Raw genomic sequence first — 72,089 nt, forward strand, 5'->3', positions numbered from 1 at the left:
GTAGATTTTCGTTGCTTGTTTATGAGAACAATTAAAAATTTTGCAGCAGCTTTAAGTTTTTATAAAAGTGTTTTATACCTATAGTTTATGTAATTACTATATGTACGCATATTCATATGATTTTAAAATTAAACAATAAACCTATAACACTCGTTAATTGTGATTTGGCATGTAATTCTTCAAAACCTGCACAAACATACATTCCTTTAGGTAAATAACTCTCCGCCAGTTCGTTGATTTTGCTCTCTGTCATCTTATTTTTTTTTTAATCTTAGGTACTCCGTTGGCTCGGCGACCTAAAATGTGCCCTAGCCTCTGAATCGAGATGATGCTACTTTCTTCGGTCCTGCGCAGTCTCTTGCCAATTGATGACATGTAGTTCGCGCAGGTCCTCCTCCACAGCGTCGGTCCAGTGATACCTAAGACAACCGCCACAACCGGTCTTCGTCCAGTAGGTCGATTCAGACAGGCTCTCTTCACGTTCCGATCCTCTCCCGTCCTTTCTAAAAGACCGACCCAAGGAAGTGTGTACTTTGGTTTCGCCGATGATGTTTGGCTGGGCGACGAGCTCTTCTATTTCAGCGTTAGTGCGGACTCTCCAACTACCGTTCTTCGGTTGGACTGGTCCTAATATTTTCCTGAGAATCTTTGTCTCAGCCACTAGGAGTTCGTTCTCTTCTTTAAGTGTGAATGTCCCCAAGCCTTACAACCGTACATAAGAACGGCGATTGTAGTGGACAGTATCAATGGATTAAAGGGTGGGTGCTAAGAACTAGTAAGTGAGAAATATGAGGTTCTTACTAAATAGCAGGAGCACAAGTGAAACACGTCCGTACGGTAACAAGGTATATTTTAGAAGAAACGTTCCTACCCACTTACAAATCGCTATCGCTTACATATCGCAAGGTCAAAGCAAATGTACTTACAGCTTTTTAATTTGTTAGAAAAACACGTAGCTATCAAAAGCAAAACAGCAAATAAAAAATCAAGAAAAGGCACCAAAAATAATCACATTTAAATTTAGAATTTAATTATAAAACTAAAACTTAGAGAGACTATACAATATATACAAAAGAGATTTGTAAAGACTACTGCGATTCGCTACAACGGTCTTGTAAAGCCGAATTTTGGCTTGACAGCTCAGAGGTATGGACACCAACACTTTGTGAAGAGCTGCACTACACCGTAGGGTATTCTGGATGCGGATGTCTATATCCTTTTTAATAATCACCTCTCGAATATCTTTCAGTGTTGCCATTTTGTTTTCTTTTAATTATACCCAAATATAGTTGGTAAGTTATTTATTTAAATCTGATATTTATTGCAAGTAGTACTAATACGCATTTTAAACTGAATAATTGGTCATATAAGTTTTGCTAACAATTAAGTATAATGAACGTATGTATAATTGGCAATTGTAGCAATGTAAACGCGTCAGGTTTAGTGCTAGAATGACAATCGTTTTGATTCGCTGTATCCATTGCCGGCTTTACCTATGGTGCAGGGCGGGCGGCGCACATGGGCGCAAGCTTGCGTCGTTCGCTATTGTTTCTCAACATCATTTCTAATTTCATCATTCTTTTTCACTGACTTACAATTATATGGACGTCGGGTCCGCGCTAAAAAGTGTCCGCACTTGTAAGGCGCTAAAATCGTATACAGAGCGCCAAACTCCGCTTTAGTCTTCATTTGTTCGACTGACAGCGCGATACTGCGATGACATTACAATTTAAATTTCGAATAGGTTGACTTGGGACAATTTTTTCGTGGTTTTTGTATTAGACCCGTCGTCCATTTATTTGTAAGTCAATGTTCTTTTTGTTTTTTTTTGTGCGTTGCTCATATTTGTACTGTATCAAAAACGCAATGCTACCGGCTCACATTTTATCTTTGACACTAAGTATAGTATTGGTGAGGTAGGTGTGAGTGTATTGGGAGTAATAATTTGTAAGAAGTGTGTTTAGTGTTATTGACTATCTGGGAAACCCAAGACCTTGCCGCGGGGACCCAATTTAATTCATATAATTTTATTATATCGTATCTGAATATTATGTGAAGAATGCTGTACCTTTAAGGCAGAATTGATATAATACAATCACACAGCAGAGTACAAATAGCAGGTACACATTTGTACTTACGTTCTAATATTAAAATTTATATAGCTTTACTACGAAGAATGTATAATTTAGGTTCCTATAGCTTTATTTTCATTTTTTTTCCTAGTGTTGTATCAGATTAAGTTATATTGAAATAAATTTATCTTTCTTCTTATCTTTATCTTTAATGCAGAAACGACTATTTTACCCAAATGCACAACATTTCTTTTTAGCATTTGTATCCGAATTTCAGATCATTAGGACAATGTAACTCTAAAAACCCGCTGTTTTTTATAATGTCAAGGGACGGGACGAACAAGGCGTACGCGACACGCATGTCCATAACAGTTGCAGTGCCACTCAGAGCTTTAAATCGTATAGATCTGGGGGACACTGCCATTGCGCTCGTCACCCTGGGACATAAGTTGCAAATCCCAAGTGCCTGTAATATCACTAGCACCCTTTTTTTTAAAATTTATTTGGCTTACCAACAGCTGTTACATTGTGACTTATTTACTAGGTACAGTGATTTGTGGTTTTTGATTAGGCAAAATAAATAAGTCAGTCTACCGACTATGCGTGTTTATTATACATATATGAAAACGGGGCACAGAAATATTTCACAGATACTTCGTAACGTAACGTAAGTAAATACTTATAACAGGAACTAACACAGAATTTTAAACTAAAGTCTGTTTCAATCCAATTTACCCAAAAAGTAAACAAACAGAGAACTGACTGTTTTAGTGGTGGTCCATTGTACTGCCAAATACAAATTGATTAATTAATTGAATAAATCGATTTGTTTAATTGAATCAGTATGAATAAATATTCATTTTGCTATTTCGGTGATGATTATTCCACTATAATATATAACTATATTTCATACATAAAATTAGAAAATTATAATCTGCATACGTTGTAATCTACTCTACATATTGGCCGTCATGAAGTAGTGGTAAATCGTGGAGTGTTTAAAAAAGGTTTCATGGATATGAGTCAAATTTACTGTGATAGGCCGGTTAACGGATAAACAAAATGGCGGACTTAGCATCGCCCGGGGTTACCAGTTTCACAATTAAAGAATTAGTATAAGAATGCATACAATACTAAGCCTTGTTTTAAAAACTCCAAAACGTGCGAAAATTTAATTTATTAAATTGACTAATCACGATTGTTGGCGATTTAAAATAATAAGTAGTTAACTGGTACAGAATAAGAAGCAATCAATTGACTAAATGGCTCCTCTTGCGGTAATTCCTGATAAATGTTTGATTTGGCGAGAGATTTAAGATATTCGTTATGGCAATTAAAATATTGCTATAGAAGTCTGGTTGTACAAGCGTGTTAGCTTGCGAATAAATGTGGAGTAGGTACTTATGCTACCAGTGGTTTTTCTTGCATAACCTATAGAAGCTTTAAGATTCCCGAAATCGTAATTTTAAATCCTCCTTCAAATCCTTACACTTAATACCCGTTTCAATTGCAATTGAAATCTACGAGTTACTAAACGATTACAAAAACTTTAATTGAATGAACCGAATAATTTTTTTTGGATGCACTATGCTTAATAGTCTGTGGTCATAACTTTTCGACAGAAAGATAACCTCACTTTTGGACTACTGTTTTTCAAATATGCTTTTACGATGTTATTCAAATGAATATTGTTAAAAAAGTGATGAAATGTCAAGTCCATATCTTCAAAATATACGTGAAAGTGTTATATAATCTATTAGTTGAGTGATTGTTTTAGAATTTTAAGCAAACCGGTTTGTTTACTTTTTGGGTAAATTGTATTGGAACAGACTTTACCTCTAACTGGAACCAGTGTTAAACGTGGACTCCTGGATACTAACTGGGGCGCGCGCGGGTGCGGGTCGGTAATCACGCTTAAGACGAAAGTTATCGGCAGTCGTTTTGTTATTACCACATTTGATCAAGAAAAAGTGATATTTCGGTAAAACAGGGCCGATGGTGCGAAGCGCCATCTACATTCGGAAAGACTTATCTAGTCACTCGAGGATGGCAGGCGGGTAAGAAGCTTGCGATTACCTTTAATTATTATTTAATTAAAGATTAACTGCCTCCGTGGCCGAACGGTACCCATGCCGGACCGCTGAGATCCCAGGTTTGATTCCCGGGCCGGGAGAAATATTTGTATGGTCTACATTTATTTCTCTCGTGAGTTTGATGTAATTTGTAGTAGACTATGTGTGTGTCCATGGCACCCGCGACCCAGGGTTTCCCTAGTGCGGGGCTATGTTGAGTGTGTTTATTATTATTATTATCACGCTTCGGGCGCTCTAGATGGGGTTGACACGCTATAGGTTTCGAATTAATTACTGGTAAATAGACATGATGCAAAATAAATGGCAAAGGAACATTTAACATTTAACTTAACTATTATAATATTATTAGAAACAGGTAACTAATAACTACCTACGTATACACTATAAAATGTTTACCCTTACCCTTAAAACCCGGAACGCAGTAATGCCCACATTACCGCTTGGCGGTAGAAATAGGTAAAGTAGCAGTAATATCCTGTATGAACGCTTTCACAAGGAGCTGTACTGCTACAAAGGATTGTGGCATGGAATTGAGCCTACTCTGTGACCAAAGTACCCTTTCATGCAGTAGTTTATCTCAGTACGTCAGATAAAAACAATCTGCAATCATTACGCAAGGGATTACCTTAACAAAGCGCTTTGGAGCAGCATTAACATATATTTACATAAATTCAGAAGTTATTTTCGCCAGTTTAAATAGCTTAACTTGTTTTGACTTTCGAAGATTTATGTGTTAAATTATTGTAGGAAACTTCTATAATAAGGTGCATGCAGACCTTTTTGTCTGGTTTGTCAATTTCAGACATACAGCGCTCCGTTTTTAATCCCTGATGTAAATAAGAAAAACAGTACAGAGTACTAAAAAAAAACCAACCTCAAAAGTCATTCATCACCTAGTTTGCCACCCTTAGACGTGGAATATTTTCTTCGAATATAAATGGGACCACATGTGAGGTACCCTCTTTTCAACATAAAAAGAATCATCAAAATCGTTAGATCGAGTTATCACGTAACATACAAAAAAAACATGCAGTCGAATTGAGAACCTCCTCCTTTTTTTGAATTCGGTTAAAAAGGGAGTTATAATCACACCCCGGCACTCCATACAACAATCGAAAATTATTTACCTACTACTACTACATACATACAGCAAGGCGCTAACTGCACACGCGCAAATGTGTGCGTGAAGTGGCAGGGTTTCCCATCACTTTCTTGCACTATTACGTTACGTGATCAGAGCGGCAACGTAGCGAAAATGCTAACGTGAATCTATTATCTATGATTCTATTAATAGAATCCAGAATCCTAATAATTACACATGTCTATTTATATCGATATAATATTTGAAATTGCGTGTCCAAGTTGATCATCATTAATTAGGTATATTCGCTACTTACGTAATTTTTGAGCCGTGGGGCGACGGCTTAAGAATACATTGTCGCCTCCCCATACATGCCCGTGGGGGTCGTAAGAGGCGACCGAGGGCGTCACAAGTGTCCATCTGCTTAGCATTGTGGTAGGCTCTGTGCCGACTGGATAGCGACCACAGTACACACGGCGGAAAACCCTCCACAGTGAAACGCTTTTGCGAATCGCGTTCAGGGATCAGTTGGTGTACATCCAGTGCATTTGGCCAGACCGGCAAAATGATAGTGACGGAGTGAAGATATTTGTGTTTTCCATCCGTTACTCTCATCTCTGGACTGTATTCGCACTTTCCATCAGGCGCGGTGCAGTCATTTTGTCGAGTCGCAATAAAAAAAAAAAAAAAAAAAAAAATATTTATCGGCAAAATGAATTGAAAATTCGAGAACCCTTGTCTACTAGCTCACAAAGTCATGGCGCCTCATTATATTGATATAATAAATCTATATTTTTTATACATACATATATTACTCTGCAGTAAATAAATGAAGAAAACAATAAATGAATAAGTTTTTTTACTTAGTTTCGTCGTTTCATCTTTCGGAAAATGATTATAAACAGCCGTACACAGCACAATTCACGACCATTATAAATAGTAACGTAAAATGATGTTTTATATTAACGTACAAGTTTCGTAATGAATATGAAAACTTTACTCAAATATCAAAGCCGTTTTCGCACTGAAACGGCTCGCCGGCAGCCTTGTTGTCGTTCAGTCAATGTGACCGGCAATGTGCGGGGCGTGATGCGGTATCTAAAGCTAGGGAGGGGCGGAGAGTGTCCGTTCTCTTTACTTTTTGTTCTCTAGTTATAATAAGTTTGAAGCCTATATCTGTGTATGTTTAAGAGTTAAGTTTAACCCTTAGTTACTCGCACGAAGATAAATCACACAACTACTTGCATGGGGCTCTGACCACCATTTATTAGGAAGATTTGTAATGAACTAATAATGGTATTAAATAAAACACTCAGTATTACACATATACTATAATATATATTAGAGTTCAAAGGAACAATTAAATTAAAAACATATAGGAACTTATAAAAAAATGAATCTAAAAATCTTCTCACTGACATAACTGGTTGATGACTGCACTACCTCAGTTAACCGTGACCATGGGACCTATAAAGAACCCGAAACGTCGGTTTGTTTGCAAAAAACAAATATACGCGATTTAAATCCGGAAAAATAGTTTCATTTTCTATGTGTAACAATCGCGAAAACTTAAGAACTCGATAGGACTATATCCATTATAATTTGTTTACCAATGAAATAAAGACGATTTGAATTTCAATTTTTGTTTGTGTATTTGTCTGTGATGGTCTATGGTATCGTAGCTCAGATGGATTGATCTAAAACCGTTTTTTTTTCAAGGCTAATTTAATCGTGATGGCTCTTAGCAAAGTTTGATGAACATCTGTTCAGCTGTTTAAAGCTATTATGTTGCAATAGTACTTCCAATTTTTTTTTAATGGAAAATGCCCAGATTTTTCCGTAAAAAATTTCCTCAAAAGTAAAAAAAATCGTGACATTGTTAACCCCTTTCTTTACGTTTTGTATATCTATTCATACTAGTATAACCAATCACGTGCCGTCGAGTGGTTACCTATCTGTGCCATTAAAAACAATATCAAATGCGCCCGTCATATTCACAATATATAACTTGTAAAAGCACTCCGCCCACCTCACTTCATGATAATGGATGTTGACCAGTTTAGCTCTTGAAATTTCATCCGAGCTCTTCTTAACTAAATTAACTGACCATAACAACCGCTACAGTGAAAGTTCGAATGTGTAGTACACAGTGGCGGATTTGCCTTAAGGCCACCCTAGACTCGGGTCTAGGGCGGCCAGTTTTTAGGAGCTGCCAATCGTGACAAAAAATTCACTGATGATAATAAGAAATAACTCAAAGTACCTAAATATTTTAAAGGTTCACGCACATTATGACGGGCCGGAATGCACCGCATCGTATAACAGTAATCTACCTAAATCACTTTCGTACATTTTATTTATAAAATATAGATATGTCTACCAGTAGGTATATGAGCGCTGAGAAAGGGCGGCCAAGAGTGCAAATCCGCCACTGTGTGACGGTGTGACCTCCTTACACCGTCATCTCACCTCTTTGTATCGCCTCTCTCCGCTTGTATCCTATTTTTTTTTTATTTTACATGTATTTAAATTTTAAATTTGAATTATTCCATCTTCCTTCAATTTCTCATTTTGTTTTCGTACCACGGTGACTCCCAGCTCGACCGCCACAACAATTGGAGCTGTTAATAAGCTAATCATGTGTAATCATTTATAAGTCTACAGCCTTTATGTACTCGTATCTATTTCTGTAATTCAGTTTCTCGGCCCATTTAGGGCCTTTCTTTAAACTTTACTTCTTTAATAAATTTTGTGGACCGGGAGTTTTCCATTTCGTTGCCGTGAACCTGTTCACGGCTAGTTAGGGTTACAACCCTTTCAACTGTTTGTAGATAGTTCATATTGATTACTTCAGATATAACAGATTCCATACCGTCATAGGTAACTATTGTGTGAAATAATTATAATTTATTTATTTAAAAAAACTGACGTCAAAGGTTGTGGAATTACACCTCGATACCTCCTACTATTTTTTGGTCATGTTTTTATTTTGTTTTTTGTTTCTTTATTTTTCCACAAAATTCGTCTTTTGTTTTCTTTTTGAATTTTGATTTTGAAAAGAGACTTGAGAAATGTTACTGTAACACACGTCAGCATAATCAATCACAGGCTACACTAGAGCTTTAACAAGGAGAGTTTTGGTTTTAATGGAAAGAAAGGTCTTAACCAGTACTACGATAACACTACGAGTTTATTGCCGTTATTCATATGAAAGAATAATATAAATATTAATAATTATACATTAAACAATGACAGCTCCGAACAGTAATAACTTTGCAAGAATAAGTTACTTCCAGACGACCTGTATTTTTCGTTATTTCGTTTTCATAAACCACAATGAAAAATGTAAAATGCAAATTCGAAAACTTATCAACTGTGTCGTACTTCGGTGCAATCTACTTTGCTACCACAGATTTAATATAACTATGGTTTGAATTTATCAAAATATTTATTATCTTTGATATTATCATTTGTCCCTTTGATTGTTTACTGAAATGATAAACAGTGAGAAAACTGTGATCAGAGTTAGAAAAGTTTGAATTTTAGTTGAATTTTTTGAGAATGACATTGCCACTTGATCGTCGGCGCGCGAGATATTTGATACCTGTCAGTTTTCAACACAGTTGGCACCTTTTTTATTGTTTACATTACGGGCGGCGATAAGACACGATAATATAAACACTTGAAATTCGAGAACCTATTAAGCTATCGTAAAAAGAATAACACGGGCGATAAGAGCACTAAGTAGCTTTTGTTTAGTCTACAGTTATGACTGTAATTAGACGACTTTATTGTCAAACTTACGAGTACATTGAACACTTCTACGAAATTTTCATAGTATTTTACGCTTTAACGTCTAACCACTTTGTATATTCACTTTATTAAGAAACAAAACATATATAAAGTGACAAGCATTTAAATACCTATCGATTAACACTAGAATCATATGAAAACAATATGTAACTATTTTAAAAATAAATTTATAACAGTCGCAGGCTGCGACGAAAATCGCGGAAATTTGCGAAAATGGCGTAAAAAAGAAAATTGACGAATCCTATCAAAACTCACATTGTAACGACCTAAAAAAGGTTCTAATACAACGTTAAGTTAATACAAAATTAGTATTTGAGTGATATTTTACTCCAAAAAGTATTTTATTAAGGAATAAGTTTTTTTCTAAAGAACAATGACAAGGTGCATTGACCTCCGTTTTGATCACAATTTTTTCCAGTAAGATTAAGATTCGAATATGATATCTAAGGGTTTAACACCATCACAAAAAGCACATCCCGATGATCATTTTGATACGTAATAATTACAGAAATTAATAATAATAATGTCACCTATCACTACATACTATAGATGATCAAACGAACTTCTTGAAGTGAAGTTCGATCACTATTATAATATTTAAGCAGGTAGTTTCCTTAACTTGCTAGGCAACACCGCACGGTGTTTAGAGAAAAAAAAAATGTTTTGACATTGACACTCCCTACCAGGCGTCAACCGCCATTTTCTATCCTCATTCCTTTTAGAGTGGGAAGCAAAACTTATTTGGGAGTTTCAGAATCTTTACTTCTGATATGACGATGTCAAGGGAGGGAGGGAGGGAGTTGATTATATCTTCGAATGCAGCGACTTACATAATAGTGATCGAACTTCACTTCAAGAAGTTCGTTTGATCATCTATTATATTTCGTCGCTTCATTCTCGATATAAGATTTAACCAGGTAGAGTTTTAGAGAATTCTGTTTTGCTTCTAGTTGATTTTATGTAAATTAAAAACCAGAGGCTTAATCGATAACCATATTATATTAACGGTTTTTCTCCTGAGATCACAATCATAACAATTTGATTGTACAAATTAAATCGTTTTATAAATAAAGAATATTATTAATATTAATTTATTATAGTATAATTTGCCGTTTTATTATGTTGTAAGCAAATGGTTCTTGCGAACGTGTGTTCGTCTTCAGTAAGTATTAGTCTATTATAAAATCTAGTAAAGGATGTGAGATGTCGGAGTCCAACTCGCAGCCTTGCATATGGGCGTGGAGGCGTACCGCGTTCTATGCGCGCCGAAAACTGCTGTGTCCACACCCGTTGCGCCGCATCCAACACCTGCTGCACATCGGATCACGGTTTGACTCGTGGCTACTCTGTGGGGACCTCGGTGTGTCAGCAAGAGCGTTCCCTGACGTTCAGTTGTCTTATTTTGTGTTACCAAAATATAATGTTTAAAACTGCGACAAGGCAAATACTATCCTCTCTAAAATATGGAAAATTTAATGTGGCCTAAATCAGGTATTGCAATTCTAATCGGAATATCTGATATTTGTATGTCTGTCATTTTAATCAATGCCAGTTTGTACGCGGTGTGCAGTACAAAGTGCAAGTAAAATAACATGTTGCTTTCGTAAGTTTATCAAGAGGAAGTTCTTTGTTGGGAAACCACGTTGAAACTAATGCGAGAACAACTTGGGGATACCAAGTATTGCTATATTTTGGTGCTCTGGGTTTCAATCTAAATGCGCGCTTAAGTAATGTTTTTATGCGAGCGTCTGAGCCTGTTTCAGACTATAAAGGAGATAAAGCAGACTGTTATTATTGCAAAATTCCCACCAGAGCTTTAGGGACACATTATATTGTCCAAATGAATTTTAAGAAAGAGAAGCTAAGGGTAAAGTCATCGCCTCTTGTGGGACTCCGCGGGAGGCGAAGGGCGCGCTGATAACGGCAGAAAGGGCAAGGCTGGTGTGCATTCGATGAGGCCGCCTGCAATAAGATTTAATAATGATTCGCTTGAGTTAAAATACCTGAAACTGATATGATATACCATAAAAACCGACAGGCTTTGCAGCAGAAGGAACCATGGCTGGGAAATTCAATATGGAAAACCAAAGGTACCATTTGCTTAATAAAATAATAAAAAGAAGGGGGGAGTGCGTAGAAAAAAAATTAGAATTCCGATTAAGTGTAAATCTAAAATAGCGGAATAGTAAAATAGCGGATTTGGCGTCGGTGCGGGATGCAAAAAGATCAATCTCGGATTGTCCGAAACGTCTGACAATGGTCTGGACAACTCCCACTCGGTGTTGAAATTAGTCTTCCTAGATTCTATATCAGCGCGATTATCTTATTTATTTACATAATATGCACATATGCATACAAAATTATGTTGCGCTTTTCGCACCATTGCCAAATTGGTTTACTTAAATCGTTAAGGTGGGGGTAGGTATTGGATCCCGCCCTTGCGATTTATGTAACTGATCGCCATAGTATTGCGTACTCGCAACAATATAACACAATCAGATTATACTAATATAATATAAGAATACTGCAATTCTTAGTAATTGATGTGGTGCTTCTTCTCAACAGCCTTCCGTTGGCCTCCTGTGCTACTCGCGCCACATACGGAATCCCAACCTGTGCGCGGTGCATCTGTATAAATTCTAATTTAAAACTTGAGGTTCTCATATACGATGAAGTCCCGTAAATATTGTCTGCCCACCAACTCAAATCACTTACAATTATATCTGGAAGATAAATTGTTGTTTCATAGTGACCGTCATGTTTTTGAAGACTTAGAAATTTCTATATTTCCGGTAATTTTGTATATAACCAACCGTATTTAGTGACTGGGCAAGCTGAGATGAAGACACCAATCAATTGTGCGTAATCCCGTATGGTACATCGGGGTAACAACATTATTTTATAAAGTAAGTGGTAAATTTTTTCAAGTTTTTGTAAAGGTAGGTACACTTATACTTAAATTTCATGAGTCAAAATTGAATCTTAGAAATTTACAAACTTGACATAGTTGTAACACAGACTTGCCGTATTTAACTTTTAGATGAAGCCTAAACATTGCAATAAGTTAATGGTTGCATTAACATTATTGATGCATCGTCATAATCAGCTGCTATGCAACAAATATTATCTAAATATACCACGGACGTAAATCCTTGTTATCTCAAATGTGTTACAACTTCTTTCATGATTTTGGTAAACACTCTCGATGCTGTGGACAAGCCGTATGTCAGAGCAATAAATTCATAGGTTTCAATTTCATTCGAACCACAAGGTAAATTCTGAAATCTGTGGTACTTTCGGTCTGCTTCGCAGATAGATATCAGTGAATACACCTCTTTAAATGCGAGGTATCAATTTGCAATTTTGAGGCAATTTGTTTTTGTTACAAATTTGTGAAAGAACGTTATGTTCAATATGAAACGACTACTACCGTTGCCACTTGGGGCTAAAAAGTACTCGAAATGTATTGATGTTTTCTAGGACAGCACTTTGTCATTGCTCCCAAGTCAATTAAGTTTTTAATTGCGATATGCAATTTTTTCTATTGCCTTCTGGCGATAAACTAATGCCGGGTATTACAGACTGGTGTTGGTAGCTGTCTACATAATGGTATTACTGGTGAAGCTGCATATTGGTTTTGCAGGTGGCTGTCACCTAACACCATTAACGATCTTCTTTAGAATTGTATTAGATAGGTAATTGAGTTTTAACTACTGCGTGTTTCGTTAACACTTATTAATTGCACGTATGTGGGATTTAAATTGAAATTACTCGCAGTTGATTTCTTATCGCAGTTAACTCATGGTTAACCCCAACTTAATTTTATTTTAAATACACTTTTCTTAGAATAATATAATTATTAAAATCGGCTCGTAGTCGATTTCATTATCGCAGTTAACTCACGGTTAACCCTGACGTAAATTTATTTAAAATTAACTTTACTTATTAGCACGTAGGTACTAACATTGTTCAAATTAAAATCGACTTGCAGTCGATTTCGTTATCGTGGCTAACTTGCAGTTAACCCCAACATAATTTTATTTAAAAAATATGCGTTTGTAATTAGCACGTAAATACTATTACTTACTAATACTATTTAAATTAAAATCGACTCGCAGTCGATTTCGTTATCGTGGTCAACACGCAGTTAACCCCGACGAAACTTTATTAAAAAAAATTTACTTATTATTAATATTAGCACGTAGGAACTAACACTTTTCAAATTAAAATCGACTCGCAATCGATTTCGTTATCGCGGTAACTCGCAGTTAACGCCGACGTAATTTATTTAAAAAAAATTTACTTATTGTATAATATTAGCACGTAGGAACTAATATTGTTCAAATTAAAATCGATTCACAGTCGATTTCGTTATCGTGGTTAACTCGCAGTTAACCCCAACGTAATTTTATTTAAAAAATTCTTTACTTATTACCACGTAGGAACTAATATTGTTTAAATTAAAATCGACTCGCAGTCGGTTTCATTATAGTGGTTAACTCGCAGTTAACCCCGACGTAGTTTAATTTAAAAAATATACGTTACATATTAGCACGTAGGTACTAATACTGTTCAAATTTAAATCAACTCGCAGTCGATTTCATTATCGTATTTAACTCGCGGTTGACTCCGAGGCAGTTTTATTATAAATAACGGAAAATGCACATATTAATATATCTGTTCGGATTTTCATCCACCCATGTTCGATTTGGTTATCGGGGATAACTCGCAGTTAACCCGATGTTTTATTAAATGTAGGTTAGATTCACATTTGTGATGTATGAAAGAGAACATTTACTATAATTGCGGAAGTAGCAAGTAGTGCTATATGATAAAAATGAATATTTTCATTTTTTATTTTCATTATTTATGAGCGTAAGAAAAAATCTTACCTTGATCAATGTCCGACTCGTCCGATGATATTATAATCCTATAACGCCGACGACGTTTGGCATCTGTATTTTTCAAGTATTATAGTTTACTTTTATAATATTCGATTTTTTCTAAGTTTGTTCGCTTTGACATTTTAACGGAGCTGTGGAGTGTGTGCTTGTTGCCACGTACGAAAAAGGAATGAGGATAGAAAATGACGGTCGATGCCTGGTAGGGAGTGTCAACGTCAAAACATTTTTTTTCTCTAAAAACCGTGCGGTGTTGCCTAGCAAGTTAAGGAAACTACTTGGTTAAATATTATATCGAGAATGAAGCGACGAAATATAATATATAATAAAAATAAATTTCAAATAATAAACAAAACCTACAATGTACTTTCCTTGAAACGTCTAATCATTGCCGATCTGTGTAGATTACGCTTGCGCGAACGCACGATGCTCTTGCACAGTATGTTATGTTAATAGAGTCAAATCTACCCACCTCTTAAAAATGTCATATTTGTATTACATAGATTTTATGCATTTAGCGCTTGTCCCACGACGTACTGTGTTTATAGCTTGTGTTTATAGCTTATGTAATGTTACTATATTTAAGTTTCTCATTTAACTTAATGTATAATTCTTTTGAGAAAATAAATTCTTAAACCATATTACAGTTAAAGTCTTCATCAAACACTAAACGTCAACAATCCCGCCAAAGTTTTTTTTTTCACGTTTTTTTGTTATTTAAATAATATTTTTTTGTTTATACTAAGATGTCGAGTATTTAACAGTGAAATACTAGTAAAAATTTGGTGTTAATACGTGAGGTAACACCAAAGTAATTTGTAAATAAGTTAATCAATCGGGTACTGTAATTTAGGGTAGCTAAAGCTACCATTAACGTTTGACCGTAAATAGTGTATTCAGGCATAATGGCAGCAATGGCTACTATGACTCTTTAGGACTGCTTTTTTTAATTGATATTTATGGCTCTGGGTACTTTGCTCTTTTGAGCCAATCGTCAAAATGATCACAAGTTTTATAACGAAAATATTACACCATAAACTAAATTCAAAATATGAAATCACTTTAACGTTTAAGTTACATAATGCTCTATATATAAGTTTTTGTCTGAGTGTAATGATTGCACGTTTTTTGGAACATCGCTATCACTGTCATGATCACAAAGGTTCTTTATTTCTGCCACATGTATCAGACGATGAAAATGGTGTTGAAAACAAATGAAAATGATATGTTGTAAATCGATTGTTTCTTCGGTACTATGTGTCCACATTTATCATTTTGGAGAATTCCCAATCTTTTCAAGTGAACAAGAATTCTGCAGTGGTCAAATCTATTAATGGTAGTTATCTGCTTCCGTGAGCCTAGATTCCTTTCATGGCACCATATTGCTAGCGGTAGCATTTTGTTATTCCAATTAATTTCCTTTATTTTTTTCTATCCTCTAAGAACAAATTTAATAAATATCAATACATGTCAAGGTATATTTATACTTCGAACCCTGAATATAAGCCACGTCATCCACCATCATATTTTACTTTATATTTAATTATATATAACCCTGCTTCCTATGAAATTGTCCCAAGCACTTCGTAACCACAGAATGTGTCAACTGCATAAAGCTAAACCACAGAGATAAGTATGTACACCGCGAAATTGTTTATCGCGTTTGTCCACTCAGCGTTTAAGTGTCACTAATCTTTACTCGGCAAACAAAACTTTTCGCGCCCAACTTCTGCGGAAAGCAGATAAGCCGAAGTCAGGGACGTAACCGGATACATAGCCTATTATAACAGTAATGGCTATAACTTACAATTTTTAACGAAAACTAACGATTTGTTATTACAACATAGAGCACCGAACTTTATTAAAGCGTAATTGCCAGTCGTTCTACACGTGTAACCTGTAGGCATAGATAGTATAAATAAGGGCAAGTTGGGCAACTCCCGCGATCACATATATATATATTTTTTTATTTTTTTATTACCAAGTCTTACCAAGCCTGTTGGTAAGCGACACGCATATCCATAACAATTGCAGTGCCACTCAGAGCTTTAAATCGCAAAGATCTGAGAGTAGTGCCCCTCAGATCCACTGCGCCCGTCACCTTGAAACTTGTTGACAAGTCCCATATGCCTGTAATTTCACCAGCGCCCTTACCCCTGTTGATTTTGCTCATTCTCTTTTTCAGCGGCCAGGAGTTTTAATGATATTGAAACCTTTTATTAATATTTTTTTATAAAATTAAGAATATGAACTTATTAAGCGCCTGGACAATATTATTGCGAGCAATGTTTCGACACCGTCACATTGCGTTTGTTTTTTTTCCCACGCTCTATCCCTTGTTCCGCGTTAGTTGTAATATAAACTGGTGTGCTCTGTAAAATGTTTTTACTTATGTATAATTAAACACCTAAAATAGTAGACAAAATTCACTATTTCACCAAGTTATGCGATAGAGGATGATGGAATTGAGAGCGCAAACTCGTTAAGCGCCAGAACATAACCGCGAGCAATGTTTGGAGATCGTTGCATTGCGTTCGTTTTTTCCCACGCTCTGTCTTGTACCGTGATAATTTGTAATGTAAAATCGTGTGCTCTGAAAATGTTTTTGCTTCTAATAGTAGGCCAGTTTCATTATTCACTATACAACAGTAGCTCGGGGCTAGACTCGTTATTGATAGGCACGTCGACGTACAAACATATAAATGAATTGCACAACGTATCGAATACATTTCTACTTGACAGATTTGATTGATAAGCAGTGCTGCCTCGATACGGCATGTATCGTTCGCTGGTTCTTGAACCCTTCTTTCAATTAGAATTTCAAGAACATAGACTAGATGATAATAACGTGCCATATAACAAAACCAAATACCTGGTCCCAAACTAGAGTACTATGAATAATAGAGCAACGAAATTAATTGTGTGTTACTACTCAGAATATCCAGAAGTAAACCAATTCAGACAAGTTTGTCATCATAATTAATTTATTCATTGTTTCATATTGATTAACAGTGGTGTTACATAATAGTATTCCAGCACATGAACCCTGTAAGAGCACTACAATGATAATAACTGAAATTATTAGTCTCGTACACGAGCTGTCATTAATTGTTACAATTATGAAATATTTTAAAACCAATATTAAAATTTAGAACACAATAATTAATATTAAAAAGCTTAAATATAGTGAAGTCAAGCTGATACAATTTAATCTATCATTCTATTAATTAATTTACCGTCAAAATTGTATAAAATAATATTTGAGGAAAAGACTAAAACTAAAAATAATTAATGTTAACAAATCGACTCATCTGTAGAACAAAGATCCATGTGCAAGACTACTTGTTTTCAGGACAGTACATTTCGTTCGTTCTTCTTCGCTGTGGATGTCAGATCGATCTTTGTTCGATTTTATATTTCCGAAACGAAATAATATAATAATTTATATATCATAAATTCTTAAAACACCTTTACCATAGGTCTTATTAGTTTGAATAACGAAATTATTCTCGTAACGTACTTATTCTCTTTTTGCTAATATTCACATCGGACTTTGTTCTTCGGATAGTTGAAATGCTCGTAATTTAAGATAATGTAATTATGTCAAAAACGCTTAGAACATGGAAACCGAAGGACAAGTTATATTGACATATATAAATCAGAATTTTATTGTCTTTTTTTTATAAAACATAAGTGCGCATTTGATCTCCATCTCGCCTGATAGAAAGTGACGATGAGGTTGACGATGGAGCATGCACACCTAAATAATGCCTATTCACTCTCGCCTTGAAAAGAACCAAGTTATGACGTTCAGGGAATAAGTCTTCAGGCAGGGAATTCCACTCCATAGCCGTTCGCCACATAAATGTGGAAGCGTAACGCTTCGTGTGAATCTTTGGAATATCCACAACACAGGGCTGGAACCCAAGCCTACGCCTAGTCGGTGATGGAAAGCGGAAGGCGGAATTAAATCGTGTAATTCCATCGCACACTCTCCGCTTCGCCTCCACTATTCCGAGTCACCTATAAGCCTCTTGGTACGGTTGTCAATTGAATCCAAAGTGGCCAGTTGATATGTAGCAGACCCATCCCGAAGGTGGCAGCAAGATCGGACTTGTGCTTGGTACTGCTGAAGCAACTGTCCCGGTGTAAAGTAACGCCTCACACGGAAACGGCCTCACATTGGAAAGGATCCTAAGCTTGCTTGGTGCATTTTTGACCATGGATTCAATGTATCTGCCTAAGTTCCAATTAGGCGACAGGTCCATTCCAAGTAGCTGGAGACAGTTGTTTAATTACTGCGTACCGTCGTAAGCCAAAAGAGATAGCACTACATTGATTTGTGTCAAACACGGAAATCGAAAATACGTAATACGTCATCTTAAATGCCAACTGTCCTCATTTTGTCACTTTTGTACCCTTTGATAACCGTTTCCGGTTGTCAAAGGTAAGTACATCTTAGATTGATTTTGACATTAGTGTCAAAATCAATGTTTGGCCAAATGTTTTAGTGAATTATTCGCATGAATTGTAATGAAATGGAAAAATACTGACAGTGACTGTGAGAACAATTAAGTATTGATAAAAATGCGTCGCTGCAGCATTAAGGGGTGCGGCAGTAGAAAAAGCTGAAATCAAGCAAATGTTACATTACACATGTGTTATTTTTCTGCCTATAAATCATACAATAGTCCAAATATCTCATGTAATTAGACTCATTTAAGAAGTTTATTCATACGTTTTGCCGAATTTTGGTTACTTTAGACTGCCTGTTTGTTAATATATTTTGATGATTGTCGATAACGATTATTTTCAGATAGTCTGGTTCTTGTAAGCATGTCTGCTCATCGATATTCAGTTATTTAAAAAAATTCACTACGAGACTTTTATTATTATTTTTAAAGTTTACCTACAAATGAAAAAAGAAGAAAGAATGGTTGAAAATTATAGAACTGCCGAACATAAACATTGGATCAAATACCATCTTCGTTTGTTCGCTCCATTTTGAAGAGTCAAATTTTAATAGAACTTTGAATGTCACTAGATTACATGATAGTGCAATTCCATCGTTACATTTATTGGTAAATAACTTTATATTTAACATTGATTAAAATGGCTCATTACTTGCCTAGTAATAATAGCCTAGTATTAATAATACTTTGATTACAGTAAACTGTACAGATTTGCAAACATAAAAAACAGTTTCAGCATTCAAACCATACAGTTGCATGTCGATATTGACTTATGTATGATTATGGCACCACATTAAATCTGCCATATGTGTGGTACAATTTTGGTTAAGGTAGGTACGTTTATTACGTAGATAAGGCAGCTCCTTTCCTTTATTTTTTCCATCCTCTAAACAAAAATATGATAAAAATTAAGTTAAGATATGACAAAAATAGTAAATGTTAATAATTATAAAATCTTAAAACATATATATCGTCGCCACAGACCAAATAAATCGTCACCTTAAAGTGGAAACCTCGTATACGTGTTTAGACATACATACATATTATGTAGCTCGTTTTTACTGATTTTTGATGAAGAAAAACTTATGAGCTTCTTGCTCAAATACGAGTATATTATTATAGTAATATAGTATATGAAAGTGGTATAATTTAACTAATTAAAATGCTAACTACAAACATTATTGCGTTTACTACATTTTACACCACATTTGTGTCTTCGTCCTGAAAAATTACGTAGTAATCACATACGAGGTATTTACTGTAAAACGACGATATGTCATGTCGTGAAAGATTGTTTAGAGATAATTATTTTTATTATTCATGCAATTATGGTTTTATCATTCAAATATTGACCAATTGTACAATAAGTTTTATGTATTAGCAGTTTTTTTAGTTTATTTATAAACGATGACGTATTTTGTTCTGATTTGATACTTTAGGGTATTTTATTAAAGATTTTAATTGACATAGTTAGCTTTTCCAAATTGGTTCTACTAGAACCTCCTAATTTGGAGCCCACAAAGATAATCCATAGGCCACAGACGTCGTCCTGAAATTGTGTAATTAGAGGTGAAAACAATATATGCCATTTTGAGATACAAGAAAAAATCTCCTAATTGACGGTGCCTCCAGTTACACATTTTTTTAAGACAACAAGTGACGGAACTAACACGTTATGGTAAGCAACACGCCTGTTTATAACAGGTGCAATGCCACTCAGAGCTTTGAATCGAAAAGATCTGAGAGGCACTGCCACTGCGCCTGTCACTCTGAGACATCAGTTGACAAGTCCCATGTGCCTGTAATTTCACCAGCACCCTAACAAATCTATTAAAAACGTTTGTAATAAATAATATTAATATTTAATTAGAACATTTAATGTAAAACTTTCTTTATATAACAATTATTTAATGCATTGTCAATTCAGATTATTTTAAGGAGGTATTTACTAATCCTCCTTTAGTAGGTTAGGTTAGGTTGGTATTTGAACTCGTGGTGAATGTTCACCGATCCCACGGCACCGACTCAACCGGCGAGAGTAAAACCCGGGGGGGTTTTAGTGGGGTAGGCTCTCCAGTCTGGAGGGAGAGTCCCCACATATATAATTATCCATAAAGATTTACCCCGTCAGAAAATAAAAAGGTTAGTTTATGAAAAAACAGCATAAACTGAGGCGAGCGAGCATAGCGAGATGCCGCGGCAGCGGCCGTCGAATGCCAGAGCAGAATTTGTTTACGTTTCCGAAAATGTTTAGGTCAAATTTAATTCAGTTTAATAATCTATTTATTTATGTAAACCGAGGCTTATAACTTGTTATTTAAATGGAGTGTTAGGTTAATATATTTATATAGTACATTACACACCCCGTTGTGCAATTCGCTAAACGCAATTGCAAAACTATTTTACTCGGTAGCTGGACAACTGTCACTGTAAAATTATATAGTAAAGGCGTTGATTTCGTAAATGGGAGCTAGAGTGATATCATTGATGTGTTTTGTCTGAAATCTGACTGAAAAATTTCAACAACTTTCCATTAAGTGTCGATATTACCTCAGCTCAAATTCAAGTTTTCCCGTAGTAACACAGTTCATTTCGTTTGGGTCAAGCGGCAGGGACAATGCCTTTATTTCAGAATTATTTTTAACCGACTTCAAAAAAGGAGGAGGTTCTCAATTCGACTGTATGTTTTTTTTTGTATGTATGTTACGCGATAACTCCGGTATTTGTGAACCGATTTTCATGATTCTTCGTTGGAAAGGGGGTACTTCCATAGTGGTCCCCATTTCATTTTGAAGGAAATCATCCACCTTTGTTCACGCATGAAGGTTCATTTTTATAAATAGCGCCTAAATTTTCTTAAGGAGCAATTATTTTAATGGTTGGTTTTGCTATTTCTCCAATTCAAGGCGTTTTTCTCTCAATATTCATTGAGTAGTGAGAACCGATTTTTATTATCTCCACTGTCAAGTCCTGTATAGTTGCGAATTTAAGGATATTTCAATAAAACTTAGCAAATAGACGTAATTCCACGTACTTTTGAGGTCGGTTTTTTTAGTACTCTGTACTGAGATTATTTTACAAACGAAATTACAGCCGTTTGAAAAATGTATACGATACGTGTTCTATTTAGTTCAGTTGATATAAAAAAATCATTGCTTTGTGTACTTGGTACTTGGTACTTGGTGTAACGGGCTGGTGTCCGCAACTCGACGTCAAGGCGCCTATTTTGCGTGCATTGCTTTATGTAAAGAGCATATTGAATACGGTGTGTTTTTTTTCTATCGTGAAAATTTTTAGTTATCGTGTTTTCACACCGTATAGTGATTAGTGTATATCCTCAATTTTACTATATAGTTTTTCCTAAGTGATTAATTGAACACTTTCACTGTTATACGGAATCAACCAAGGCCATTTGAGGTTATATAGAGTCTTAACACGTAATCTCCTTGCCCGCAATATAGAATGTTAAAAGAAACACCCCTTCGATTGTTAAAGTCGGTCGAAGTAGGAACTTTTAAAACATTGGTTTTGGCTATACGCATTTTGATTCTGAAATCCGTTCCTGTGTAGTCGTACACAATAGCTCCTTACGTACCCTTTGTAATGGAAATGCGGTTCGTAAAGGAGAAATATTTTGATGCTCTTTCTTTTGTGAAGCGTCAGACGCTACTACGTTTTATATTAATATAGTATTATTGGAAATTTAAATAAATGTCTTAAGTGTAGACTTCCTTAGTCAGAAAGAGATTATAACTTAACAATAAGATCGCCTTTAGTAAACTTTTGTGAAAGAACTTCTCGGGGTTTCGTGATTGTTACAAATTGGAAATGAAACCACACCCCGGACACTCCATACAATGGTCGAAAGTTATTTACCTACTACTTGCACACGCGCAAATGCGTGCGTGAAGTGGCAGGGTCACCCATCAGTTTTTCGTGCTATTACGTTACGTGGTCAGAGTGGCAACATAGCGCAAATTCTAACGCGAATGTGTTATCTATAATAGAATTCTAATAATTACACATGTTCATTAGGTATTTATATCTATATAATATTATATTTGTCATTAATTCACTAATTAGAATAATATTGAAGATTTATTTAAAAAACATATTAAAAATACTTAAAATGTCACATTTTGGACAAGTACTTTTAAGTAAGGTAAACATGGTATTTCAAATTGTGTATCCAAGTTTATCATTACCTAGTTAATAATTAGGTATATTCACTACATAATATTTATCGGCAATACAAATTGAAACCCTTGCGTACTAGCTCACGAACTTCTGGCGTCTCATTATATTGATATAATAAATCTGTATTAGACATTACTCTGCACTAAATAAGTGAAGAAAACAATAACTCAATGAGTGTTAGACATAAGTTTTTTTACTTACTTCGTTTCGTCTTCCGGAAAACTTAGTTTAAATGATGATAAACAGCCGTACACAACACAATTCACGACCATATTAAATAGTAACGTACAATGATGTTATATATTAACGTGCATATAAGTTTCGTAATGAATAAATGAAAACTATATTCAAATATCAAAGCCTTAGAGCGAAAACGGTTCGCCGACAGTCTTGTTGCCGTTCAGTCAATGTGACCGTCAATGTGCGAGGCGTGGTGCGGTATCTAAACTAGGGATGGGCGGAGAGTGTTCATTCGAGTTACTTTTTTGTTTTTGTTTTTTCAAACAAACCAACGTCTGGGGCCTTTAGGTTACATGGTCACAGCTGACTTAGATGGTAAAGTTATCAACCAATTATGTCTAATATGAACACAAACCACTCTATCTAAACTAATATTATAAATGCGTAAGCCGTTGAACCAATATTAATGAATTTTGGTAAAAAGATAAATGGGATCTTGGAGAAGAGCATAGGCTGCTTTTTGTTACAAAAAGAAATCTTAAAGAGGGTGAAATAGGGTATGAAAGCTTGTATGGAGAACCAATAAAACTATGAAAATTAGTATAGTACAGTTGGCTACTCGAAATTCTTATTCTACGCAGACGAAGTCGCGGGCATCAACTAGTAAATTATATATATGTAGGATGACAACGGTATGGGTGTGAGCGAGAGAGTATGTGTGCGAGGGAAGGAAGACGAAAGCCTATACTACCTCAATTGGAATTCAAATTCTTCCCGTACTAATATGGTTAGTTTTGCTTGGGTCGAGTGGCAGGGACACGCACTGGCTAAATTTTTTTAGAAACGAATCTTGTAGATTTTCGAGATATGCTTGCGTTTCTTTTCTATGGTGATAATTTTTAGAAATCCTGTTTTCACACAGTATACTAATCAGTGTACGAGTATGGCCTCAATTTTATTACTTGTATATTTTTTTCAAAGTGATTGATGTAATACTTTCACTGTTGTACGGAATCAACCAAAGCCATATTTTGAGGTTGTCTCTATCTACTCTTTAAATCTTGTGCATTATTTTCTTTTAAAAAAATATCAAAATAAGTGTTTCCCGTCAATTCGCTTTCATTTTGAGACCCCCCAACCCCTATTAAGTTACCGTGTAATAAGAAATAACAAGTTTAATAGATTAGATTTCTCATAGATGGCGCTACGGCTAAAAAAGTTGTTGAAAACTAAATACAAATACCGACAATTACGACAAATTCGTAAACTCCGTGGCTTAGTTGGCATAGCTCTGGCAGTTTGCTAGAAGACGTCGGTTCGAATCCGGCCGGGCCGAAGGAGTTTTTTCTAAGTGTTCAATCTTTGTATTAATAATTATAACAAACTAGTGGAGGAATTTCCCAAAAAATAATTGAATCAATTAATCAAATAATTCAATAACAAATTTAAAAATTAATACAAATTAAATATATGCCTGTAATAACAGATAATGTTCGTCGAGCACCCGGTTAAATAGACCCTTATTAGCAGCTTTGTGGGTCACTGAACAAAACTGGGGAAGAGCTATGCCCAAAAAGAGACAACGGCGGTCTATTTAAAAAAATGTCATGTTTATTCATAAAATTGATTGTCACTAGTTGCAGTTTTCCTAACATTTTAATTTTCCCAATTTCTGAGCAGTTTCCTTCTTTATTGTCACGGGCTGAATGGCAAGCGGCAGCTGACAGCTTTATGGACAGTCATATCTGTCCACCCTCTTTCATAGTCGATGACTAGTTATTTTCGTCTCGATTTCTTACTTATTAATACTATCTGTCATATTTTTTCTTTTCATTTGTAAGCCTTGGTTTCGTAGACTTTTGTTTTCTCATCCTCTAAAATTGACTTACTGCTTAGTTTGAACGGCTTAACGCATCTCGATTTAGTCGTAAAACAGTTTAGATGCCCTCCTGTTGAGTTATCTAGTGTTTAAAAGCAATAACAAAAACAAAACTGGTCCCTTTTGAACCGACTTTAAAAAGGAGAAGGTTCATAATTCGACTGTTTTTTTGTTTTTTTTTTTTGTGTATGTTACGATATCTCTATTATACTAATTGTGAACCGATTTTGGTGATTCCTTCTTTGTTTAAATAAAGACAAAATGAATAAATAAAAAAAAAGTACATTTGGCTACAAATTCAAAGCCCGCCAAATTGCAGAGCTTATTGGTGGAGACACAGTCTCATCATTAAACCTATATATATATATATACACACATATAACCGCTCACGCGATTCATGCGTCTCTGGAAGCATACCACACCTAGAGGTGCCGGTGATGATTTTATACCGATTTATCGGATATCGAAATTATAACAGGTAAAAGAACTAATACTAATTGCTATTTCGGTAACTACTCTAGCAAACCATAAAGTTTTTAATGCCTGGGTCTGTCATTTAAAAAAAATAGTCAAATTCAAAAATACGTCACGACAATCGTGTGTGTTATTGTTTGGTCTAGTGATGTCGGTGTTTATTTATTGAAAACATACCGTAAGTTGCGTTTTTTAAGTTTACCCTGAATATAAATGTTTATAAACTATACTTTATGGAGTAATTTCATGGTAAACATTAGAACCACTCAAACGGAATACTGTCATATTTACCCAAGTACACCAAAAACTTCATTAGTGCTTTTTAAGTGCAGGATTTGCGGTGTATTACTGCATTTTATTTGAGATGTTTTTGTTGTAGTACGGAGGGTATTTATTTAGCAATGCAGAATAATAATGTTTATTTATAAAAACTTGTATTTAAACTGAATCCTTTTCTAATTTGCGAAACCAAATAGCCGCCATTTTGCGGTAGGATGAGCGCATCGCGTGAGCGGATATATATATATGCCTACCTTACCTATCGTACGTCATAAAATACACTGACATAGATATATCAGAATCAATAGATTTGTGATAACAACTTCTTTCTCGCTTGCTTTTTAAAGTTAATTTAGATATATTATCTTCGTCAACATTCAGATCATTATATGTGACAGGTATTACATAATTTCCAGTTATTTGACCAAAGTATTTTACGGTTCTAGGAACTATATATTGTTTATTTTTAACAGATCTAGTGACATAAGAATGTTCAGCACGATTCTTAAATTCATCCCTTCTGTATTTCTCCTAAGCTAATAATAGTTGAAAAGAGGATACCTCAGTATTGGTCTCATTTAAATTTGAATGAAAATATTCCGTCTCTAAGGGTGGCAAACTAGGGGATGAATTCGGTTATTATTATTGACACAAAGTCCGAACAAACATAGACAAATTTCTTCGATCCGCGACTTCGCCAAGGCTGTCGCTCTCCCAACTGAGGTACGGAACGAGTCGACAGACCTTACGAATATCTCTATATAGTCGTTTTAGAGTATTCACTGTAAGACGACGACAAAATATTCACCTTGTATGTGATTTTTATGCAATTCTTCAGGACGAAAATAAAAATATGGTGAAAAATGTAGTAAACGGAATAATGTTTGTAGTTTAGCATTTTAGTTAGTAAAAATGGAAGTGAATTAATTTGCTACTCCGCGAACCCAGTGAAGGTTTAACCTTCGTGTTCAACACAAGCGCTGCTGTTTTAATCTTCACTAGATTCGCGGATTACTTCCATTTTTATAAACAAGGACTTTCGCAAAGTAACGCCTGAATCTTTTAATTAGTTAAATTATACCTCATTCAGATACTATATTACTATAATAATATATTAGATCAAGAACTTTATAAGTTTTTCTTCAACAAAAATCAGTAAAAACGAAAACCTACGAAAAACTACGTGAAAACGCGTACACATGCGAGGTTTTCACTCTAAGGCAACGAATGCTTGTTGCAGATCTTTGTTTTTTGGTTTTTACGTGTTTTTTTTATCATTCTTCTTCTTCTTGGTGTGCCTCTTCAATGCTGAAGGCTGGCCGTCAGCTTCCTGTATCCGTCTCTATCAGCAACTGGAACAGCTTTTCGACGCAAAACCATTCCCGGATGTTCCGCAGCCATGATTTCTGTCTTCGCCAAGCGCGTCTTTTTCGCTGCACTTTGTCCATCATTATTAGCCGTAGCAGCGACCTTTGAGAAATCTATGAAAGTTTTTTCTTCGATAAATTAAAATTTAAATATGAATTTACTTATTATCAGACCAATTTGTTCATATTTGTAACTAACAGATAATCTTATGCGCTAGGTTAGTGGAAACAAAGACGATAATTGCAATAATACAAATTAAATTAATATGCGTCCATTGTTTCCATGCGGGTCCATTATTTCTCATATAATCCTCAGGATACCGCGGATATGCAGTCGTAACATCTATAACGCACTTTTTTGCGCAAAATGGCGTAAAAATCATACACTCACGCATCCGCAAACATGCCCGAGGCGCAGTAAAAGCGAGGAAACCTCAATAGAATCCTAATAATGTTGTATATAACACACTAGGCGTAGTGCGAAGTTCGTCCATATTGCGCCCGTTTAAAATTTTGGCAGTAAGCTTTTATTTTTCTATTAAAAGTTATTTTTAACCGACTTCAAAAAAAAGGAGGAGGTTATACGTTCGGCTGTATATACGTTTTATGTATGTTTTCCGATTTCTCCGTCAATTGTGGACCGATTTTGGAAATTCTTTTATCGTTTGAAAGGGTGCATTCTCGTGGTCATCTCAATGTCATCAAGTCAGAATCTAATGAGTGGATCCCATGGAATCGAGGAAAATCCTCAAATTTTACAGGCACGTCAGTGTACTCATCGATTTCTTCATCAATTGTGGACCGATTTTGAAAATTCCTTTTTGTTTTGTTTCTCGAGGTGGTTCCTGACGCCGACGATGCTGTCCGGGTTCGTTTCGGCTATCACAATTAAAAAATATTTTAAAAGCCGTCTTTTCACTTGACACAATACATGTAGGTAATCAAGAAATCACCGTCACCATGGTAACCAGAAAAGAAGTATAAAATGTACAAAGTTAACTTTTGAGGCTGGTTTTGTTTTCAATGAAAAAGTTATAATTATATTATTACGTTTACTATTTGTTTCTTTATTACGTTTCGCTTTGCACGCGCAAAATGGCGGAAGAAAAAATCAAAATAAAAATGTTTAAATAAGATCAACAACTTTTTTTTTAACAGGTCCTTTCTAATGTTTAATTCCCTTTCTAAATATAATAAGTACATTTTCTACTCACATTTCCTATATAATTTCATAATGAAATAAAAAGTAACCATGGTAGTATTTTTTTCACACACAACGCTTAGTACAATATGTAGATATCGTTGTAGATTGGTTGTACATAGGTATTACTTTTCAGCCGCACCTCGTAGTTTGGGAGCTAGGCACATCTCTGTACCTATTTTCTCTATTTTGCAATAGTTTTTTTTTATTATATTCTTCTTCTAAAAGCATAAAGGAAGGACTCCAGCTAGAGTTTCATAAAAATTTCAAAAAATTGATTACTTCTAAAAGCATAAAGGAAGGACTCCAGCTAGAGTTTCATAAAAATGATCGCATGATTTATGTATAGATATATATCGAATATGGATCATTTAAATGTACTCGAGCGAGTGTTTTGCGAGTATTCAAGCGAGTATTTCACGCTACGAGCATTCCTGGGTATGGTATAAAGCGTGGATTACGTCCAAGTTTATTGATATGACTGACTGTAGGTACAACTATGTGACAAATTTTCTTGGATTTCCAAGTGTGTTTGAGAGCAAAGACCATTTTGAAAGATGTTATAAGACATGTTTCATTCAGTTCATGCGAGACGAGTGCGCTCCGTACAAACAAAGAAATGAATATTGAAAACGTCTTTCTTGAATACGGAGTAAATAGACATTTGTAGGGTTGCCAGTTTTCATAAAATTTTAAATAGTTATGTAGTTGTTGTCGATAGTTTTATCGATAGATTTGGAAAGAAGTTAAAATTTTGCCAATAATGATGGAATTGTGGATGTTCGTTCCAATTATTACTAATTGTGTTATTGCTTTCTTTATTCTTATTTTGACAGTTGGCTTACTAGTATCGAGAACAATTTTTATTCATATACATTTACATCCATCATCACATTAATATGGGAAACTGTAAAATATGTCTCCTCCTTGTATTTTTCATAAACATAGTTCTAAATACAATGTGCGTTGATATGAACTTACAGAAATTGACAATTCAAATGAACTTGTGCCAGTCAGTCAGCCTTGTCAGTAATTGGTCGAGGATGATTCCAATGAAATTAGTTCGGCTATTTATTCCATAAGCGTAACCAATATTCAGTCGATAGTCGATAGAATATTTATCGACTGCCATCACTAGCTACTCACAAGCGGGCCACATTTTTGTACAATGAACTGTCATTTTACTCTGTCTTCAAAAAAGACAGACTATAATAAAAACCTGTATTTAAAATAAACGTAACTAACAAATATAATGTTAGGCAAGCCCGTGAACGTAAATATTGTGTGTCCAAAATAACAATAGTAATAATAATAACTTGATAATTCAACCTCAAATGGGTTTGGTTAATTCCGCATAAAAGTGAAAGTGTGGAATCAATAATTTTGGAAAATATATATAGTAAAATTGAGGATATAGATTGATTACTACACGGTGTGAAAACACGATTTCTATAAATTTTCACGATAGAAAAGAAACACAAATTTACCTTGAAATTTTACAAGAAAACAGCTGTATTCAAAAGGTACTTTTTGATTTTTCTTACAATAGACTTCTGAAATAAAGCCGGTGTCCCAGTCGATCGACCCAAGCAAAATGAATCGTATTAGTACGGGAAAAATTTGAATTCTAGCTGAGGTAGTAGCTTTTAAGGCTCAATTCAACCAAATTGTATATAGCGCAATGAACTTTATATCAATTATATGTAAAGTACAAATTGCATTCTAGCCAAACTCGGATGTAGAATAAATGTCAACAAACAAAATAATATTATTTTTAGGGTTTTCACGTCTGTTTGACAATTTAGAACATTTTCAATATTTTTCACCGGAATTTGGCTAATTTATTAATAATAAAATTATATAATCCCATTTTCATCGTGTCGCCATTTTAGAGGTCCCAGGTTCGATCCCCGGCCTGGCCAATGCAGAAAACTAATTACTTACTTTGGAACAGAGCAACGTATGTTATGATGTCTAAAATTTATTATTTATTAATACAAATCTGAACGATGAATTTTGTTCAATCCATGTTTTAAATCATCTAAAAATAACATAATTGAATTATGAATCAATTAAAATTATTTACTTGACATATCTAACAAAAAAATTACAATTTTGTTTCTTTTTATTTATCATTACATTACTATCAACAGCGCTACATATTAACAGGATTCAAAAACTTTATTACTTTATTCATAATTCACACGTGTCAATAGGTACTTTGTAACCTTATAAAAATTTACTAGGTAAGTATTGCTTATACTTGAGCCAATTACCTACTCACTTAGCTATGTTAATTTCCATTTAGGGGAGCTGGCCGTGGGCAGAGCAAGCCTAAATAATGAGCAATGAAAAAAAATTCTTTTTCATCTATGCCATCATCAGTTGCTTAGCAACTGTTTGTTAATAGACATTCGATTTAGACGCGCTGTAAACGTGCTTTTGTATCGCGCATTTTGTTATGAGATACATTTAGTTTTGTTTCCTAAGTTCATTAAATTTTTGAAATGAAGCTACTACTTACATGAAAATCTATATAAGCTTCTTTCTTGCAATGTTTACGCGTGTTTGAATGGATTCACTACAGCGCATCTGTGACGCGTATACGCGTAGATTACTCGCGCTTGCGTTTACGTATAAAATACATAATATGCAAAGATTAAATGCGAGAGTTCTCTAGGCGGCTTCCCATGGCCTGTGATGTCACCGGCCGCGCCGATTTGTTCGGGTTCGTACAATACGAGTCCGCGTCGGCACGGGCGGCACACTTCCCATCTGGTTTTCTTACCAGTACTTAACATAGGTTTTCCCTACTTCTTATTGTGTCTATCTGGGACAGTATTGACTTTGAATTGTTTGTTGCCACTTTGACTGTACTATTCGTGGCCCTGGTGAATCTTCTCGCGTACAGGTATTAGAGTACTTACGAGGGGCACACGAGCAAGTGCTACATGAATTGTGTTGAGGTACCGCAGTTTAACTAAGTTAGACTAGCATCCCTGAACCCCTATTTACATTTCTGGTTTCTGTAGCGACCTACTTGGATGCGAAGTCTTTTCAAGGACATCCACAAGATCGCAACATGGTGGTAGTTGCTCTTGAGGGATGATGATACCAGGTGGTAGATTGTCTGTTTTCCTAGTTTCCCCTAAATTTCACCATCCGGTTCCAAAGCTGGTGTTCTTGTTCCACGTAATTTCAGCAACTTTCTAAACATCATCTGACCAGCTAGTCTTTCTGGCATCTTATCTGCGTTTTACCGGCAGCGTATTCCTTCAGCGAATTTTTAGTATTCTTATAACTAGATGCCATGTCAATAGCATGAGAAGTGTCAAGTTCGGTTTTCGCGATTATTACACATTGATAATGCTACTACTTATTTTTGAATAGGGTGGTTTGCATTATATTAGACGACTTCTGACTTACCATTCAGTCGGCCCTGACTATGGGACCTGTAAAGGACCCGAGACGTTTGTTTGTTCGAAAAACAAGTATACGCAATTTAGATCCGAATAAAAAGATAGTTTAATTTCTGACATAACAAGTGTTTTAAAAAATCGTGGGACTCGATAAATTACTGGAAAGAATTCCCGAAGTCCTGTCTAATCTGAGCAAGACGACTTATAATGGAGGGTTTCTCTGTGTTTATTTACGGTAAAATATCACGCAAATGTAAAAATCACAAGCATCAAAAAAGCTAAAAAAAGGCCAAGTCTAATCAGATTGTAATGGTCTTCTAACTTTCCCGTCTGTTGGTTGTAAACAGGATAATTCTCGGTCAAACTAGATATAACTGCCCACAAATCACATTTCGTTCCAATAAATCTTTGGTATCGGTAAACAGTTGGAAAGAGATCTTGACCGCTTTTCTATTTGTTATAAGAAAACGATAAGAATAAAATTTAATAATTTACTTCATATTATAAACGTTACAACATCACAATTCAAAACGAGACGCTGGCAGCATCTTGGGTACCTTGCGGCGGAACCCAATTTTATTCATATAATTTAAAACTCCTAGTTTTACTTTCTAGTATTTAAGCTTTTACTACCTTTTTTACCTTACTCGTTTATCAAAATAAAAATACAAAGAAGAAGAATTTGAAATACAAAGTCAAGGGATAATATGATCGGTATTAATATAAACAATAAAATAGAACAGAAAATAAATAATTGTAGAGATCCAATGAAATCCAATAAAAAATAAAATTTCAAAAGCATTCTCTTACGTTGAAGAATTCATTATCTAAAAGATGTTTCAGTCGGGTGCAAAACATTTTGCCGTTTGTGATACTTTTACGATTTGCGAGTGTTCGTGATATCGGGGATCGATTAAGCGGGAATACCACAATGTTTGGCTTCCGCTCGTACACTGTACCGCTACAACGCAAATATGGTCAAGTTTTGATAAACAAGGAGGAGAGACGAGAAGAAAGGATGAGTTTCACATAACCCAAATCTCAAGAGACCGTACACAACGCCTTTTCCTTTGACACCAAATACGTAGCTTTTGTCAGCGTCTTTAATTATTCTATCTGTACATTCTCTCATGGACACCCTTACAAATCCTTAGGCCCGACCCTTTAATCACCACTTTAATTTGGTCTATGCAACTGGCGGCTTTACAGACATCGAAAAGGCACCTGCCGGAAAGCCGATTAAATACAACGACTCTGTAAAAGGATTCCAACATCGAATATCGATATAGATGCGGTTGATACCGACATCGGTAGAGGAATTGACGGAACATTTGAGGACTGGAGTTAGGGTATCCATCTATTTAGGGTTGTGCTGTAAGTTACATTCAGCTTTCACTTGTCCACTTGTCGGCCCTTTAGAAGATAGACTCTTGTCGGCGTGACCTCTTCCACTACGTTCATAGTTTAAATCACAGTCATTATTCTTGACCTCTTTATAGCTGCACACTTTGGTATTCTTTTTTACGTCTTCGCTGTACGCTATTCTTGGTCTTCCTCTCCTTGTTTTTACTTCTATCTTTCCCTTAATTATAACTCTCACAAATTCGTCATTACGCAATAAATTTACAAACTTTTCCCCCCTTCTGCTCTCTATTGTCTAGAAAAATTTTCTCTTCCATAATTACTATTAAGTTTTATTATTACATATTAATACCACAATATAGTAAGACAAGTATGATAACTCCACAGAAACGTAGCAGCGCGGCTTGTATGTGTGCGCGCCCACTGCACACTTGTAATGTAATGACGCATACATTTGCATAATCTCACGATGCACTTGCGTTGCATAGTATACTGGTTATCCCAACGCGCCTTTCATCATAATGTGAATGCAGCGCGCGGCCGTCGCGCACACATACAAACCGCGCAGTTACTTTGTACGGAGTTATCATACTGCTCTTATTAACCGACTTTGAAAAAGGAGGAGTTCTCAATTCGACTGTATTTTTTTATTTATGCGACGCCATTACTTCGGATTTCGTGAACGTGTTGGAAAGAGGGTACCTCAGATATGGTCCCATTTAAATTTGAAGAAAATAATCCACTTCTAAGAGCGGCAAACTAGGGGATCACTGTGGTCTAGTAGTAATAGTAGGTCTAGTGTAGGGAATGAATCCGGTTTCACGCACTTTCTGGTAACCGGTTTCAATCAAACTTGGCAAATAGATGTAATTCCACAAACTTTATACGTGGTTTTTTTTACATAAAAATGTTGTAATTATTTTACTCTATTAATACGGCCCACTTTTACTTATACAAATAAACAAGTCAAGGTCTTCAATCTCAGTAGAAATAGTTCTATAGGATGACGAGTAAAAACATTGTAAAAGTTTTCTACCATCGCATGACGCATTGCTCAGTGTGATTTAAGGCCAAAATACAAATTCTGGCGTGCCTTTTACGGGGCTTACATGCTAGTTACCTTGCATAATATTCTGCTTGTTAGAAGCAAGCAAGATTAAACTTGATTACACTGCCTGTAGGCAGTGTAATCAAGTTACGTAAGTGTACAAATGTAGTGTGATATGCGCCTATATTTCAAACGCTAAAAGAATCCAGGGGGCCTACCATAACCTTTCCAAAAACAATTTCAAAGTAAGCTTATTGTAATATTACTCATTTTCGTATCATGACGAACCTGTCAACCAAGTAATGTATTATTGCAAAAGTGATTGAAAGAACGAATGATTTCCCAATATTGTCGATTCCTTACTAAAAATAGGAAAGAGATAACGCTATGTGAGCTATATAATGCCATCCCTTTCTTTTTTGATGTTCCGAATCGTCTTATCGTAGTAAAATGTTTAAGTATTTAATGTTATTTACATTCAGAGAATTTTGACTGCTGAGAAAAGAAAAGTATGTAATAATACAATCTATTAAAATTACGTTGTTTTCAATAATTATTCCGCATAAAACAAGCTGAGTCTTGATAGTCACGTTGTGAGTTCGGAACTATAGTCTAGTATCAACTGTTAGTTTCGCCAAGGAGCATGTAGATGGCACTGTTATAATTTTACGAAATAAACATCGCGTGCTTTATTTACCGAAAAATTATTTACTATGTGCTATTAAATAAAAAAATAAACAAAACATTGAAGAGATATATGTAAATTAAACTTAACTTTTAATCATTACAAATCAATATTAAGACAATAAAACTGAAAATAATATTGTTTCCATTGCATCCGTGTAACTATTTTATGATGGATAAATTTGACATAAGAGCAATATTACTTTAATGTCAAAGTGGCGTCATAGTACGAACTGAGTGAATGAATAGTCACAAAGCTGCCAATAAAACATCAAAGTTTTAACATTACAATAAGCTTACTTTAAGCGCGTTATGGTACGAAAAGTCAATGTAATATTGTTTTAAGAGGTGGTAGGTCCCCTGTACCTCTTGCATAATATTGAACGAATGAATGAATGAAAAATTCTTTTCACTTCTCATACTCTTGAAGTTCGTGTTTATGCTGGGTGTAGGCTGCATAAAATAGGATTTTATGCTCTAGTGCATAAAATAAAAAACAACCATTACAATAAATATGTACAATTGTTGTAATTTTTTAAAACAATTAGACATGCTGTTTAATTTCTCCGCAATCGAAGTGAAAAGCAGAGTATATAACTCGTTCATAAAACCCATTTTACCTTCGACTTAAGTATACTCGTCTCGGGTAAAATGACGCGTTTTATGCATTTGTTGTACAATCTACTATTATTGCATATTAAAGATTACAATAATAATAATAACGCACACACTCAACATAGCCCCGCACTAGGGAAACCCTGTGTCGCAGGTGCTATGGACACACACATAGACAACCACAAAATACACCCAAACTCACGAGAGAAATAAATGTAGGCCATATAAATATTTCTCCGGGCCCGGGAATCGAACCTGGGACCTCTGCGTGGCAGTCCGGCATGGTAACCGTTCGGCCACGGAGGCTGTCAACAATGACAACATAGAACAGTAATATATGATAGAATAAGCTTATCGATGCCTTACTTTCTTAAAAGAGTGATTATCCAGAAGATGGCCAAACTTTCTATTTAATTCAAATTTCTTATCAATTTGGATGCATTACTTTAAAATCAATTTAAAAATTAAAAAAAGTGTGAACATGAAGGAAATGTGAAATCAGCCTGCATAATTTGTATATTTACAATCCATTTTTACATTTCAGTAACTTTGTGCTTTAAGATCCGAGTTTGAGAATTTAAGGCGACGTAATGTACAACAGACGGCCGAGCTATATTGCTAAGTAGCAATTTTTTCAAGGCAATCTTTACATCTTTAGAAATTTAAGACTTGGAAATGGGGTGCAACCAACGAATATCTAGTCATGGAACTGTTTGGTACACATTGAATAGCTAGATAATAATAATATTTACTTGTATACTTTTGTAGGAAGACATGTTGGAACTTTCCTGATTTCACATGAACAAAACAAAAGAAGACAATTTTTAAAGAGATCATCCTATCCGGTTTGTCAAGCGTTTATTACGTTGTTAACAATAATACTGAATAATGAATACAAAGTTCGAATACAAAGAAAACATCTTTGTATGCCAAACTAAAGACGCAGGTTCGAGTTCTATCAGATCGAAGGATTTTGTCTTTGTTTTAGATATTTGTATTAATAATTATAACAAAGTAGTAGTAGTAAAATATCATGATTTTCCACTTGTTTGTCATAATTATAAATAGTATATAAAGATCTATGGGGCACTACCACTGCGCCCGTCTCCCTGAGGCATAAGTTGACAAGTCCAATGTGCCACGGAACGCTGCTGGTTCATTACGAACTTTTCTATGTGTTCAATAACACTAGACTGCGCCGAGGCAGCGATACGTAATTGAGTAAATTTGATCCCTTGCTGTATCGTAAAGCTTTAGTTATGAAATTAATGTACAACACATTAAAGGATTCACTCTATAAATCACACTCTTTAGAAACACGATTACTTGTAGTTTCCTCGATAAAAAATCCGAACTAAAAACAAATTAAACCCTTAGTACGTCGTAAATACTTTACGGAAAGTCATCGGTTTTTGAATAATAAGAAAACTACCCCTTCTCTATAACGTATACTCTGTACATTTTCAAAATGTGTATTTGTTTTAATAATACAAAGGAAATACCTAAATTCGCGCGGTCCGCCCATACTAGCCAGAACCGTCACGCTTCCCCCTGTCCGCTTTAGTCCTGCAGTCAGACATGGACGTTACGTCGCTTGGGGCTTATACACGCCTTGAAAAACGTGTGCCACACAATCACACACAGATGGAGCGCATAGAATACTAAAATCAATTAGCACCAGATGATATTCAATAAAATAAATAATACCGAATTAATATATAAGTCATTTTCTACCAATATTACTGGTGAAAGGACGATTGACGGTTTGGTAGGGCCGGTGTCGTTACATTTTAGTGGCCGTAAAAGATCGCTGTATATTCTTGATCACGTTCCTGTGACGAGGGTTTAAGGGTTTTAAGCCCGTAGTCGTTATGGACCTCGAATTTGGGTCGACAGGTTAATGAGAGGATAACTTTAATATTCTGTAAAATTACATCGATTAAATCGAATCAGTAATTTAACTACCGGAACGTAGAATAGGTGGGACGAAAATTCATGAGCTCAGGGCGTAACATCCTTGGGTGATATTTTACCTTACTATGTTTCCGGGAACGGTTCTCCTTTGATAGACCAAGTGACGGAACGAGCAAGTCGTGCTTTAAGGCTCAACTCACACTGGCGCAGAGTCGAAACGTCGCGTCGCGTCCTATTTTTTAATTACAACGCATGGTGACGCGCGATGAAAGCGCTAGACTTCGACGACGAAGGCGCGCGTCGTAGCGCGTCGACGGGTAGTTCTATATTTGCATAGCACAAATTTATACCTTAATAATGAGAAAATAGAGATGAATATGCTATACGCGAAAAACATGACGCGTCGCGACGCTTCGACTCTGCGCCATTGTGAGTTGGGCCAAATCATCGTGCGAAGAATTACAAAGATCAGAAAGGCACTGTCACGGCGCCCGTCACCCTGAGACATAAGTTGACAAATCTCATGTGCCTGTAATTTCACCAGCACCGTTAACCTTCCAAACCAGAACGCAGTAATGCTCACATTGCTACTTAGGGACCGAAATGGTAACCTATCACAAACTCGAATTTCTCTTTTCCGAATTTCATTACTCCGAAAACGGTTCCACTTTTTTCATTAGTGCGATGATAGTTTTGGTATAAATTTGCAACATAGAAATGTCTTACAGTAGAAGTATCATTTGGTCGAAAATCTTTTATTAGAATAATTATTACACATACGTATTCTTTGGGCAGAAGTGTTTAGTCTAATCATGTTTTCACTTCTCACGCTCTTAAAGTTCGTATTTATGCTGGGTGTAGGCTGCATAAAATAGGATTTATGCTCTAGTGCATAACATAAGAAAACCGTCACATTAAATATGTCTAATTGTTGTAATTTTACATTCAATTTTAATTAAATAATCGTTAATTTGTAATATTGCTGTTTAATTTCCTCGCAATCGAAGTGAAAAGCAGACTGTATGACTCGTTCGTAAGACCCATTTTACCCTCGCCTGAGGCTCGGGTGGATATCCATATTTAACTAGAATATTATAAATAACACAAGGAATTCTTAATGTTTATTTGTTAATTTCAATTGAAAATTATAGGGTTTCATTGACGCTGTACGGCGTTATTGGCGTATCAGCAAAGTTAATGTAAAATGCTTTAAAGGGTAAAAATTTCACCATAAAACGCGTCATTTTACCCGAGACGAGTATATCTCGTCTCGGCGTAAAATGACGCGTTTTATGCACTTGTTGTACAATCGACTATTGTTATGCTGTCTGTATTCCATATAATTTAGATTGCTGAAAATTCGTTTCGACAAAACTATTATTCTTAGATAAAAATTCTTGACTGTACTTTGCTGGCACAGCAAGTCTTTTTTTTTCTATTGTACAATGTTTTTGCTGTCATCTAAAATGTAATTTAAGAACAATGTTGTGGGTTTAGGTTAGGTTAGTATATGAAAAAGCCGCGCGAGCCGAGCGAGCGTAGCGAGCGTGTCGCGGCAGCACCTAGACGGTACGACCCCCTCCTGTAGGTTTAGGTTAGGTTAGTATATGAAAAAGCAGCACGATCCGAACGAGCGAAGCGAGCGAGTACAACTAGATCAAATTAACTTGCATCTCGTTTTCAATATTTTCTAAAGATGCGAGGTTCTTTAATTTGACGAGTTGTATTTTGCGAAACGTTCTAATGCTTTTAATATTTGTAATAAGAAATAAAGAAAGAATAGAAAAGAATAACTTGTCAATATGTCAAAATAGTAAAACATTAAATGGTGTTACGGAAAAAACCGTAACGTGTTTTCTGACAAATGAAACAAAATTTGTTCCATAAAAATCTAAAAATGTAAAGAAAATTCTGTAAATCATCTTTCTAGCTTGTGATAGGTAACCACAGAAATAGGTAAGGTGGCCGTACTTCCCTGGACTTACTCTTTCACAACAAGCTATACTGCTACTCCTATTGCAGATGTTGCCTTATTACGCCATGGATGCCAAACATTTGGAGTCTATTGAAATGCGGTTTTGACAGAGAGTGACAAACGAGGAAGTACTAACAGGAGTGACGGAAAAAAGAAACCTCTTGAAAATAGTTGAAAGCTGAAATGAAAGTATCTATACTTACTCATCTTATACGTGATGACTTAATTAAAAACCTGATCTTAGGAAAAGGAAAAAAAGCCTTAGAATAAATTACTTTGACCAAATCGAAAGTAAAGCGGGGACCACGTAGGGAGGTTAAAGAGTTTTGCAGAGAACAGGATAGCGTTTACTACACCGTCAAGAAACTAGCTTCAAATGTAAGAGAAGTTAAATTTTGATTGAACGAACGTTGCTTAGAATAGCCACATTTAATTCTTGTTGGTATAGGATTGCCGTCCGACCGGATTTGTCCGGACATGTCCGTCTTATTGACCTTCTGTACGGGTTGTTCGGTTTAGGGTAACAATTTTCAGAATAAATTTATGACAAAAATTTTGTTGTTCAAGCGGTTGTCCATCTCTACTGCCGTGTGACAGAGAGAGATTTTGGACTTTTGTCCAGACTATTCAAACTTCAGAATGGTAGCCCTATGTTGGTACTATATCCATAAACATGCAGCGTTTTAGACCTGGACAAATCAGTAATGTATAACTTTTTTTTATAAAAACAAAACCATCCTCAAAAGTTTGCTTATCAATTTTCGCTGTTTTATATTCATTGGAATTACATTTATGTGCCAAATTCTATTGAAATCGGTCAACGGAAAGTGGGTGAAATGGAATAAATCTGATGCATCAGCTAATTTGCCATCCTTGGAGGTGAATATTTTCTTCAAATTTGAAAGGGGGTATATAAAAAAAAAATACATATAAAAAAAAATCATAAAAATCATTACGGGCTGTCTGAAACCAACCCCTGTTGGTATGCTGTATCCGCTGGTGGTGTTGCCACTCCAGCCGTCCGCAGAGACGTGGCTAGCTCCCTGGAGCGCTTAAAAAAAGAGATTGACCCGCGGCACCCCTTACACTATCACGTGCCGGTAATCCAGAGGCTAAAGAGTCGGCATAGTTTCATTAAAGAAGTATTCCCTCTGGATGGAGAAACTAATGTTCCGCTGTCGGAGCACCTCCCTCTTGGGCATAATCTACCTTGACACACTTGGAAGTCTTTAAATAGACTGCGGACCCATGTCGGCCGAAGCAAGGAGAGCATGCACAGGTGGAGTTATAGCTCTGAGAGCGCGAGACAAATACATATTTGCCGTGTCTCTCCCCAGACAATGGCACATCTTTTGTCTTGTCCTGCGTGCCGCTACACCTGCACATGCGTGGATGCGAGGATTTGTACAATGCCACTGATAGTGCCGTGTCAGTCGCTGAGCACTGGTCCTCACAAATATAAACAAGAATACAAGATATTTATTCGCTGAAAAATGTAGTTTACAATGGTGTTATAGTATATTATTATTAGATCGTACATTTCACCAAAACTGGGCATGCGAATATTTTACACAATTCTTATTTCAATCACGCACAGTGGATAAATTTTACATTTTATGTTATCTATTAAAAAATCATTTATATTGTAGTAGCATTGTGTAAGTAACAAATTATGTAATTTTATTTTAAATTGCCTACAATTTAGTTCTTTAACTGCATCTGGTATTTTATTAAATAATTTAGGTGCCAATATAAACATCGTTCTATTGTAAAATTCCAAGGTGGGGCGTTGTTTTGGCCGTATTTCTATTTTGTTCCTTGTTTTCCTGGGATGTCTGGTTTTCACTAGATTAAAGTTGCCTGGATTTTGTTTTATACAAACACAGGCCTCGTAAATATACATAGATGGTAGGGTTAAAGTCTTTAGTTTTCTGAAATAGGGTACACAGCTTTCTCGCTGGCCCACACCAAACATGGCCCTGACACATTTCTTCTGGGTTTTAAACAGTGGTGTAATATGTGTTGCAGCAGCGTTCCTCCAAAGCAGCAGACCATATCAAACTAGAGGCTACATAGACGTGATAAGCACAAAGAGCAGTTTTTTGTGACGTTATTCTCGTCAGATTTTTCAGGACGTATACGTATTTACTAAATACATATAAACATATACATATAAATACATATATATAAACGTCAGAGTCGGCACGTTAAGAAGAAGATCAAAATCGGTTCACAAAAATGTCGGAACAATCGAGTAACATACACAAAAAAAAAATGAACAGACGAATTGAAAACCTCGTCTTTTTCGAAATCAGTTAAAATATAAATTTTACGTCAAAATATCCCTAGACATTTTTGATGTGTGATCAAAAGTCTCTACGGATCGTTTTTGCCAATTACTGAAAGTAAGGCTTTTTTAATTAATTTTTTAACATCAATCGTCCTTTTCATTTCGGTCCATTTCATAATTAAAAAATTAAATAAATTTATATAGAGATTTTATTTAATTTTAATAGGGTAATTAAATATTAAAAAAATACCTTGATCTCTAGACGCTTTTGATGTGATTAGTTCGTTTCTAATGGTGTACTAAATAACAAACTGATAAAAGGCATTCAGTCAATGGCATGAGTCCGCCAATTTCCTTTTCCGAAACTAAAGGAATATCCGCACTGGTGGGTGATTGTGCCGGATCTTAGGGCACAGCAATTCTAATAGGCAGGAGAAATAGATACGGCTGTGGTATTTAACCCTACCTTCATAGGTAGGGTTAACATTTGTTACAATAAAGGTAGTACACGATTTTTGTGTCCTACATATCTGCAAGCCTAGAAAATGCTGTAAAATAGCCACTAATGAAGATATTTAATATACACTATTGTACGCTCCGTACCAAGAAAACCACAATAAAACAATGAAAGTCTATCAAAAGTGCTGTCGCAAAAACGCACACTCACATAAAGTTCAACACTATCAAATCTTGATAATGATTGGTCGTAGTTTCTCATTAAAAAAATGTAACTGATTCCGGACTTTTAATATAAATTTAACTATACCCAGTTCGCATATCGTTCAAAGTTCAATACCTATTATTGCAAGTTACGTCGTTTTGATTTTATAATTGACACGACCGTAGCGTATAAAGCGGCTAACTGAGCTCAAGTATGTGGAACTCCGTGTACCTAGTGTTGGCGCATGTGCCTCTACTGCACTTATTGTTCTGTGAAGAAAACCTTATTAACAAGAAATCTATGAAACTTCTAAATGAAGCCTTTGTACCTACTCGAAACTTTACAATTAATTAAATTATTTACTTACCATAACTTTAACTATTTAATTTCATTATTAGTTAGTAAACATTGTTTCTTTTGTATACAACATAGCCGTTTAATATAAATTTTCATTATTTTATTCACATTTTTTTTGTATCTATTTAAAGCATCGAGTATATAACCAGAAATAGAGACGAAATAAGTAAAACTCCTTCCCTGGCAACTCATCAGGCAAATGGTACTGATATCACTTTTATATATCAACCACAGACCACACAAATACTAGTAATATTCTGTATTTATACACCTATATCTGTATAATATCTTTAACTATGGGGGGCTGTTCCATTCGGTGGTGGTGGTGTGGGAAAAACAGCACAACATCTAGTTACAAAACAAACGGAATCACATTTCATCCGTAGAGATTAAGTCAATGGTAGTATTAAATCATGTATTAATTTATGTATCAATTTTCGTCCATTATAGCAAAGCTCAAGTTAAACTGGTCGCTGTGAAGTGAAACAATTGACGACACCTGTCATTTGTTTGGAATTCGGGCTGGCCAATCGGAGCACACTTGTCACCGTAATGATGTGGCAGAATAGTTTCCAAACGAATTACATGAGATTTCATCTCTATTTCTGGTTATATAGCGTGTCATACTGATACGATCAATGAGAATTGTTTGTTTTGGTGGTCACCCTGTAGGCAAAATTAAATTTACAAATCGCAAAGGTGGAACGTTGTAGCTGCTCAGTTGTTCAGTGGCCGCCAATGGTAATTTAAACATTACTTTGTTTTTTTTAATGCCTATTTCATGGAACATATGTTCAGGGAACATGTCTGCAAGCAGGGAACTCCACTCCATAGCCGTTCGCCATATAAATGTGGAAGCGTAATGCTTCGTGCGAATCTTTGGAATATCCACAACATAGGGGTGGGCCATTACTTTGTTCCGGTTTTGAAGGGTAAGGTGCGCGTGACATATAGGCATATGGGACTCAACTTACGTCTTAGGACGACGGGCGCAGTGGCAGTGCCCCTCAGGTCTTTGCGACTTAAAGCTCGGAATGGCACTGCAACTGATATGGGCAGGCGTGTCGCTTACCGTGGTAGCTTAGTGGTTTGCCCTAACACGTCTCAAGCAGAGGCCGTGGGTTCCGGACTCGCACCTCTTGAGTTTCTCGGCATTTATATCAAAAAAATAAAACAAAAAATAGTTTATTTGTTACAATTGACTAGTGTGCAGTTTAATTTAATTGCCGAAGTCTCCTTTTAAGCGTAAGAATGCCTGTGCCAGGAGACCCCGCTCTTCATATCTCTTAGGTGTAACGTAAGAAATAGCTTATACTTACCTCTACTATTTCTTAGTTGGACAGAAGACAAGACGACAATGATACAATCCATATGTGTACAGAAAACAACATACTCAGTTGTATGGTGTTTCTGGATTACACTGTGCATTGGATTAACATTTCAGCTTGGTCATAGTCTAAATTGTGAACCCACTTTGTTGTCATAGATTTACACTCGTGTAACGATTTCTTGTATACGTGTAGAACTTTTGTGTTTTATACTGTACACTCGCAAACACAACCTTTACATGAGCAACTTATGCGACATTGTAGTTCCTTCTTTTACTGTCAATCTTAGGAGCATAACTTATTGATTTATGTTTTTAGGGTAATGTTTAGAATATACAATTTGATGAAACCTGCACGTCGAAGAAGATTCACAACGAAAACGTGAAGTCCCCAACTCGTATTGGGCCAACGTGGCGGACTATGGCCATGGCGGACTATGGCCATGGCGGACTATGGCCATATTAGACATAACTGGTTGATGACTGTACCACCTCATTCAGACCATGGGACCTGCAAAGGGCATGAAATGTTGATTTGTTTGAAAAAAACAAATATACGCGATTTAAATCCGGAAAAATAGTTTCATTTTTTAAGTGTAACAATCGCGAAAACCTAAGAACTCTATATAAACTAATGTTGTATATATAGTGAGTTTCTGTATAATTGGCTTTTGTACTGCCTATAGGACATTTGTAAAAGATGTGTAAAGAAGCTGTATAAACTTTGTTGTAAAATCATACTGCTCTATATTTATTATGGCATAACCAAAAACATTTTTGGGACAAAGAAAAAGAAAGAAAAATTGTTTATTCCGTTCATAAATTACAGCACTTTTATATAATTTACACATTAATATAATTTATTAAAATAATATATTAATAACGCGAGTGTGTACTCATAGCCCCCCCACTAAGGATACCCAGTATCGCGGGTGCCATGGACACACACACATAGACAACCACAAATTACACTCAAACTCACGAGAAAAATAAATTGTAGGGGAAGTACACATATTTCCTCCGGCCCGGGAATCGAACCTGAGATCTCTAAGTGGCAGACTAGCATGATAACTGCCTCCGTTCCCGAACGGAGGCAGTTATACTATAATACAAATACAATTAGACAAATATGTACCGATATCATCCAAAAATTAACTACTTTGTTATTTTTTGTGAGTAGACAACCCTATTTTCAAGCTGGGGCAGCCTAACCTCATTTCGGGTGAGTCAATAAGCATTAGCATAAAACCAATATCGTCCCACCTGTCTCCTTTTGACTGCACGCCTATTTTTTGCAAAATTATGACCTATTGACTTTACTTCCGTGAGGCCTTTATTCCAACTTTATTTGGCAATTTAATACAGGAGCTCAATTCTTTTTAATGAACCCCTGATAAATTATTTGTGGTGGAACGGAAGATACTTCGAAAGATTCCAGGACCAATCAAAGGAGAATTTGGAACTGAAGGGCTAGGTTCAGTAGAGAGATAGAACTCATGTCTGAACCGAACATAATCGGAGAAATCAATCAATCAATCTTCGCTGGCTAGGACATGGGAGAGAATCAAGCTACCAAAAGAGCGTATTTAGGCTAACCGACGAGTCATCGTCCAGTGGGTTGTCCAAGATATCGCTGGAAGGATGAAGTCGCCAAAGATCTAAAGAAGCGAACGTGTCAAAATGGTCGGAATTGGCATAAGACCGACAGAAATGGCGTACTTTAGTGTCAGAGGCCAAGATGCACTTCGGGTCGCTGAGCCAGTGAAGTAAGTAAGTAATTCTTGATAAATATAGCCACAGAAAGACCGATATCAACTGAATAAATATAGAAAGTCTGAGGTCTGAGAAAAGCTTGTCTCGTTTCCACAATCGCACCTCCCGCCAAAGAAGTAGAGTCCATCCCCATATCATAGATGCCTGGGGCATTGTAAGACCACGCGGGCATCTCGTTCGTTCCTTCATCGAACCGGCAAGATGTCGTATTATCTTCCTCTTGAAGTATTTCCTTTGTGATATGACATGGGGTTCTTCAAAAAGCGTGTCTACAGGGCTCTCAAAGGCTGGCAACGCACTGCGAGTTGATTTAGAACCTCACGATAATCCAGTTGTCAACCGATTCCATTTTATATTGTACGATTTTTCTTAATCTTAATTTACAATAACCAAATCGATTATCAAGTAAAAAGTAATCGTATCCGAAACCGAACTACTTTATTTAAATTTCTCGACTGGCAAAAGCTAGCAACTCTATTCAGGGGGTCTATTCCTGTTCTCCGCTCGGGTTACCTATCAGTAGTTCGAAAATACGTTTTCCCGAAATAACGTTTGCTCGAATTTTCATAACCTCAAAAGTAATGAGAGAAAAATATTTTTTCTTTTAAACCTGACTTAACCTAACAAAACCGAACCTAATCGTGTCTTTGCGATAAGCATCCAACATATCATGAAAGAACAATGGTTTCGTTATAATTCGGTTTTCGGTGTAATGAAAATTCGAACAAACGTTATTTCGAAAAAAAAAATCGTGTTTGTGATAGGTTACTCTCCGTTCGACATCCATTCGTAATAATTACTGTCAGATAAGTTATACCCAACAAAACTAAAAGACGCACGATGCGGATGAACCTTCATACTAGACATTGTCTTTTGATAGGTCGAGTATTACTTATTTGACAAAAATTGTTTCGGACGGATGTCGGACGAAGAACGGGAGTACACCCCATATCGTTATCGAATATAACTTTCAAAACGCCTGTTTTATTCTCTTCGATATCTAACAGTAATTGATCGAGTGGTCCTAACCATCCGGTTAAGTTGATCGATTCTTTAAAGAAAGTGTTTCTGAGCGCCTTGTCCATTAATTACAGGCTTGGATAATCTGAGTACAGGGTACTAAAAAACCCGACCTCAAAAGTCATCCATGCCCCAATTTGACACCCTAAGAGGTGGAATATTTTCATCAAATTTAAATGGGACCAAAACTGAGGTACCCTCTTTCCAACAAAAAAGCATCATACAAATGCGAGAGTAGTCGTGTAGCATGCACACGAAAAAAATACGATCGAATTGAGAACCTCCTCCTTTTTTAAAGTCGGTTAAAAACCATGTTACTCCTAATTTAGTTCTGAGAACTGCATATGAGTAAATGTATGTATGTACCAACATGAGTAAATGTATGTGTGTATACCCAATGTTTCGCCGGACACAATGAACCTATACTCATTTTGTACATATCAAATTTTTATACAACCTATGTTTTCACAAATAAACAAAATTATAAATTATGAAGAAATTCGCTGTTTCTTATCTGCCAGATTCAAAGAATCCAGTACATATAAGCCTAATTCACTTTCATTACTTTCTCACGATTCGGCATGTATTTAAAATTACAGCTTTTGTAAGGTAATGTAGAAGGTTTCTTCAAAATCTTTTATTAATACTCGAGGAAATCCGTGTCTGGCTTACAATGAGTTATTGATGATGATGTCGACCCTGGAAACGCAAAACATCTAAGAATATTACAAATACTACATTAGAGAGCGAAAAAAATCATTACTAAAATCATCACTATATTGTCAGAACTAACTCACATTCAAGCTTTCGCGCAAATGAACTATCGCGCTTTTAGCCGTCTTCGCACTATCGTCATTCGCACTCACGTAGGACAACTCATAAAAAAACCAACTTTCTCTCAATTTGTCTATCTCAATCATAATATACCGTATACCGTCTTCAATAACTGACACAACATGAGAATGTCAAACGCGGGATGCCAAAAAGGTTCGGTTGTGTTTCCTAATAAAATTACTCTACCCGATAACATACCATTTTGTTAAGTTGTAGGCACGTACATTAAAAAAAAGTATTTTATGCAATCGATCGATAGTGAGGTTCTTAAAGCAAGCCTCGTGGCCTGAGTAATAGGTTCGCGATTTTCAGACCTAATTTGTCATTATTGCATACAATATACTTTTCTACGAGTAAATAAAATAATGAAACTCAATGTACATTTTGTTAACAATCTATGACAAGAAATTCATAGGAAAGCCAAAAAACAAAAAACCAAAGAGATAGAATAGTAGTGGCACAGTAGTGGCCAAGTACTGCTTATATTTTAACCAGTCTTGTTTTTAGAAGGTTTATGGCCTAGTAGCAAGACTTTTAGGCCAATTTAACCAATCAGGAGATAGAAGAGCGTTGGAGTAGAGTCATATTTGATCATCGAGTATATAACCCGAAATAGAGACGAAATAAGGGCCATATATTCCTGGTAACACATTAGCGATACAGCTCTTATAAATATCAACTCTCGTTTGCACTGAAATATAGACAGGCCAACTACTGACCTGTGTGTAAGTCTCCGTGTTCTAAAAAAATATTCTATATTTATTGTAATATAGATAATTTCTCTAACAATGTCGTGCTGTTCTATATGGTAGTGTAGGAAAAACAGCAAAACATCTAATTACAAAACAAACGGAATCACATTTCATCGGTAATTAAATATGAAATATGTAATTTTGCAATTTTCGTCCATTATAGCAAAGCTCAAGTTAACTGGTCGATTTTAAGTGAAACAGTTGACGACACCCGTCAATTACTTCGAACTCGGGCTAGTCAATCGGAGCGCAGTTGTCACAGTAATGATATGGTAGAATAGTTTCAAACAAATTAAATGACATTTCGTCTCTATTTCTTGTTATATACTCGATGTATTGGATATTATAATTAGCAAAAATATGACGTTCTATTTTTTTGAAACTATACTTTTGTGTACAACAAAATTTTTCGGTTCAATAGAAAGAGTTTTAGGCCAATTTAACCAATCAGAAGGCAGTAGAGCGTTTTAGCAGTAGTGTCATTTTTGATATTTTAATTAACAAATATGCAACGTTCTTTTATTGAAACTCATTATAGTTTTGTGTATTGATATACAATGAATTTTTTTATTTCAGTAGCGAGTACCATAGACAGTACAATTTTGAATCAGAACTAAAAAGAGCTTTGTGATATGATTCATGAAATTGTAATTGACAGATTAAAGTACAGGAGTAGGAAAAATAATCAAACAAAGTTATGAACATGAAATGTCGCGACACACAGCCCCGAAAGCAGATAGCGCAAATTGCAATCAGTGGTGCGACACTCCGACATCCGCCAGCTTGCCATCAGCCGGTATTGGACAAGCAGTTGATTTCCTTAGAGACTGCACATTGCAATTTGTTGTACACTTTCATTCAACCACGATTTCGCGATAAAAATTTTGTTGTGAACACATGTTTTTTTTTTTATGATAAGCCAGTCCATAACAGTTGCAGTGCCACTCAGATATTTAAATAGCAAAGACCTGTGGGGCATCGGCACTGCGCCCGTCATCGTCAACCTAAGACATAAGTTGACAAGTCTCATGTCCCTGTAATTTCACAGCACCCTTAATTCTTCAAAACAGGAACTTCAAATAAGCACAGTTCCCAAATTGGTCCGGTTTACGGTACCCTTTTTGGTACCCTTCCAAACGATGTCAGTGTGTTCCGCCCTCCACGTCATGACTACTCAATACTTTATGTACTTTACTCAGTACTTACTTAAAACCAGGAACGTGTTTCCCTATCACTGACTTTATTCCAAATAACATCCTTTGTGTAACAAAATAACAATCAAAATTAACAGCGTCTGGGAATTGCTCCGATCCGTATTGGCCTTTCTTAGAATTGTTAATGATATTTCGAAGCCAATTAGTATTCTTGAGAGTAATGAACGCCTACAAAGATAGATTATTAACCTCTACAGACAGGGATTAAGGGTTTTATGGATTTAGAAATGTAAACAGGGGATGACAATGTTATAAAAATTTGTCTTCGCTCTCTTACCTATCTTTTTGGCAAAAGTTAAGAAAGAAGACAGTGAATTCGGTACTGACTGTACTGTATTAGACTTTACTGGGCATTGAGCACAGGTTTCGTTTACATTGAGGTCATGTTCCGATACGCTGTTGCTGTTCCAATGTAAGGATGTTTAATACCCGACTGCTCCATAAGGAGGGTAATGTTTATGGGTGTATGTATATAAGAAATAGTTTTTGCCAGTAGAATTAGAGTAGAGCTCCTTGTGTAAGAGTTCGTCCTGGCAAGTATTGTAACTTATTTATTTCTGCCGTCAATTAAATTAACGTGAGTACTAATGCGTTCCGGCTTTGAATGGTAAGGGTGCTGGCGAAATTACAGGCACATGGGACTTGTGAACTTATGTCTCAGGGTGACAGGTGCAGTTGATCAGATCTTTGCGATTATAGCTGTGAGTAGCACTTGAAACTGCTATGGATATGCATGTCGCTTGCTATCACGAGCATGATTTGCTCGTTCGTCATTTGATATAAAAAAAAAATATGACAAAAAGTTAATATGGCTGCTGGTTAACTACATTTTTTCGAATATTTTTTTGTGTTATAAACCTTTTGAAAATAAAATTAAAAATGGTAATTCGAAGTGCAATCGATATTAGATACAAACGGAGGTTATGACCAACTTATTAAATAATAAAATACTTATGTAAGGAAGCTTCAGGTTTCTAAGGGCCTCTTTACAGGTTTCTTGAAGCTAAATGCACGATATTTTTCTTCACACGACATATAGCTAATTATTTTAAGACAGTCTATTAACATTCAGTAGCAGAGTAGGAAATCTAAAAGAACCCTTCGTAAATGATAACATGAAGTATTTCTGTGGCGTACAGGGTATACCCGGCAGGATAAAGACGTGATCCGAATAAGAGGTCAGCCCCATTCACTCCGCTTGAATCAACTATACCCGAGTATACGGATAATTTTGTGTGGGGATTTACCAAAAAATCTTCCAAATTAATAGGACCAATTAAAGAAAAATGTATGTGTGGCCAATTTGCCAGTTTTGAATACGCTTGTATTATTATGCTAATTAGAAAGTAATTAAAGAACTTATTGACCAACGATTTTTTAAGTAAAAAAATGTTAGTGAGATTTCCCTAGTAAACATAGAAATAGACTTCAGTGACTGTTATAAATTGTATTATAAGATCTTTCACTATAAACCCAAACAAGACAAAAACACGTCTTTTCTTAGTCAAAGATATTTTTCGTAATGGCGGCCGCCCGTTCCGTTGATTCGATGATGACGATATTGATTTATTTATTATTTCGATAAAATTAATTATTTTTGAAGCAAAGCAAGTTTTCTAACAAAATTAAATAACTTAATGTCACGATTCGCTAACAGGTTATTGACTAATACTGTGCTCTGGGATCTTATTTGAATTTGAAGAAAGTATTCCATCTCTAAGGATGGCGAAGAATTTCACCCATTTTCGGTTAAACTAGTTCAATGAAACTTGGCACATAGATAATATTCGCACATAAAGGAACTCTTCAACAGTGTACATCAGCTATATAACTTGTCATTGGGCTCATATGATTCGTTTTGACGAGGACTTCCAAGCGTTTCAGTTAGTTTGCTCTTGAGGAGACAGCGGTAACAAACACAGCGAAAGCAGTTAAACAAACTTTTGAGGTCTATGTCTGAGGCTTTTGTATCGTACAGTGGATACAACTTACGTAACGAAAAGAATCAGATGAAAAGACGCCATTGGGTGTTATCATTCAACAAGAGCAGGTCCGTATAAGTTCTTAACATTTTATTGAAAATACGTAGTTTGCTTTAACGATTCACACTATATTTAATTTCACACCGGAAGCTTCCGGTTACGTTTGAGATTTGAAGTTTCTAGAGATGTAGTAATGTGAAAGCGTATGAAAAAGAAATCGATTTAAATATCTTATCGAGATAATTTGTAACGAACAGAAAATCGATTTACAGAAATAATTTTAGAACATGTAATAAACAAAATAAAAAGGATTCAATATTTTTTTTAAATTGATATTCAATTATGTTTTAAGTGAAATTACTCCATAGTTTGTTATAATTATTAATACGGCCGAATTCGAACCGACGTCTTCTAGCATATCGTGTCAGACGCTATACCAACTAAGCCATGAAACGAACTAGTGGACCTCACGAAATTTTCTATATATCTGTTGTCGTGTCTTTGTATTTGGTTTTTTCAACGACATTTTAGCCGTAGCGCCATCTATGAGAAATCTTAAGTATTTCATCACTACCTACCAGCCCTGGCTAGAGATGTCGCTATTCATTGTATTTAAGTTTTTATTGAATTGATTTCATTTAAGAAGAAGAAGAATTGATTAAATTATTTTTTAAGGGAAATGACTCCACTAGTTTGTTATAATTATTAATACAAAGATCGAACACTCAGAAAAAATGCCTTCGATCCGGCTGGATTCGAACCGACGTCTTCTAGCATACCGTGCCAGACGCTATACCAACTAAGCCAATGTTATAACGGATACCATTATTATGTTATTAAGGATCAAAAAACTACACAACAAATAAAAAATCAACAACAACCAAACAAAAGTCGAAATTTTAAGATTTACTCCAAAAACATCACGTATGTACAATATATTGACGCGAGATATGGGATAGTCGATTCGATTTATCGACTTTATGGTGTAAATCTCTATAGATAAATATTTGCTTTTTCCCCATTAAGCATTGGATATTATTCATAATTTCATTTTCTTTTTACTAAACATACTTTAATTTTTATTTAAAATGACAACTGCAACAATATTGTTTTCACCTCACTTGCTCGGAAAAGCTTTATTACTACATTTTTATTTATTTATTAGCATTAGAAATCTGCGCGCAAAAGCTTTTTTTCAAGCTATCGTGGAAAAAGTTTTTGTAATTCGAACTTGACGACGGGCTATGGTGTTTCTAACTTTTCTTTGTATGAAAAAAACATAATGACACGTTCAACTACGCGATTTGTCGTACATTATTTATGTGATATAAATCCGTTGGCATACATATTTTATAAGTACTTGTTATTGTTGACATTAAATTGACAACGATAACTAATCTTGTTTATTAAATTATTTTAATTCGTCGAAGAACTAAACTGATTCATTATAGTTTGACTGTTGTTCTTTCATCTACAATTTTCCTCGCTATAGTGAGGTGAAAAGTTGTGTGTTTTGCTCGGCAGCAAAGTTGTTTTGCGTCTCATGCCTTGAAACCCTCCCTGGTTCATTCTTAGAATCCTTTGCTTGCTCTGGTGTCATTACAAGCACTCGTGTCAAATAACACCTTTGCAGCCTTGCATAACAAGTAACTATTGTTTTTGGTACATTATGACAAATTTACAATTTCTTTTTGTAACTTGGTTGAGGGATTAGTTGAAAATAGTATACGTGGAACGTAAAAATTTGATCGCCTCGTACCCCTCGTGTCTCCAAAGATTGGACAATACAAAAAATATAACCTATATCCAATCTTTGTAGACAAAGTGGGATACATTTTTCTGTATCTAATGGAGCAATAAACATTTTTGACGTAACTCCACTTATGCCATTCTTCCATGAGGGGTGCGCTATGTGAAATGGACTATAATTAATCGTTGAAATGAACGCTGTCAAACAAAAGATGATAGCCATACGCATGCGCTCGCGCACGCTACTCTGAGCGGCTCTGCGCCACGCCTTTGAAGACGCGTATCTGACGGGTCGTCACAGTCGAGCCCGTGTACGGCAAACAGCCTCACCTGGTAATTGAAATGTGAAAAATAAAGTCCTGTATTTTATGATACCGATCGAAAACTAATTATAAGGATTACTTCCTGTCAAGTAACCTAATATCTTTAATTAAAAGAACGTCGTTCAATTATACAATTAAAGGTCTGAAGATCTCGCCGGCCTTTAATCAATTAATCCGTGTCGCCTAGCCGTAGGACACCTGTATATAAATGTAAGATGAAATTAGAAGGAATTCGTGCACGTGGTTTAATTTTTTTTACGACACCTAGTGACGGCACGAACAAATCGTGGCGCACCATAAGTTTTCGGAATGAATAAGAAACAAATACTATAAATGGTCAGATATGAATTTTTTGTTTCTCAAAATATTCTCCGTTAGCGTTAATGCGCTTTTTCATACCAATGAACCAATTTCGAAAACATTCATGCCACTCCTCCGTGACAATCCCTGAAACATATTTTTCATACTCTTCGACAGCCTGATCAGGTGATGAAAATCATTGTCCGCGTAACTGGTTCTTAATTTTAGGAAAAAAAGTCACAAGGTGCCAGGTCGGGACTGTACGCGGGATGGCTCATAAGGTCAACGTTGTTCACCTTCAAAAATTCATTTGTCTGTCTGGCAGTGTGATAACTGGCAATGTCGTGGTGTGAGATGACCCGGCGTTTACGGGTATTTTTACGGAGTTTGTGTTGTAACTTCCGGCAAACAAATGGTCGTGTACCAATACTATTCACGGTACAACGATTCTCTAAAGCAACAGTAGCCACGTGTCCAGATTTACTTAAAAAAGAAGCAATCATCCGCTTCTAAGCGGATGATTGCTTCTTTGAATCATGCCTATGACGTCTTTGACTCATGCCTATGCCTAAAGATGCCCGAATCTCATGGTATGTCACATGCCTGTCTGTTTTGATCATACGGCGCACAGCTTCTATGTTTGTGTTGTTCACAGCAGTGGACGGGCGACAATCACGAAATTCGTCACTGAGATTCACACGATCGCATTTGAATTAGGCAAACCAGCTATAAATACTTGTCTTGCTTGGTGCATCATCGCCAAAAGCAGGTTGAAGCCGAGTGAAGCTCCGCTGCGCTATTAGATTACACTTAAAGTCGTAGAACATTATATTTTCTACGAAAATTTTCACGAGTTAAATCCACGGTGATATAGACAACCAATTTCTAAAATAACGCCACTGTGTAAAATCAAGTGACAGTCAGATGAAACAAACTGTATTCTACAGCCAAAGAATTCTATTTTCAAATGTCCTAATTACTTTTTCAATATTGTTTACGTAAGTGGCCAGTTCCGGAAAATTATAGTGCGCCCTATGTGTAACGCAAAGATCTGAGAAGCACTGCCACTGCACCCGTCACCCTGAAGTATAATGTGTCTGAAATTTCACCAGCCCCCTTACTCTTCAAAACCTGAACGCAGTAATGCTCACATTACTGCTGACGGCAGAAATATTACTTATCTATTTTAATAAAAAGACCAGAGAGTTGAACTAGTTTACGTTATTAGTGAAAAGAGGCACAGAGTCCATAACGTCAACTTATTCTTACAGTAAATACCTTGTATGTGATTTCAATGTAATTTTTCAAGAAGAAGATCAAAGAAAGAAAGAAAATACAATTATTTTATACACAAACCAAAAAAACGACAAAAAAACGCCTGTTGTAACAATATTTTACCATTCAACCGTAGTTGTTACGCCTTTATATTTATTTATTTATTTGATTATAATTATCCATTGTTTCAGAACATGGAGCGACACAGATCAAGGGAGGGTACATGCTACGGTATAAACGTAAGTAAAATCTATCTTTTTTATAGTGAGCAACGTAATAATATTATAATTTATATTTTTCTGCGAAGGTCAACACAACTAAGTACTGCGAAAGTAGTCAGTGTTTTTCACAGAAGTTGTGAATCGCGGAACTGGACAAACGATAACTTAGTATCAATATTTTACCAAGTAAATATATTATTATTCGGAATAAACGCAAGTTAGTTTTCCGGAAAACAAGATTATACTCAGTCCGACCATTTATTTAACTTTTGACATATGCATGTTTCTGAAGTTCCGTAATTATTGACATACAATCATAGACAAAAAATGCAATACTTCCTGGGCTCTCTTATATTTTTAAATTTTAATGAAGGGACGTGCTCTAGCTAAATTAAAATTATCCAAGTTGATAAATTTTGGCACCTGCCTAACAGAATATAGTGAAAAAAATAAAATATAAATAATTATAATAAATTGTTATTTTTTATTATAATGAATAGTCGGATTCTTCTCCATATGAACGTGAATCATCACTTGAGTCCTCACTAACATTAATTATTAATTCTTGAGTACATAAATTGTCAAACGTAACATCACGATCCTAGACTATATCTGCTTTTTTGAGCACGCTCACATTGACAATTTAAACTTCTTCGTAAGTAAAATCGATTATTGTAAAAAAATCGAATCGAAAACGCGTTAGGCCATCACTAATTGATTGGAATTCGAGCTGTCAAAAGTTAAATGATGATGACGAAAATGTCTTTAAAAATGAAAATTCTGTAAATTCACTACCTGCTTCATTGCTGTCTTATTTGAGCTTAATATTAGTTCTACCCTGTTAGTCGGTCGTTTGAGAATTTCCGCTACCTTAGGTTGATCAGGCCTAAAAGCGGTGTGATTCTCACGTGTCGAGTTAATAATATTGTCATTATTAAATTTTCGAGCTTGTGTTGTCATGAGCTATACAACATGCTTATGCATATGTTTCAATTCCGTAGAGTTCATCGGTATACGACTTAATGCATCTGCAACTGCGTTGTGCCGTCCCGGAACACAACTGATATTAAAATCATACTCTTTCAAATAGAGTCTTAACTTTGTTAAACGGCTTAATGGATCGGTCATATTGAAAAATTAACCAAAGGGTCTGTTTTTATTTGAAACTTCTTACCGTACAAACAGGGCCTAAAATGACGCATAGCCCACACAATAGCCAGTAGTTCGAGTTCGGTGACTGCGTATCGTGTTTCAGCTGGTCTTAGGTTACGGCTTGCGTACGCGACTACCTTGCCATTACTATTAGACAAAACGACGCCTAAACCTAGCTTCGATGCGCCTGTTTGTAAAACAAACGTATTATTTTCTGGGAAGTCTGGATAATCTAAGATGGTAGGACTAAGTAGAATTTCTTTAAGTTTTTGGAAAGCCTTTTCACATTCGCTTGACCAATTAAAAGATACATTTTTCTTACATAATGCATTAAGTAGATGTGCTATTTCTGCGAATTGAGGTATAAATCTCTTGTAATGCTATAAATCGTTTAATATCATCTACGCATGTCGGGACAGGATATTTCTGTAAAACATCTATTTTCGATGGGTCGGGAAAAATTCCATCTGAAGTTATTTTATGGCCTAAATAAATAATTTCCTCTTACAAAAATTCACACTTTAATGGGTTTAACTTCAAGTTAACTTGTCTAAATCTTTCCAGTACTTTAATTACATTTTGTTATGGGTTTCAAGACTGTTACCTACTACAATACAGTCATCTAAATAAATTAAACATGCCTGATAGTTCAAACCCGTCAAGGCTGCAGTTATCAGTCGTGTGAAAGAACTAGGAGATGTTTTTAATCCCATCGGGCATCTCTTCGTTTCATATTGTTTATCGGTTGTAAAAGCTGCATATTTCCTAGACTGCTTGTCTAAGGACAACTGATAATAACCTTGAGATAAATCTAATTTAGAAAAATATACATTATTTGCCAAAGAATCTAAAATGTCAGTTATATTCGGTAAAGGGAATTTATCGTCCTGTATTACATTGTTTAAGTAACGATAATCCACAACTAATCTTCATTTTTTCTCTCCTGATCTATCTGTCTTTTTGGGAACTAACAAAACTGGACTTGACCACTCTGATGTGGTTTCCTCAATAATATCATTCTTTAGCATATCGTCTATTTGTTTCTGTATTTCACCCTTAGGTAGCCTATAAGGGTTGGTATATACTGGTGAAATATTGTGTTTTAATTTTATGGAATGTTCGTATAAGTTGGTAGTAGACAATGTATCGCCTGGTAAATGAAAAACGTCGGCGTATTTAGCGCACATGTTTTCTATACTTATGTGCTCCTCTTAGTTTAAATAAGAAGGCAAGTCTAGTAAATTAAAAAGTTGTTTGATTCTATCCGGCGTTATTTTCTCATCATAAAATTACGTTATAATAGTGTAAACAATGAATATCTAAATCCGTAATATCTACTCTGAGTGGTTTGTCAGTCATACTGAGTATGCGAATTGGAATAAGTTTATATTTTGGTTTCGCAATTACTCCCGCTGTGTACACACCCTTATGTACTTGTTTTGCTAAGACAATGCATTCACTGATATGTGCCGTAGGTGTGTATCAAATTACTTCACATCGTGGAGGAATTATTATTTGAGTTTTATCAAACTGAACAGTTACGGAGTGGTTCCGGTTTTCCAAACTCAAGGTACCATCTTTGTAACTCAACACGGCGTTATATTATATTATCTTTCCTAATCAACTTTAGTAACTTAATATTATGTGCTAGTCGTTCATATTTTACTACGCATGAGCTGGCTCCACGATCAATTAACTGCCTCCGTGGCCGAACGGTTACCTTGCCGGACTGCCACGAAGAGGTCCCAGGTTCGATTACCGGGCCGGGAGAAATGTTTGTATGGCTTACATTTATTTCTCTCGTGAGTTTGGGTGTAATCTGTGGTTGTCTATGTGTGTGTCCATAGCACCCGCGACACAGGGTTTCCCTAGTGCGGTGCTATGTTGAGTGTGTTAGTTATTTATTTATTATTATTATTATTATTATAATTAACGAGTTCCATTTCTCAGTATTTCCTAAATACGCAATATACGTGCCACATATACGCAACGAGACATCCAAACCCAAATTCAAAGCACTGTACCGGCAACACCTACTCTCACTTCAAAAATCTGTGCAGTGTGTTTTTATTCTTTAACGTAGTCTGTCTAGAATCGAATTTTGTTTTTGCTTTGATCTATTCTTATTATGTGTATAATTATATTATAATACTAATTACATTACACAACATTAAATCCTCTTTACAGTCATAACTTACTTCTACAGCTGTAATTATATTCACATTTGCTCATGCACTTACATGTCAAATTATTTTAGATGCACTATTTACACTTTACTATGTATATTATTATTGTCAATGTGTAATTTTACTCATAGTCATTTTTGCTTTCAAATAATTTAATCCCTCTCGTTGGTTCTAACTGAAAACCAGCGCCTTTGGAAACTTTGGCATATGCTGAGTCAGCGCCGTTTCACTGCTATGACAATCATGTTTTGTTTTTTCTTTTATGCTTAATCTGTATTTGTGTTATATCAGTGAATAAAGTGTTTATCTATTTATCTATCTAAATATGACATTGCTGTAAAGAAATTATTATAACTAATAATATTATGAGTACAATGTTTTGGTTTAACCGAAACCGAAAAAATTGTTATTCTCGGTATTTCGCAAACCTTTCTGTGTCACTACCTTATGCACGTTATGCTGAACTCGTGAAAAGTGAGCGCGGCCACCGCGTGACTGCTGACGCCAGTCACGTGTGTCTTTACTTCTATGACCGGAATTTACAAAGGCAGTTCTTTGACCTTTGTTACCATGATTTCTATTGTAATTATTTGCATTATTTTTATAGTATCTTGAATTTTTGTGATTGTAACTAGAACTATTTGTTCGGCCATAAGAATTGCGTTCGTAAGAACCATGTGAAATGTGAAAATCCGCGATTATAGGCGATCGGCCTAAACTGCATAACCTGCTAACTGCTGTGACGACGCTTCGATAGCTTCGGGAAGCGACGTGAGCTGCCGTGAAGCTACAATGATGCTCAGTCTTGGGTTGGAGAGCCCATCTGCGAATCGCTTGATCGCAGTTTTCTCGTTGAGAGGACGCAATATTTCAAATTTAGCGCTATCTTCTAATATCCACTAAATCTGTCACTGTAGAATACTTGTTTTTAATCTTAATTTAGCACTAGGTGATAGTCGAGGTTTTAAATTCGATCAATTGAGTTTGTGTACTGTCAGTTATTAAAGAACTGTATAACAAAATTATATCAATTAATTGTTACGTAACGAGCTCCTGATCGTTCATCACTGGTAACAGGGAAATGGCGGTTTTTATATCAAACGGACTCGCCATTGTTATTTTAGTCCCTGGATCTACGTGAGATAATAATAATAATTTAACTGAGACACAATATCTTCCAAACATCTATAATAGTTAAGCTTAATTGAGAGAGCTTAATTGCTCAGACATACTTAGAATTAAACTCGACTTTGTACACCTACTACATAACTACAAAATAATAAAAGAATATTCTAACTTACATTATAACATAATTCACTCCGGACGTATGTTGTAACGCACGAAAGTAGGACACGATAACTCGTGAAGACGCTTGACGTGGTCCTCGCCGACTCCGTGGTTGATGACACGATGCGCTTCGTCGTAGTGCTGCATCCCGCATCACTGATGGGTGGGCCGGGCTATACCCTGGACTCCATGGGCCGGGATTAACCTGGACACCGCTCGTACGCTTCTTTCTTGCAGTCTTCTATAATTTGTCTTCTTTTTTTTCATTGGAATCTTCAATAATTTATCTTCTATAATATTTCTTCTATGTTTCCTTCTTTAATTCTTCTTCTACAATATCTCTTCTGTATAATTTTTCTTTAACCATTTTTCTTCTATAGTTTTTCTTCTTGATCTTCTATAATTTGATTTTCTGTTTTCTTTCTTGATATCCACTCTTCTGTCTTGGAATGTTCATTGTTGTATTGTTAAAATTTACTGTTCTTCACAAAAGTTAAGTTGGCTGGTACAGGTCGCCATCTCATATTATTAAAAAGGATGGACGGAGATGGTAGATATACGTTGATTTAAAGGGACATGTTTATTGTTTGGTCTCCGGAATATAAGTGACAAAATATACGATTTAAAATAAAACATAAACTTAATTGCTAACCAAGCAATACGCACCACATTTTGCAGTTAGACTATAAATATCGTCTATCTATCTACACTACTGCTACTTAATAATGTAAAGACAGTAACGGCAATAGGTTTTTTATTTATGGTGTGCCTAAATCAACAGGTAAGTAGTACATTATTATATTCAACAAATTGTATATTTTATTTCTGATGTAATGACCCATTACAGATATGCATAGCATTGGCCATCAGCAATATTTGCTTAACATTAACATATGTACTATGGAAAAAGATTAAAAAAAACACAATCAAATTAAATTTGCCAGTTTACGTACAGCATTAGTACTTCTAAGACCGAGTATTAACAGAGTAATTCGACGATCTGGTATAGTGAACACATACTTACTGCAAAATTCCAAACTATATTTGTACGCTGACGGTGGGAAAAACTCGGCATTGTAAAGGCAAGACGTCTTGCGAAGGCGCGCTGGATGGTCTCGATATGTTGAGAATGAATGGTGTATGATTGCTTGAGGATTTAATCAACATAATGGTAAAACAAAAACACGATTGATGAAAGTTTTCTCGACGGATTTATTTCACATTTGTACAATTCTTAAAATGAATCTTTTTTCTCAGTCATTCACACGCGACCGTGGGATCTGCGGAACGTTGGTTTGTTTGAAAAAACAAATACGCGTCAAGTTTTATTTTCTGTGTGTAATAATCGCGAAAACACAAGAACTCAATAATTCTTAAATTTTTTTTTCTGTAATAGCACCTTTGCTTACATTTTTTACCGCGAATTCCACCGCAGAGAATTGTAGGGAAATACGGACGTGACTTTGTTTATTTGTCGACAAAATGGAGGATTTCTATAGTGATTTGTGTTTACTTCCTTAGTAAAAAGAAAAATAAGTGTTTGAATCATAAGTGTTCTGATTACTGTGACAAGCTATAAGGAACATCTGTACATCCATTTCGACATTAACAAATGCGTTGAACTCCCGAGCTAATACTGGCAGCTATAACTGCTCGCAGTCAATGTCGAACGCATTTGTATATGTCCATCTGGTAGAAGTCTTATGCTGGCTTCATTCGGCCCGTGGTTGCACGCTCTGAGCGAGCTTGCCTGTAAGGGCCCGTCGCGTATCTCTCGCGATTATTCCATGTTTCACAGCGTTGTTTACAAGTATGATATCATTGGCGTTATTAGTACGAATCAGTGAAGCAAACTACGTATGTTGAATTTAATAAAATGTTAAGAATCTCGACCTGCTCTTGTTAACACCCAGCAGCGTCTTTTCTTCTGGTTCACTACAGTCTGAAGTTCGAGGCGTCCGGACTTGCCTGTGGCGCGAGCCGGCCTATTCAAATCACGGGCCGTGAAAAGCCAGCATTACATAGTGATTGCCTGGTTTGGAGAACGCTTGACTCTCAGGCGCAGGCGGTTCGGCTTATAAACCCACAGAGGGGTCAACCACCGAGTGCTTCCGAATCATGTGCAGTTATCGTTATTTTGGAAAACATCATGATAATGTTTGGCTTACACCTCATGCTCAGCAGTGAGGCGAATATTGTTTGGCACAGTACAATATTTCATTAAATAACGGCAACTTTCTTTTTGTAATTTTGAACCTAAAGAGAAAATACTATCACTTAATTATACTTGACAGTGTAATTAACGTTTGTTTCTTTTTCAGGAAAATATTTATGGAACTCTTGGTCGGAAGAATGGGTGGTACTGTACGACGACTCTACGATGGCTTGGTTTAAGGTTAGTGTCATACAAAAAAGTTACCAAGTTTTAATATATCATAATGAACAAATTTATTGTTCATCTCTTACGTGCATATACAACATAGATACGAGAGCCGCAGCTGCCGCCGCCGCCGGCAAATGCAATCGGCGGCGTATAGTCCAGTTCGATCAGGTGCTCCGCCAGAAATTGACAAATTAATTTTTTAAACAAAACATCTTCGCATAATTCGAAAGTCAGCAAGTTTTTTCTTAGAAATGTCACTTTCTGGCGTCGCCATTTTCACTGCGCATACACAATACGGCAGCGTGCGCGTGCGTACGATCGTAGCGCCAGATCGAACTGATAAAAATTTTATTACTATACAAAATACGTTATTTTATTTTTTCCTGTGAAAAATTATTTTTGTAACGGTTTTTGTAAAAACAAACACCGTTATACAAATTCGGTTAATGGTCGCGTCGGTATGACCTGGTGGCAAGCGACACGCCTATCCATAACAGATGCAATGCCACTCAGAGCTTTAAATCGTAAAGATCTTAGGGGCACTACCACTGCGCGCCCGTCACCCTGTCTGGCCCATAAGTTGACAAGTCCAATGTGCCTGTAATTTCACCAGCACCCTTACCCTTCCAAACCGGAACGCGCTAACGTTCACATTCCTGCTTGGCGGCAGAAATAGGTAAGGTGGCAGTACTTCCCTGGACGAACTCTTTCACAAGGAGCTCTACAAATGAGTTAAAATTATTATTTTTTACTTGAAAACAAAAACAGACCTCACCAAAAACAGGCGACGACGTGTAAAGTTCCACCACAGTAAACACACGTTCTTTTAGTCTGTGTCGTGTGATCATTAAAGAACGTACGGCTACGTATACCTTCATTACAAGGGTTTAATTACAAAATAGATGAATATAATTATAAATGGTAATGATTAACGTGGCCACAATTTTTTCCCCATAGCACGAGACGCCTCTAAATTTATTATTCTAAAACATAAAACACATGTTTATGATAGTTACGAAACATTTAATGATTAAAAAAACTTAAAATAAAATTTTAAAAAAGGACCTTATATTGTCTTGTCTTGTGGGCTGGGATCACACCTTTTAAAAATAATTAATGTCATTTGTGTCCCGTTGCTACAAAGTAGGATATTGTTAAGTATTTTGGGCACATCGGGACACGAAGCTTCTAAGCGGAAATGTCCCGCTCAAAGCGGAACCTATGGTCACGTTAGTAATGCTTCATGTTTTACCAAAAGAGCAACCCTAAGCACGCAGTTACACGACTCGAAAGTTATCGTGCGCCCGCCGCGCGGATGCTGCGCAGTGACAGCCCGGCTACCATACTTTCACTTACGTTAATGACGAATCTGAATTCTATTTACTTGGCAACAACATTTAACTTCCTCGGAATAATTCAACAGCGCGGCCGCCGCGTAGACCAAAGACAAGCCAGCCACTCATCTCTCTGAACAGATGCACGCGCTCGCTGCGCGGCGTGGCGGTCACGCGGTCTCCGGCGTGAGCGCCATGAAATTCGTGTCCAATAAATCCGCTCTTAGGCTTTCTTTCTTTCTTGTTATTTTCAGAGGCTATTTCCAAGTAAGCCTAAATATACCTTAGACACAACGAATTGAAGTGTAATTTGTTTAGCTTTGAAACAATTCCCTGAACCTAACCTAGTTCTAGTTACCACGAATAAAACCACGAGAAATGGCTTCAATTAACCCTTATAATTGAATTATCCCTTAAGGAAATTGAATTTCGTTCGCTGCAATGAGTTCGATTGCGAGAAACTAGACGGCGCATTGTGCACTGGGAAACCGGGTCAAGTTATAACGGGGTCACGCGGTCACAGCTCTGTTACCCGGATAAAATCTCCATTTCTGGTTTTATTGTAACCGACAGAAGCTACTATTTAGTCTCTTCTTCTCTTTATATTAAAACAAATCATTCATAAAATAAAGTTGTTGGCAATATTTGACGACCTCAGTGGCTCAGCTGCTTGCACTGTGGGCGCTGTATGATGAGGTCCCGGATCCGACTCTCTGTAAGGCCAATTTGACAAGTGCGCGTTTTTGAAAAAATATACATTAAAAAAATACACATCATTTCGTTAAGAAAGAAGATGTCCGTAATATATTAAGCTTAGAACTTAGTCCAAGATAAGATTCCGGAACATATACTTAATAAGATTACCATTTCCTAAGTTTAAAACTTACATTAAAAGTATTTCAATTAAAAAGAGTATGTGTTAGATAAAGATGTATGAAAAGACAACATGAGTCTAGATTCCACACAAATATGATTCAAAGTGTATTCTATAGCATTTAAGTTTATTTTTACTCGTTCTTTACTTTTTACTCGTAGTTTCCTGCTCGTTCTTCTCAGGGAAGTCGGCACAGTGAACGAGCAGTATCTTAAAAAGTGACGTTTTCAAGTGTAAAATGTTTATTTATGGAATAAATTATTATTTGACGTTGAAGTTTCTGTTTTGAAGGGTTAAGAGTGCTTGTGAAATTATAGGCATATCAATTTATGTCTCATCTTTGCGATTTAAAACTTAGAGTGGCACTGCAATTGTTACGGACAGACGTATCGCTTTCCATTTTCCAGGCGCCCGACTTATTCGTAGCGTCACTAGGCATCCAAAAAAATCTGGTATATACATTGACTTACAATTATATGGACGTCGGGTCCGCGCTAAAAAGTGTCCGAACTTACAGGGCGTTAAAATCGTATACAGAGCGTCATTCACGCTTTAGTCTTCGTTTGTTCGACTGACAGCGAAGCAAGCAAAATTAGACAGTACTGCGATGACATTACAATGTAAATTCAACGTTTTAGCTTTTTCATATTCCTTTACATGTCACTACGTTTAAATATTTTGAAAAATTTAAATAGGTTGACTTGGGACATTTTTTTAGTGGTTTTTGTATTAGACCCGTCGTCCATTTATTTGTAAGTCAATGGGTATATAAAACAAAATTGGATATCAATGATACAAGAGATAGAAGATTTGGTGTAACGAACAAAATATTCCTAGAGATTTCTCGACGAGAATCATTTTATCGATAACTTATGTTTACTTGACAATATTGAACAATGCATTAACAGCATGCATCTTTAAGTGGCAGATAATTTTGTAAATGTATGAGACATCGATTGTGAAAGATTTTTCTTTATGCTAGCAATAACATTATTATTAAAATGTAATAATAAAGAGAGATTGGAGTCATTTGAAATGTGGTGCTGGAGGCGAATGGAAAAATAAAATGGATTGAAGAGACATCAAATGAGGAAGTTTTGGAAAGGGTTGGGGAGGAGAGAAGTCTTTTGAAGCAAGGGGGAAAATGTTTGGACATTTGTTATGTAATGACGAATTTGTGAACGTGATAATTGAGGGGAAGATAGAAGGGAAAAGGAAACGAGGAAGATCGAGAATGGCGTATGGTGAACGAATAAAAAAGAAAATCAACGTGAACAGCTATAAAGAAGTCCAAGAACTGGCTATGAACCGTGAGGTGTGGAGAAAGCTACACCGACAAGAGTCTAGCTCTTAAATAAGATGATGTAATAATAAAAAACCGTGGTAGCTTAATGGTTTGACCAGCCGCCTCACAAGTAGATGCCGTGGGTCCGAACCTCCGATTTTTCGAAGTTCATGTGCGAAAAATTCGAAAACTATGAGCTTTTCGGTGAAGGAAAACATCGTTATCCAATCCGCATTGAGTCAGCGTGGCGGACTATGGCCTAAACACTGGCTTGAGAGGAGACCTATGCCCAGCAGTGGGATGTATAAAAAGGTTCTTGATGATGATGATTCAAATAAAATACCGAAAGTTGAATAAACACGTATACTCGTAGATGATACATGTTGGTTTTGTTAAAAATTATTTCCCTCATAAAAATAATTAAACATTTCAATACTTGTATATCATGCACTGATCATTAGTTTTGATGTAGTAGTCATCGACAAATTAAGATCGATAGGAAATCTCTGTACAACTACCTCAATTACCTGGTCTCAAGTCTCAAACTAGTAAATTTCTGGTACTATGACTACTGGTACTAATCAGAACACCCTCACCAGAAACGATTTTGACAGAAATCACACCCAAAATTGGTCCAATCGAACCCGAGACCTCATCATACACCTACAACGCAAACCGTTGTGCCACCGAGGTCGTCATTAATATTTATCAAAATTAAGCCATTTTTCGTAACAATATTATAAACATCCGTAGTTTTCAAACAAATCCGTTCAAAAATATCCAAAGCCAAGTAGTGTAGGAAAATATCTGCCTGGGTGTGTTCTGCCCGGGTATAACTAGGTCTGTGACTCGGTGACCCGGTCGTGACGTGACCCGGTTAACTAGTGCACTGCCTTTATTTGCTTCTATAATTCTACTTTCTCGCCGTTACCGTCGTGTTGTGACTTATTTTCGGTGCGGTTTTGACATTGGTTTTATCTATAATTTCGGGTTAAAAACTAGAACCGCTCTATCGTAAAATTTGGGTAAATATACTCTGCCCAATCCAATTTCAGGCAATGAAATTATAGAATTGAAGATGAATTGGATTAATCAAGTGTCTGGATGGGTCTTTTTCAGCTTAATATTCTCTATCTAATTTCGCTGGCAATTTTTATTATTGAAGTATTCCAGTATATATTATCGTGAAATATTAAAACAATATTCCAGGGCACTAAAGTCGAATATTAATTAATATGAAATGCTAATTCTCTAGAATATTTAAATATCAAAAATTGACACCGAAATTAGATAGAGAACGCTAACAAAAATCATCCGGATAGATAAACTACTTCATATCTTTAGTGACCTTGAAGTGAAAATTTTACTCATCATCACTGACTTATTTAGTAGCAATAGAGCTACTTGTGAAAGAATTCCTTTAGGGAAGTACTGCCGCCTTATCTATTTCTGCCGCCAAACAGTACTGTGAGCATTACTGCGTCCCGGTTTTGAAGGGTGCTGATGAAATATTTTTTTTATTTTTTAAATGAAATGTAAGTGTGCATTTGATCTCCATCTCACCGGATAGAAAGTGACGCTAAGGTCGACGATCGAGCATGCACACCTAAATAATGACTATTCATTCGTGACTTGAAAAGGTCCAAATTATAACGTTCAAGGAACAAGTTTGCAAGCAGGGAATTCCACTCCATAGCCATATAAATGTGGAAGCGTAACGCTTCGTGCGAATCTTTGGAATATCCACAACATAGGGGTGGAACCCAAGACTATGTCTGGTCCCCCGATGATGGAAAGGGGAATTAAATCGTGTAATTCCATCGCACCGTGATATACCCTGTAAAATACAGATAAGCAGGCAATTTACGGCGGTGTTCAAGGCTCTGCAGCTTCGCCTTCAAAAAATTCTGAGTGACATATAAGCCTCTAGCCACGGTTGTTGAATGAATCCAAGGTGGCCAGTTGGTACGTAACAGAGCCATCCCAAAGGTGGCAGAAGTACCCCATGTATGTCAGGATTTGTGATTGGTACAGCTGGAGCAACTGTCACGGTGTAGTAACGCCTCACCCTGGAAAGGATGCCAACGTTCCTTGCTGCATTTTTGGCCATGTGTTCAATGTATCTGCCTAAGTTCAAATTGGACGACAGGTCCATTCCAAGTAGCTGGAGATGGTCGGCTATCGGTATGGATACATCGCGAAAAGTCGGTGTCGGCTCAAAGGGACTCCGTTTTGTGGAGAATAGAAACGCCTGAGTTTTGGCAGAGATAAATTTGACAAGATTGGCATCGCGCCCTTTGACCTAGGTCAATGATCGCGCCAATGGGAGACTGCCTTGAGTGTCAAATCCAAAATGCTAACCATAGACTCTCGACAAGACTGGAAATTACAGACACGTTGATAGGGATGAAACTGCCTGTTTTTTTAAACGTTAAAACGTTATGCTTTTTTTAAAAAGTGTGCTTTTTAAACGCTTTTCACTTAAACGCTTTTTAGTTTGAAGCTTACAAAATTGTTTAGAAATATGTTAAAGGCGTAGACTTTTATGTTAAATAATCTCAGTACTAAAAAAACCGACCTCAAAAGTACGTGGAATTACGCCTATTTGCTAAGTTTTATTGAAATATCCCCTAGTTCGCCACTATACAGGACTTTACACTGGAGATAATAAAAATCGGTTCTCACTACTCAAAGTATATTGAGAGAAAAACGCCTTGAATTCGAGAAATAGCAAAATCAACCATTAAAATAATTGCTCCTAAATTAAAGTTAGGCGCTACTTATAAAAATGAATCTTCATGCGTGAACAGCGACCCTTAAAGGTGGATGATTGTCTTCAAAATGAAATGGGACCAATATGGAAGTACCCCCTTTCCAACAAAAAAGATTCATGAAATTCGGTTTACAAATACCGGAGTTATCGCGTAACATACATACAAAAAAAAGAACATACAGTCGAATTAAGAACCTCCTCCTTTTTTGAAGTCGGTTAAAAAAGCTTGCAGCGTTGTGTTGATAGCGAAAAGCACGAGTAGACCCGTGAAGGTTTTAAGATAAGTAAGTTTATTTGTAAAACACGAGTTTTATTTTATAACTGCCTCCGTGGCCGAACGGTTACCATGCCGGACTGCCACGCAGAGGTCCCAGGTTCGTTTCACGGGCCGGGAGAAATTGGCTACATTTATTTTTCTCGTGAGTTTGTGTGTAATTTGTGATTGTCTATGTGTGTGTCCATGGCACCCGCGATACAGGGTCTCCTTAGTGCGGGGCTATGTTGAGTGTGTGGGTTATTTATAAAATTATGATTCATGTTAATTAATTAATTTGTTTAGGATTTGAAACATAAGCACGTTGTCAAATAAAAAAAATCAAATTGTTGAGTATTTAACTGACCAACGCTTACGCCTAAGTTGAAAAGCATGCTTATTTCAAAAAGCAAACTTTTTATGTGTTTTTCGTTTAAGCACCGACCTCTACACACGGGACTTTTCAATTTATGTCACAAGGTGATAGGCACAGTGGCACTGTCCCTCAGATCTGTGCGATTTAAAGCTCTGAGTGATTCTGCAACTGTTACAGACAGGCGTGTCGCTTAACACCAGGCGCTGGTTCGAATTCAGCCGAATCGAAAGAATTTTCTTAAATTTTCACAGTGTTCGATCTTGTATTAATAAATTTTTATGTTTACAAGACAGTAGTTCTACAAATGCATGATAATATTTCTCATCGTCGTCATTTAGCTCTTAACGCAACGGGGCGTGCCGACGAGATGTCCCGTGCAGATCAAATGATCAATAACCACGCTACATTGTAAACAAGTGATTTGTACCGCGAAATTATCGTTAAACTGAATGGTAAATTGCCATTATTCTTGTACCACCGGTTGTAATTATTTCTTCCTCTGATAATAAGAATAATTTGAACGTTTAGAATTTACCTTTTAGGGAATTGAAATAATAATAAGGTTTGACAGTCATACCGAATCTTTTATTATTTGAAATAAAGTCTGGATTTTGTTAAATACATTTATATATTTTAGGATTTTCATTGTCCTTATAATCTATTTCACCGACTAACTTCGTAAACTAAACTGTTGGATAACGATATCGTATCCAAATCGAACATTTAACTCGAATGTTCTGAATAGCTTGGAAAGCGCCCTTCGATTCGAGAACAACATCCAATCCTACAAATCGATTAAACTATCGAAGACTTCTGAATCGGGGTAATCTGCTAATTTTAAATCATCTCAGTTGTGTGTGCATAGAGTGTCAATAACAGGATAATATTTAGCTAAAAATTGAGAGTAATAGCTTGTCAGTTGCTAGCCATCGAGCTACCATTCAATTGCCATTGCATTTTTTTGGTATTCTGCTCTTCAAGCAAAAATTAATAGTCTACATAAATAATAAACCTCAGTACAGAGTACTAAAATGCTTCAAATACTTAGCTACAAAAATATGGATGGATCTCCCGCCTCCCTTACGTCAAAAAATGTCCCAATCGTATTGACAAACCCCAGGAATGTTTGGAATGAAGTTTGACAAACTCCAGGTCCTTGCAAAAGAAGTCCGTTATCTAGCCAGGATGCTGCGAGAGGCCATTGAAATTAAAAAACATCCTAATTTCAACAGGCAAGATGGTTTCTCCGTACCACCAGTTTGGGATCCAGTATTTCCTCTGATGAAAAATCCCAAACAGACATAAGACTGCAGTACTAATTAATATGTTTTAGTTTATACTAATTCAGATAGATAGATAGATAACACGTTTATTCAGCACAAATACAAACAGAAACAAAACATTTACAATCACTTCACAGAGTATAACATAAAAGCACATAGAACATTCATTATTAACTTTATACACATTTATATAAAACACATATTGCGAGAAAAACAAATACTGTGAGAAAAACAAACAAATACTATAAGAACTGATACAATTTTTATGTACCTACTCGTATGACTACAGTTTGTGCTGAAATGGCCCTGACTCAGCAAAAATACTGTAGACCGAGAGAAGTCAAACAGTGCTGGTTTTCTGCCAGTACCATATGGTGAGCGATCACAGCCCAGTAAGCCATGCCATCAAAGTGCATCACACGCAAATATATATACCTAACTCTAAATACTATACATATATATATCTAGCAAAAGTGTAAGATGTAAAGCAAACAATGAAAATAGTGTAAGTAATGGAGGTAAGCAATATAAATAATAATGTAAGTTTATAAACATAATATTAAATTATAACAATAGCCACCAAATATGAGTATATATAGGTACGGAAATTTAGGTTTACAGGTATCAAACGCATTGATTAGGGAAATATCTATGTAGCGAGACACATCTGCTCTGACAAAAGATGTTTTTTGTATTCACGCTTAAATCGTTTTTTATTATTGATGTCACGCAATGGAAGAGGAATATCATTCCAACACTTACTGGCGCGATACCTGAAACCGCCGCGAAAAGCAGTCGTTCTGTGTTTTGGGATGTTAATAACATTTTTAGAAACTAATCGGAACTTATCCCCCCTTACACGTTGTGACCAATTAATCTTGTGGTATAGATAATCAGGTTTCCGGGTTTTAACTATATCAAACATTAGGCAGGCCAAATATAGCTTCTGACGGACCTCCAGTTTCAGAATGCCGAATTTGTTTAGATAGGGCGTGATATGTGTGCGAGGAGGAATTCGAAAACAATAGCGAGCACAAGAATTTTGCACTCGCTGGATCAGGTTTTTCGAGCTTTTTTTGAGACAGCCACTATACACCGTGATGCAATAGTTCAGCGTAGACAATACCAGTGCCTCACAAAGCAGAACTCTCAGAGCCTGGCTGATATAAGATCTAAAATTGTACAGAACTTTGAGGCGATAGAAACAAAAGCGTGTGACGTCCAATACATGATTTATTATTAATTAATAATAAATTGAACTTAATAAAAATTCATTCAATAAAATAATTTGTAATACTTAATTTAGCGAAAATTGGAACGTTTTCTTTGTAAAATTAAAAATAAGGTATTTAATTAATATCTATTGTAACTATATCGAAAATATGGTGGTTTGCATTAATATTAGATATAACTGGTTGAAGACTGTACCACATCAGTGAACCGTGACCATGGGACCTGTAAAGGGCCCGAAACGTCGGTTTGTTTGAAAAAACAAATATACGCGATTTAAATCCGGAAAAATAGTTTAATTTCCCATGTGTAACAATCGCCAAAACCTAAGAACTCGATATGTCCCAATCGTGTTTAATTTCGCAACTTAACGGTTTATTTTTTAAGTCACAAAAAGAAGGAAGCACGCCTCTAGTGTAAAACAGTATTACTTTATTTATAACTTAGTATTAATCTATTACAACCGATAGTCAATTGTATTGATATCACTACTACAATGATTTGTCTATGTCATAGTTAGTTATGTATGTAGAGTTAGCTCTATTGTGAATTACTACTAATTGAAATAT

Source organism: Hyposmocoma kahamanoa, unplaced genomic scaffold, assembly GCF_003589595.1.
Source record: "Hyposmocoma kahamanoa isolate Upper Pololo Valley unplaced genomic scaffold, ASM358959v1 192, whole genome shotgun sequence".
Classification (NCBI taxonomy): domain Eukaryota; kingdom Metazoa; phylum Arthropoda; class Insecta; order Lepidoptera; family Cosmopterigidae; genus Hyposmocoma; species Hyposmocoma kahamanoa.